We start from the raw sequence: 72,089 nt of genomic DNA, 5'->3' as shown, positions 1-72,089 counted from the left end.
GATGCCAGCCAACGCTCTGTTTAGAAGTGGGGTGGAAAACTTTGAAAATGACTTCAAAGAATATCTCTTCAGCCAAGAGAGTATCAACGGGCGAAAACGTGTTAGCACTGCGTTTCACTTACGGGGACAACACCAAAGGCGAAAAGATTAAAAGGTAAATAAGAGTTGTATAAGTACCACATGAGTAGAATGCGACAGCATTAGAATCGCAGCGGTACAAGTACTTAGAAGAGAGCCTGTGCTTCTCGCGGTCGTAGATATACTTACAGTAGGTTGTGCATCGCTGCCAACTAGAGTTGCCCAACGCACGTCCAAACTCAGTAATGAGTAGCTGCACATTGACGCTGGGGCTACCACAGCCGCCGAGGACATCTTCCAACTTGCTTGTTTCGCCTTTTGCCGGCTGGACGTTCTGCCTTTTTTCCCAGTGTAGAATTTTCAGTGTGTACATTGTGACGTCACCGCCATCTCACTTTGGTGACGGGACCTTAATACGTCATCGTCTTCTTCGACAATCAACGTCTTTTGTGTTAACATCATCATCATCATTATGAGCCTGACTACACACAACGCAGCCACTCTTCCGCGTAGAAAAGTCGTCGGTACCAGTTTTGCTTAGCTTGGTATTTTCCTACAGTGCCCCTTTATGTGGCCCCATAGTTCTTAACGTGCGCTGACATCGCACAGCACAAGGGTGTTTTCGCATTTCATCATCATCATCATCATCAGCCTGACTTCGCCCACTGCAGGGCAAAATATTCTCCCATGTCTCTCCAATTAACCCTGTCATTTACCAGCTGCGCCCACCATATACCCGCAAACGTCTTAATCTCATCCGCCCACCTAACATTTTGCCGCCCCCTGCTACGCTTGCCTTCTCTTGGAATTCGCTCCGTTACCCACCAGCGGTTATCATGTCTTCGCATTACATTGAATTTAATTGAAATTATTTTCTCTAGAACAACTGGAAGGATGTCCAGGCAAAAAGCTGCTTTTGCAGCAGGACTGGGCCCGGCAAACCGTAAGCTAGCAGTGGCTTCGACATATCAGGTGATTGAAATAAACATAAGAATGATACTAAAAAGAGCAAGAATACACACTATAAAATACAAACAATGAATACGCTTAATAAATGCAATTGTATGGTTAAAACTATGTATTCTAGGCTCGCGTAGTGCAAAATAATAAGTAGTCAAGAAATACACATGTAATAGAATCACGAATATGTACTTAAATGTTCACAAATATATATTTTGAACACATGTACATACATAAAAAGCAGAATATACACAGCAACTTGATTGAAATAATCAAAATTTTAAAGAAATGCACAAAATTGTCTCTGTAGATCACAGTGCATCTATAGAAGCTACAGTAATGAATCTAAAAAACCTCACAACTCAACAAAATTCACTGGCAATTTCTTGAATCTGAAATTTGTCGTATGTTTATAATTGATGGGTACATGCCGATGATTGTGTCGTAGCGTTTGGAGTATCCGTGCTGCGTACATTAGCAGCAGTATGTTTAATTTTTCGAGACGCTGTTTCAGTTATAAAGGCATTGTAAGACAATTTGAAAAAGAAAACGAACGTAGCATCCGGAAGTCGTACATGTGGTCTATTCTGATAATCTGATACATTGAAATTAAAACGTTTTTTTGGGATGGGTAGTGTACGTTTACAATTGTGACGAAGGGTTTTGCATTGGAGGCGCAGAATCTTCGCGATATTTGTTTTCTTTGTGGTTGCCCAAATTGACCTACAATAATTAATATGAGATTCAAAGAGTGCATAATAAATTTGTCGCTTAAACTTTGAGTGTAGCAGCGTTCGGCATTGTGACAATGCTCCAGTTGTCGCAGCGAGCTTTTTACATATGTTATTCACATGCGCATCAAAGCTGAGATTAGCTGAGAAAACAACTCCCACAACTTTGTGCTCATTCATAATTTCAATTTCAATATCAGCATATCTAATTGCGTGTTGAATTTCAAGTGGTTTATTTTTTGCCGGGAAGATAATTGCTGTTGTTTTTGCTGCATTAATCTTTTTCTTGTTGCTCTGCGACCAGAGCAAGAGCTTGTCAAGCACATATTTGCATTTTTATTTATTTATTTATTTATTTATTTATTTATTTATTTATTTATTTATTTATTTATTTATTTATTTATTTATTTATTTATTTATTTATTTATTTCAGTTACCCTCTTGGCCCAGAGGGCATTATAGAGGTGTAGACTTGGACCAGAAAAAAAGACTTTGCTGTCATGTGCATATTATTAAGTTCGTCGTTTGGTTTAGTGTAACAATATAATTTATATATAAATTAAATAATAAATGCCCCAAAACAGTCCCTTGTGGTACGCCACGTGTAGCTGTGACGAAATTTCATTGTTCCCTATCGACTCATACACTTTGAGTTCTATCACTGATTTATGATCGTAACAGTTCCAGTGGTATGTCCCGAATTCCGTAGAGTGAAGTTTTATGCAGTAGTATACCGTTATTAATACAATAAAACGCCTTCGTGAAGTCAATAAATAAACCTAAGGTATGATTGTTGCTCTCTATATTTTGAAGTATGATTTCTTTCAGAGTCAATAAGACTGGCTAAGTTCATCTATTCTTCCAAAATTCATGTTGGGCATTGGTTAATACTTTATGCTTATCTAGAAAAACGAATTACTCCATCATAAATTAGTTTCTCTAGCCCCTTTGAAAATATTGGGAGAACAAGGTCTGTAATTTGAAACCAATTTTTTATCGCCTCCTTAGAGAACTGCAGTTAATCTAGTTTTCTTTAGGGAAACTAGAAATGCACCCATTTCAAGTACCAAGTCATAGATGTCATTTATAACAGGAAGAATATGCTCTAAAACATATTTAACAGGTTTTACTTGCATATTATCTGCATCTAAAGCTGTGCTGTTATTCAACTGAATAAATGTTGTGTAGACTTCTAATCCATTGGTTGGCTGCAAAGAATAGCCGCTCTGAACAGCCTAATCCAAACTACTGGTCATTGTCCCTAGGTGTAGATTTAATAAACTGTTCATTATATTATCCCACAAGTGCAAATCGGAGTTGTTTAAAGTAATTCTGTTTGGCTCGGTGTTATTTCTGCGACCTAGAACCTCATTTACTACCTTCAAACAATATTTGGGCTCTTTCGCGCGATATCAGTGAATAATTCCTGGAAGTACACTTTCTTGGCCCGCCTCATTTCTGCATTCGACCTTTTTCTGGCTGCTTTAAAACCATCTTGATTGGCAGGGGAGCGCATGCGGAGAAAGGCATGATAAACAGTATTCTTCCTTACGATCATGCCTAGGCGAGTTATTATGACCCACGGTCTCCTCATATTTTTTTTTGTTTGTTAAAGCCCCTAAATGGAAAGTATATCTGTACGAAGATTTAAATTAATGTGGTATAGGCATCACTTCCATCTTTATTGGGAAATATAAACGACCAATCATAAATGGCGCAACATGTTTGAATAACTGCCAAGCCAGGTCTGTATGTACTGGAATAAAATCGGGCAAGAAGCATCAGTTATAGCTCTTGTTTCTGAGTTGTAGATCATAACGACCGGTAGATCGGTAAATCCAGTAAGTAAATCAATTAAATACGTACTAGATGTCGTGACGCAAGTTGATTTTTCAATTACATTTGTGAAACCAAAGGTGTGAAGCGTTGTAATAAGGACAGTTGCGGAGTACAATATTGAGAAATGTTAATATTAATTCACCCCGCAGATTAGTCTGAGGTTACTAATACGCACGTAGTCAAGAATTATGTCGAATAAGGTAATAAAATTTGAAACATTGCAGTCCGGGGGCCGATACGCAACTGTAACCGCTTCCTGCTTATAGTATATTTAAAAGTCAGTGCATGATGCCCCTCACAAGCGAATCTATTTCTCTTGATTTCGACTAGGATGCCATGAACGCGTATTTGTTCCCTCACCCACTTTGCGCGCTTCCGGTCTCTAAACGTTACATCTATCATTTTTCTTTCCATGGCTCGCTGCGTTGACCTTAACTTAAGCTGAACCCTTTTGGTTAGCCTCCACGTTTCTGCCCCGTAGGTGATAAAGCTGTTTTACACTTTTCTCCTGAGAGATACAATAATCTGCTATTCATGATCTCAGAGGACCTGCCATATGCACTCCACTTCATTTTTATCATTGTAGTTATTTCTCTGTCATGATCCGTATCAGCGGTCCCAACCTGCCCTCTTTACAACTTCCAGTGCCTCGCTGCCAATTGTGAACTTCTGTTTCCTTGCTACACTGTTCAGCATCACTTATGTTTTCTGCATGATAATTTTTAGACCCTCCGTTCTGCTCTCTGTCTAACTCACTGATAATAATTTGCAGTTCATCGCCTGAGTGACTCAGCAAGGCAATGTCCTCAGCGAATTGCAGATTATTTAGGTATTCTATATTTCCTCTTATTCCCAACTGTTCCCACTTCATGCCTCGGAATACCTCCTGTAAACAGGCGGTGAATAGCATTGGCGAGATCGTGTTTCCTTGCCTGACGCCCTTCTTTATTGGAATTTTATTGCTGACATTATGGAGGACTATAGTAGTTGTGCAGTTGCTAAATATTTTTCAGTATTTTGGCATAAGGCTCTTCTACCCCCTGATTACGCAATGCCTATATGACTGCTGAGGTCTCCACTCAGTCGAATGCTTGCTGGTAATCAATGAAAGCTATATATAGAGGTTGGTTATATTCTGCGCATTTCTCTGTCCCCTGATTGACAGTGTGGATATGACCTATTGTGGAATATCTTTTGCGAAAGCCTTCCTGATCGTTTGGTTGATTAAAATCTAAGGTTTCATCGACTCAATTGGCGATTAGTCTTGGTAAATACCTCGTAGGCAACTGCTTGGCTTTTTTTTTCATATGAAGTAAGATTATATTTCTGTTCTTCTAAGCTTCTGATACGACCGAGATCATAAGTCATTGCGTATACAGGGTGGCTAGATTTTCTAGCACAACGTTTGTGTTAACGCAGGACGCGAAATCGCGTCACGTGAGGATAAATGCTGTAACATTAAAAAAACTCCACGACTTCTCGCTGAAAACCTTCCTCCTCCTCCAGAACAGCCACTCTTAAGGCCGCTTTGATATCACTGCAACAATTAAAAGATCCTCAAACAATTTTGAGTAATTACATGTTGCGCTTATGGTGGCGCGAATTGCAGCAGAGGCAGTCTCTTATATGTTATTTAACTCCCACTTCCAACTGTGGCTGACTGATAATGCCTGCGTTTGCAGTTCACCTCAGTTGCACAACTTTTTGCGACATACTGTGCTGCATGATTAGTTGGTCTATAAAGCCTCCTTTTTGATTCGCTTATCTATGCCATGTGTCGTACTCTACAATGGGCGTGGATGAGCCTAAGAGGCTTCGTGTGAGCAATAAATATTTTAACACGCAATGATAGCATTGTATGTGGTTACTTTCACACATGCAGCAAACGTACAATCGATGCTGTCGGAAATCTTTGATCTAATTGAAGAAAGAAGTGCACTGTGGACAAATACCTACCACTTCAAAGGTCTCAACTCGCCTGTTTCTTGCATATGCGTGGAAGTACCACCACGAGTTCCGCCATTCCGCCATTCCTAGTTCCGCCAGCACATTTGGAGCAAGTACCATTTTCCATGGGTGTCAGACTTCCTGGTAGCTTCGGCAGTGCGTGTAAAATTGCAGATAAAGGAGCTTGTCAAAGGGCAGAAGTAAAAACTGAGAGGTCATCTTAGAAATCCATATGCAAGGCAGGAGAGTGCGCAGTGATAGAGAGCGACATTGCATACACATTGCCAACGGCCTCTAGAATATACCGATGTCTCACTTTCACTTTGCATGCAACTTGTACACCGCTACGCTTATCACTGCTAACCGGTTTTCGTGCTGCCCTCGTAAGCGCATCGGTCGTAAATGGCCGCTTCAGGTGACGCCTTTTGTGAGTATAAAATATGCACAACGCGAAAAAAACGGGACGAAGCAAGAAAAACAACACAGGCACTCACACAGTACCAACGCTCTCAGCTGCTTCAAATTTTGGACCTTTTTTTTCTCTCAAAACCAAAGAGCGGAGTTATAATAGGCGTATATGCCGATGGCTCGCCACTCTATATTATGCAGGCTAAGAGGCCGGAAGGGAAACCCCAAGAATACTTTTACCGTTGTGATATGATGCTCTCGTAACATTACTTAGGGTCCCCGCAGCTGGGCACAACAAGCAGTTTTTTTATAATACCGAGGGTAACCGAATTTCAGCAGCAGAAACAGAAAATCGCCACCGAAATTTTATTCGAGGGCAGGGACGACGCACCGCTCCAAGTAGTCATGGCGTCAATAACATTACTGGAAAAGCAGTCGTAAGCGTGTGGAACGGAGGGAATAGAGACTAAACCCTATTATTCGGATTATAAAATCAATGAACCGACCAAATACAAGCCTGAACCTTTAGTCCAGCGAACCAGACTCTACATCAGCGTGCTGGTGATTTTTGTGACGCGGCAAACGCGTAGTGTTGCCCGTTGATGTCACCTGATCTAACGCCTTGGAAACCAGAAGCTGAAAACTCCATTTTCGAGAAACTTTAAGGCCACATGAACAGCATACTTATTAGGAAAAAAAAACCCGCACGCAAACTTTCATCAAATTACATGAACTTCAAAAAAACGTTCGTAGTTGCCTTTTAAATGAACAGAACGTTGTAGGGAAGCTCGCTTGGAGAATCAACGAACAGTGCTTGACTACGGAGCAAGAGACGCTTTCTGCTAACGCTCTCAGAAAAAAGTAGCCTAGGATGCGTATTACGATATGAGATTTACTTCCATGGGCGGCTCCAACCACCGCCATGACTCAAAGGGGATGCAGCAAAAAAAAAAAGGACAGCCCAATGAACGGCACGAGTGCCATCGAACGGCACTGTAGCCACAACCGATATATGGATGGTTGAGAGCCGGCATGCATTCTGCCCTGTACTGTCTCACAATGTCAACGTGGTTGTTCAAATAGTGGAGCAGCACTTGTTCTCGCAGTATTGTCGGTAGACAGCAATTTTCTTGCTCATACGGACAGCATACGTATCCGTAGCGCTTACATTTGAATCACGGTCGTCTTGACTGCACTGATTTCAGGTCCGGATACACTAACCTAGTAAACCTAGTTGCAGAGTGTTCAGGAAAGGCAGAGAAAACAACGCACAATGAAAATGACCTGCACTGCTACCATCCGACGCAGTACAGCCTCCGACAAAAATACACAGCCCACTGCGCTCGACCGCGGAGTGGCTGTGCGGCCGACTGGCAGTGGTGTGGTGGTAAGTATTTATTGAATCTGTAGAACGAGGTGTCTGGGCCCAGCTCCGCACAAATCTAGGTGGAGCTCAATTCCGGAGCCCCAATGGCGTCTAGCGCCCTGGCGAACAAGGTCTGTTGGGACTGTAGGTAATGGCAGCTGAGCAGCGCCTCCTCCCAGGCCTCCCTAGATGGGTGGGAGATGAAGGATTGAGAAGGGTGGGGATTGGAAGGGCAGGCCCAAACCATGTGGAAAGCGTCCGAGAGCGTCGCTCAGCACAGTCTGCAGCCACCATCAAATTCCAAACTGAAGCGTTTCAATACTGCCGGGCACAGCATCGTATTTGTAAAAATTTTGAGAAGGATCGAGCCTTTCGTCTCCTCGCTGGTGACCCTTACAGGGTTCCGGAAAGCGCCGGTGACTGTCCTTATAATATGAGGTGATGCCTTTGAATGTAATTAGAGATTGGGCAGGATCGGAGTAGGCTTCCATAGCAAGTGTGAGTGCCCGTGGAGAGAGCGCACGGGCCGCCTGATCGGCTAACTCATCGCCCTGGAGTCCCTGGTGGCCGGGAGCCCAGATGAGGTTACAGTTAAGGGCAGGGCACCCATCGCTCAAGGGCGCTTGGTGCGGGTATAGAAAGTGAGGGCGAAAGGCTACTTTGTTCTCAAGTCTGGAGAGAGAGACAGAGTAGCGCTGACTGCCCGATACTATGAGCGCAGTTCGAACCACCGTCGTTCGAAGTATTACTTCGTTCGTAGCGCCTGTGCGAGGCCGCTGTTGTATCAATGCAACTAGAGTCGCCGTCGTTCGGCGCTCCGAAGCGGGCGCGTGCGGTGAATGTGGATATGATGTCGCGGGAGCTCGAATTAAGCCGTGGGAACTTCTTCACGCTAGCGCGGACTAGGCCTGAAGAAAATGCAGTGATCCAGAAAATGCCATGCGCGCTCTCGCACTGATTAAAACGAATAAGAAAGGTCTGAAGACCGTTTAGTGCCTGGCAAGAAGCTTTGCGCTGTACTGAATTCCTTTCAGGCTCCTTTGTTTTTGTGATTTGTGCCTTTTGGCAGCCTTTTCGTGAACTTTTCATTTCATTCCAGTAACTCACTCCGCCGCATACCCTGCTGCTTTGTAACAAATAAAACCGCAATTACTAAATGAATTAGCTGCTTATTTAGAAAGGGAGGCTGGACACCGTTTGTTGGGGAATTGGGTTGTTAAGGAAGAAAAAAGTATAGGTCTATTAGATGCATGGGGGCGTTTTGGGATGGCACTACTTTGCAGAGGCCACTTATTTATATTTAAGAATATTTTCCCGGATGCCGTTATCTCCGGCTCTGGTCAGTGCACAAAATTCCTCGCCATCGGTGAGAAAACCGCGCTTGGCGGGGAGGTTGTCGCACCCCTTGTGGAGATCAGAGCAATACCACGCTGGGTGGTGCAGATCACTACGGGAACTTTATGACAACGTCTATATTGCCCGCGGGATGCCAGCGAGAGCGAGTAAGGCATTTACGGATGACTTTTAGCATGTAGGTGGCATCAGCGATGATTTATAATTGAAGATCTACTCAGACCATGTGAGAACGGTTTCAGTGGCAAGGTAAACCGGTGTTGTAACACTCAAGTAGAGCGCGATATGCTCTGTTTGGTACGCTGTGGTGTCCACGTTAGGAAGCCAAGTTGTTGCACATATCAGTAAGGCCGTCGCATGATGGGCCCGCTACGGAAGAAACGAGAAACTCTCCCCAACCGCGTTGTTAGCGGCTGGTTACCGTCGTCATCGCCCGTGTGTCCAGGGATCCACGCTAGGCATATGCGCACGTTTAACGTTGAGAGGGCTCTGATTATAGAAGTAAGCTGCTGTGAGAATGGGTGCGTCGAAAATGGTTTGTGGATCTCATGCACAGATTCATGTGAATACTGCAGTATTCGGATTTTGCGCGGCGTGTGAGTCCGTAGCAGTATATTACTGGCCAGAGTGTTTTTTAACCTGTAGGAGAGCACTGTATATGGCGAGCAGTTCCCGTTTCTTTACGTACCTATTGGGTACTATGCACGAAACTTCGTGCTTTCACGTATCGAGAAATCAGTGGCTACATACCATTGCATGCGGTGGGAATGTTTGGGACATTGTTGCCGCGTAGTCGAGCTACATCCAAATATTTACAAAGGCAGCAGCCCTTTGCTGAAAATAGGCCCTACAATCCTTTTACATTGATTTGTACATGAGCAGACAAATGGATATTGTGTGCTACAGCATAAGCCATTTACCATTATACGTTACATATTTCAAAGAAGCAAATGCTTGAGTTTTGCGCTCATAAGCCTTAGCATTCTCAGATACATGGAAAAATTCAATCAGGCTAAAACCTTGCGAAGTGATCTGTATCTTTAAAGCACATATAATTGAATGGTTTTATAACTGCGTGTAAATCGCATTTTAATTCTTTCCTTGCAACACTTAACGTTAAATGCTAGATGCCGCCACCCGTAGTAAAGAGAGCTCATGCAAGTTTGTCCATAGACAAACCCGTGTAAAGAATTGTATTATTGTCTATTTTAGCGCAGGTCCGCTTACCTTGTAATGGTTGAGGTGGAATGCAGCTTCGCAGCAAACTGAGCGCAAACGTTTCTATCTTATGGTAAGGGCATGCGGCGATTGGTTACTCGCAACGTGAAAGTAAATAGTTTCACACTTAATTTCTTCATTGAGTGTCAATAATAATTGTAGTTTAATGGTTTGGAAATCAGGAGGGCATGCAACAAAGTTAAGGAATTAAATGATCGCAAGTTAAGGAATGCAATGAAAAGTTTATAAAAGGCCTGCCAACAGACGCATATCTCAGAAAAGGAGCCTGAAAGGAATCAAGTGCAGCGCTAAGCTCGTTGCCAGGCTTTAACCGGGCTTGACACGTTTTCTTGCTTGTTTTATTCACTGGCTGAGCACGCGTGGATTCTTCTCGATCACTGCTTTTCCTTCAGGCATAGTGTGCTTCAGTATGAACCGGGTGCCACGGCTTATCTTGGAGCGCCCGCGACGTCTTCGTCGCTCGCACTGTGCGCATTCGCTTCACAGCGCCGGTGACGTGAAGTTGCACTTGCCCCATCTACTGGGACTTCAACAAAACTAGTGATTATTCGCAGGAACCAGTGCTCGACTGTGACGCTGACGTGATCAGTATTTCGGTAGTCCAGGTTTTCCGGCGGACCATGACGTCATTGTGCACATCAGCGCTGGCACCAGCCCGGCTGAAACGCCGGGTACAAAATCATTTGTAGTTGCTCATGCTAGACGCTAGAATTTTGAGCCTATTTTTATAAATACTAGGCACGTAGGCCTCTTTCAAAGCAAAGATACGGACATCCAGAAACATTGTGTCTGCACCCGGTTAAGTACGAACCGAATTGCCCTAGAAACTTTTGTTCTTCACTCACCTCGTTTAAGGTCATCCGGAAAAGCAACAGGTTCCGCTGCACCGACTGTCACTTCGGCTTCACCAGTTGAAGTCGTGGCTGTGAAAAAGCGTTTCACACAGTTTGAAACTTTCCTCAAAATCATGCAGGCCACTACGTATGCTTTTGGTAAGCGGTATGGCTTGTTTTAAGGCGATAGCCTTTAATGGCTCATACTCGCGGCGACCGTCCGTCCGTTACATCGCCACCTAGGTCACGTGGTGCCTCGCTCTCGCCAGCTTTTCTTCTCCTCTGTCGTGAAATGAATTCAAGCGCGGAAAATTCATATCAGTGCAATTAGTCGCAAACGGCTTTCGCCTTCCCGCAGATAATTAATATCGAAGTGCCTCCAACGAATTTTTTCATCACCCTTACCAATTCTATGAACATGATTGGAGCTATCAGCATCACTACTCCAAGCTTGAGGATTTTGGGGGTGCAAGAAGAACCTCACTCCATGAAACAGCAGAAACGCGGTTGCGTGCGTGTTTTAAGGATGCATGCTGCTGTCAACTGCAGAAAATTTTGAGCGCAATATAGTCCACACTAACAATACCGAAGGCTCGTTCTTAAGAATTATTTTACCGCCTATCTAGAACAGAAAAAAGACACGTGGAAATGCCCTAAACCTACTGGCATTGCCAGGGTCTATATATAAAGCCACAATGCGCTGCTTTCTCAGAGAACGCAAATGACGTTTGGAAACAGACGCATTGCTCGCCAAAGAATCCATATCGAAAGGCAGAGTGTGATGTCAGGTATTCTTTCCAAAGCACATTATTAAGTGTCGTGGTTCTCAATTAGCCATTGCACCTCTCACAACTGGGATAGTTTGTAATTGCCTCAGTCACTAGTACGATGAGGAACGAGATTTTTTCGGCCGCACATTGAGTCTAGCACGTACAGTCGGAGGCAAAAGCCTCTACATTACGTGCTCCGTAAAAGAAGCCGATAAGTCAAGTATTAACCATGTCTTGAGGCCACTCTTGTGAAGGTAAAAGCTCAAATCCTGTTCTATCACCTCCACAAGTGTGGTCTACACCTGGCGGCTAATACTGCAGCTATTGGCTTCGCTTCCGGAGCACGTGGTCTAGAGACTTTTGTCCCCGACTGTACTAGCAGCACCAGATGAAACCCGAACATGACGGTGGAAATGAGAAGATAGAAAACGGGAAAATTCTATTTGAGTGAGGCCGAATACTAGCGGCCATGATTTTTACTGCGATGGCGCGGAGAACGCTGCATGCAAGAGTTAAAGCCCTCGCTTGTTATTGCTTCTGCAAAGGATAAATTTATGGGTTCCTGCCTCCGCATTTGAACCTTGTTTCTCGCGATTCATTTGACGCTGTCAGTGCATATAACTTGACACGTCAAAGCTAGTTGCACGCTGCGTTTGGGCGTAAATAGCCAGGCACGCGAAGACGAGGTAGGTAAGTAGAGTCCGACCTTGACGAGACAGAGCTTTACTTTTACAAATTCTGTTCATACTCTTGATTGCCAAGCTGCCCAGTTGGTTCAACTAGCCGCCAGATGTACGCTTTTTCAGAGCGTGATTTATGAATTTTAGAACAACCGAAATTTAAGTAACTTTCAAGTAGCAGGCGAGCCCTATATATGCGCTTCAGCGCAGACCACAGCACTGATGTGTTTTGCGTTGGGGACAGCTATTTTTATTTAAGGCGATTTTATTTCTATGCTTTTCTTATAAGTTGTGAACGTATACTCTAAAAGGAATATCAAACACCAGTTCTAGCTTTCTGTTCTCTTTAAAACGGGAAAAATTAGTGCGAAGTCTAAATGATCTGCTAACAAAAATCACAGAATGATTTTGTACTACGAACACGTCATTGATTGTGAAACAGCAGTGATTATGTTAAAGTTATTTAAACAAACAACTGTTAGCTATCGCCTAGCGAGTACTGCATTAAAGAAGGGAAATTCAGCTAGAGCGTCTAGTATAATTTCGTACCTCCAGGAAAGCGCATGAAAGCGCTTTCCGGGCTTTAAGAACTAAACGGCTGGTGGTAGTAGTGATAGGCAGTACTCAGTGACAAAAATAGTTTTACAGGTAAGCAAACATAGCGGCACTCAGCAGTCCGATTACAAATGTGTCGCTTGCTGAAGGCGATGAAGATAGGGGTCACATGATGCTGCTTACTACAGCGTTCCGATTACTAGGGCCAGCACTTCTAGTAATGGCGTGCAGCCTCTTGGGTATAATATAGCCCGTAGCGAATATGGCGAGCTTTTAGCATTTTGTTTTAGCAATTCACTATTTTTCATTTTGCTAAGTCCCCAGAGCGTCCCTCATTGCCTATCTCTCGCTTGTGTCCGTAAAAACTACCCGTACCTCCACCATCGTTATCTGTCGGTCCTTCTGTCGTTCCATGCATCGCTTCGTGCGAAGAAAAAAATAACTTACGATTTACAGGCGGCGTCTGCAAGCCGCCCCTTGGTCTGTCCTCACTGCCATCTCGTCCTGTAGTAAGGAATAACACCGCATTCGCCTGACATGTAACCAAGGAAGATCGCAAATGTCCTGTTTCAGGTGAATGGCTTTTTGCACTTACTATGGGAATGTATGAGCTCCAAACTTCAATAAGAATGGGAACGCTTGCCAAGCGTATCTTAAGAGGAGTTTTTTCGCACGTTACTTCTGCCAGCAATAAAAGCTGGCTAATGTTATTCATATCTTGGTCTTCCTTGGGGCAGTTTCATTAAAGGTGCACTTAGGCACCCGTTGCCCACACTAGCATTCGTTTTTGCAGTGAGAGTCGATAACCAGAACATCGATACCATCATTTAAAAAAAGCTTAAAAAACACTATTTTCTTAACACTGAAGATCAGATGCGGCTGCGATGACCACACTAGCGGCGATGCTAGGGCTCCTTGGGCTAGGACTTTAGAGCTTCCGGCACGCCAGTGACGCCTCCGTGAGCTGACAGCTCCTGGCGGAGGGAATTCATTTCATTTATCGGGTTTCCTTTGTCCTTGCTATGCGTTTATCCACACTTCATTATGCCTATTCATTACACTTAATGTGAGCACCATTTCGCCAGAAGGAAGCATGCCAGGAGGAAGGAATACTTTGAACACAAAGGAGTTTGAAGAGGGTTCGATTTCCCATTTCAGTAAGACAGACGTACTGTTCAAACTTAAAATCTAATTGACGAAATTGATTTTGTTCCGCATTCATTTGACCACTGATGTGGCTGGAGCCGCCTTTGTGTTGCCTTTAGTAGTGAACCAATAGCTTGTCTTGTCCATTTCTTTGTCGTCCTTCATCCACGGCGCTCATCACTCTAGTACTTCGTAACCAACTACCTCAATATTTTCATCTGTTTGGGGACAGATGAGATGCCCAGTGAAGCTGCTCTCACTGTAGATGGAGCAGCAATTTACAATTCTCTAATTATTCGCAAGACTCATCGGAAGCACAGATTTGAATGCGGATGCTACCTCGCCTTTCGTTACCAGCATCTAGCTGTGTGCACTGCAGGAACAAGGACTCTCTCATAACCCGGTCCTGCGTCAGCTGCGGGCACCTTATCTTCGTGAACTTCATAGTTTCATCCACCAACCTGACTCTCTCTCTTACTCTCTACTACTCTTGCCCTCACTGAAATGTTACCTCAAGGGCTCATTGCCGCCGCAACACATGCCCTGCCGATAATCATTTCTTCTTGATTTTAGCTATAAAATCCGTAACTCGCGTTTTTTCACTGACCCTCTCAGCTCTCCTACTGTCTGTTTACGTTACACCTACCGTTTTGTTTCCACTTCTTTCTGCGTCACATCCTCAAGTTAAGTTAAACCATTTCATTGCCTTCGACATTTTTGCCCCTTAATTTGGTATCGGTAATATACAGCTGCTCTTCAGAGACTGCGAAAATAGTATTCATGAATTGATAGTGCCTGCCGAAATCTTGGAAAGGATCTGCACTCACTACCTGTCTTAAGTACACGTAATCCCTTACCGCTTCAAATGTTTCGCTGCCTGTCGTATTCTTTTGTTCCATGACGAGACTGAAGATACCACCTGCAATTTTTAAGCACACTGTCTTATTTGGCTGTTTAGTTTTTCGATCGTACGTTGTAGTTCGTCCTCTGAGCGGTTTATCACGGCTATCTTATCAAAATTCAGAGATTGCTGAGTAATTCTCGATTAATTTTTGTTCCTAGTCTCTCGCAATCCAGTTCTCTGAATACTTTTAGTAAACAAGCGGTTAATAATTATTAGCGAGACTTTGTCTGCTTGTCTGACACTTTCGTGGTTTATATTTTATAACTTTCCCTGTGGTAGAGTGTGTTCACTGTGTGGCCATTACATATAATTCCAGTACGTTGGCGTATGCCTCTTGTTCATCTCATTACGCAATGCGTGTGTGAATCTTGATATATCGAGTTTTGAAAGATTCCGGTAGACTCGAGGTTTTGTGGCACTCTGTACACTGGATGGCAATTGTTTCAGCATCATGTCTCCGTCGTCCTTCAACAAATCGATGGTTACCCGATACTCACGTGCCACATTTCTGTATCTCCCCGCACTAAGTCCCCATCGCCCTTCGTCGAATCTGCGGTGGGCTGACACTCACGTGCAGCGTTTCTAAGTCTACACCGTCCTTTGACGATTCTGCAGTTACCTAACGCTCATGTGTAGCACTTCTGTAAATCCCCGCACTATGTCCCCGATGTCCTTCAGCAAATTTGCGGTTTCCTCATGCTCACCTGCAGTTTTTTTTCTACCGGGTTGCTTGAATGCTACCTATATGGCTTACTGTAAAGGCGTTTCCAGAATCTTACAATGTTCCGTATTTTATCCAAAATCGTAGTAGCATTGACGTCCTTGTCGCTGAGAAAGTACTTATGATATTTCCTAATTCATCGTCATCATCATCATCATCATCAGCCTGACTACACCCACTGCAGGGCAAAGGCCTCGCCCACGTCTTTACAAATAACCTGGTCCTTTGCCAGCGGCGCCCACCCTACGCCTGCGAAGTTCTTGATCTCTTCCGCCCACCTAACCTTCTGCCGCCCTTGCTACGCTTGCCTTCTGTAATCCACTCTGTTACACTTAAGGACCATCGGTTTTCTTGCCTTCGCATCACATGCCGTGCTCAAGCCCATTTCTTCCTCTTGATTTCATCTAGGATGTCATTAAACCGCCTTTGTTCTCTCACCCACTCTGCCCGCTTCCAGTCTCTTAACGTTACGCCTGCCATTTTTCTTTCCATGACTAGCTGCGTTGTCCTTAACTTATGCTGAACCCTTTTCGTTAGCCTCCATGGTTCTGCCCCGTAGGTGACTACCGGCAAGATATAGCTGTTATACACTTTTCTCTTGAGGGATATTGTATATTCCTAATTACTTATTTCCTTCTGACCGCTTTCAGGCTACCTTTCTTCTTAAGAGCTTCGTCCATTCGCTACACAATAAACTTTCTAAAGCTGTAACATTTACTCTTATTTATTAGATTCGGCAGCTCTGCCAGCTGTCTTTTGTTTCTGGGGTTAGAGACTTTCATACTTTGGCGTTCCTAGATAACGTCTGCCTTCTGAGACGGCTTGCAAGCGTCTTGTCTAACTGCCCTAACCATTCCTTCTAGTGCGCACTCCATAATGATATTTCAGAAGTTGCAATTGATCTCTTGAGCACTTAGGTCATTCTCGCAGGTTAAGTAATGCAGAAATCCTGATTTCACCTACATTCCCTCCAAACTGTAAACAGTTGTTGTGTTTCTCTTCTTGAGTAGATTGCTCCACTGCTTACGGAAATCCTTGCTAATTACGAACTTCACCATGTGGTCGTTGCAGCCCACATAGGCGAGCATCTGCAGATCCTGCACTACGCCGGGATAGGCGCATAATATGAAGTCTGTTTGATTTTTAAGCTTGCCATTCGTGCTTTTCCAAATCCACTTCCGGACTCGCGTTTGGGGAAGAAGTTATTTATCGGTTGGAACATATTTCGTTGAGCCAAGACTGCTGATACTTCAACGGTGCTATTGCTAGAACCTATGCCATAGTAACTCTTTGCCTGGTCACCTGCCTTGGGGTTGATGTCACCCATCAGTACTCTGTACTGCGTTGTTTCATTGCTGAATACTTTTACAACGTCTTGAAAGAACCTACAGAAAATCTTGCCCTCATGATGGTATGGAGATGGGCAGGCTTGCACAACGCTCAGTTTTTACAGCCTTTATGAGAAGCTTTGTGCCCAAGAAATTCACTCCCAGGCCCTCCTGCGGTTCTCAAGAGTGCCGTTCCAGCACGACATACAAATATTTTGCCGAAGCCTATTCGCCTTCTGCTTATTTTTATCACTTCTTTTTCTCCCTCGCCTTTATATATCCCCAACGCTTTCCGCCAATGCAGGGTAGCAAACTAGTTTAATCCATCGGTTAACCTTCTCGCCTTTCTTGTTCCTCCTCCTTCTTCTCCTTCTCCTCCACCATTTCTACAGAAGCCCCACGACACGGCTTGCAATCAAATGCATTGGGTTCTTAACTTACTAAGCTTACTTGCAATAACTGCCACCCTCTAGTTAATCATGTAAAATTTCTCTATGCAGCCCTCTGCCAGCTAGCCCAACAGGGTACAGTATGCACCAGCCCTTTAACCATGCATATGATTCTTCTGTCCTACTAACCTTATTAAGCCTTATGAGGTTTCATTTAATACTCTCTAGTTCACTAAAGAGCGCTGCTAGTATGTAATCATAAGATAAGATTCTAATGATGAATCCTGTAAACATGCTTTCCGCATCTAGGCTTGCAATATAAATACACAAGCGTAGAAGTAGGTACAGGTCATATACGCGTCATGCAGATTGCAAAAAAAAAACAGAAGAAAAGGACGCGTGCACAAGAAGTAGTAGACAGGACTTGATGACCTCTTTAGTACGCGTCCTTTCACGTTTTTTTTTCCCCCGTAACCATAACAAAGCGACATGCGGAGGTCATTAGTTCGGATGCCACCATCAGCGGGTGTCTCTTCTTTAGTTTTTTTATCAATTGTCTTTCTGGTAAGAATGAACTACGCTACCAATTTGGCAATGATAAACGGTGCAAAAAAATACATTCCCCTATGCTTTCCTTGGTTTCAAAGACAGTTGGCTTCCTTTGCATGCATGTCTTAACGAGCTGCTCAGTTCCCTATCCTTGTTTGCTCATGCGAACTTAGACTGATCGCTTAATTTCGGTTCGGGGCGAGTTTGCATTCAGATATCATTTTATATACCCGGACGTGCTGTTTGCTTCGGCTGCAGTTTGATTAATATGCACAGAGGCCGCCCGGTGTCCGGTTTGTTTGTCCACTTGCGTCCTTTGTGCAAAGTGTACTTGCCCCAGTATAGCGAACGTGGAGTGGTCTCCGTTTTTTGCCTTTTAAGCGCATGTCGTCGAATGCCTTCAGCTGTCAAAGTGAAGGGCATGTTCCACTGCACTCACCCATGGCCGTCCGTTCGACCGTCGGTGAGCGCTGGGCGGCGACGACGACTCGACGGGGAGCCTGGGAGTCTTGCGAAGCCTGGCCTGCAGAAAGAAGCGCGAGCAGTAGTCGCGTGTCAGAGCTGAGGGGTCGAAGAAACAGCAACGCCCCGAGCTCGGTTAATGGGTCTGATTTGGTTTTATTTTCCTTTTATTTACCTGCCATTAGTCAAAATCATAAAGAAGTAGAGTGGTGGCAAATATTAATACCATTCCAAGCAGGAAACTAGATACTATGCCAAGGAAAAAGTTATGCTAATCTAAAAAGTGCAAACACAATCAAAATGCATAAAAAGTGTGAAACAAACAAAACGAGCGTCAGACGTACAAATTAACGGCGAAATACAACACTCACATTGAGATACACGAAACTTATATATTGTGAGACTGTGGACCAAGCGAGCTATTTATTCCCGCTGGCAAATATGGCGGCCACTCCTCAAAAGACGAAGATGCGAGATGATGATGAATATTCACAGATGAAGACGAGGGTCACGCACTGTGCTCACACTTTCTCCCCCTATGGGCGAAAGTGACCGTCCCGGGCGCACGTTAGAGGGAAGTAGGGCGACGGGTGAAGGGCTTTAAGCGCGACACATGAACAATCTCTTCACCGCGACAACGCCGGTCATGGGCAGGGTGGACAGGAGCAACGCGATAGTTCACGGGGGACGTTTGGTCGAGTACAGTGTACGGACCAATAAAGCGGCTCAGAAATTTTTCGCACAATCCGGGGGTACGCACAGGAGTCCACAGCAACACTTCATCACCAGGGAAGAAACGCACTCCACGGTGTTGGAAGTCATAGGTTGTTTTCCGGGAGGCTTGGCAGGCGTCAGTGTTCAGGCGGGCAATGGTACGACAATAGGCAAGACGGGAAGTAAATTCGTCATAGGAAAGGCCGGAAGAGGTTGTGGGGGCAGAGAAGAAAGATGCTTCGAGAGTTAAGGTAGGGGGTGACCGAACACAAGGAAAAACGGGGAGAAACTGGTTGTTCGTTGCACGGCAGTATTGTAGGCAAAGGTCACAAAGGGGAGCATGGCGTCCCAGTTGGTGTGGGCGGGGTGAATGTACATAGACAGCATATCTGTCAGGGTGCGGTGAAAGCGTTCGGTGAGCCCATTGGTCTGGGGCTGATAGGCTGAAATTGTTTTATGGGCGGTCCGGGAAGCATGAAGAACTTCGGCAAGGATGCTGGAGAGGAATGACTTGCCGCGGCCACTGATAAGGACACGTGGGGCTCCACGGCGCGGAAGAATGGCGTTAAGGAAGAATTGGGCGATTTCGAAGGCAGAGCCAGACGGAACGGGGGCTGTTTCAGCGTACCGTGCTAAGTGGTCGACGGCTGTGACGATCCAGCGGTTGCCCGATGAGGTTAGTGGCAAGGGACCGTACAGGACGATACCAACGACTTCGAAGGGTGAGAAAGGACAGGGAAGAGGTTGTACAAGGCCAGCAGGAGGAGACGTGGAGCGTTTGCGGCGTTGGCAAGGGATGCAAGATGCAATATATTTGGCGACAGAGGTGGAGAGACCAGGCCAAAAGAAACGGCGCTTTATACGGTCATATGTTTTCTGGAATCCTAAGTGGCCGGCCACGGGGTCGTCATGAAGCGCCTGCAAAACCTCACGGCGAAGAGAATGGGGAATGACAGGCACCCAGGCGTCACCCAGGGGCTATGATTGTGCCAAAGAAGGATGCCGTCAACCAGCTTGAAACAGTTGAGTTGGCGTCGGAGGCAGGCATTTGGAGGCCGCATATCACCACTCAGGCGTTCAATGAGAGTCCGGAAGTAAGGGTCGGCCCGCTGTGCTGAAGCGAGATCGCCGAGAGCGGGAGCGGGCACCAGATCAATGGCTGCGGCCGTCGAGGCGTGGGTAGCGATGGAATTAGTAGTTGGGAGCGATGAAGCAATAGGAGGAGAGCACAGAGGTTCTGCGGAGGCGAGGGGGCAACGAGAGAGCGCATCGGCGTCTTTATGTTTTTTTCCCGATTTGTAGGTGACTGTGAAATCATACTCCTGGAGGCGGAGAATCCAGCGGCCGAGGCGCGCAGACAAGTTCTTCTGTGACGACAACCAGCACAGCGCATGATGGTCAGATACAATGGTGAACTGGCGACCGTACAAATAGGGGCGAAATTTCTGAACGGCCCAGACAACTGCAAGACACTCTTGTTCAGTGATCGTGTAGTTCTGCTCCGCTGCAGTCAGGGTACGACTTGCGTAAGCAATCACGCGCTCAGTCGAAGACTGCTGGCGCTGCAGAAGAACGGCACCAATGCCGTGTCCACTGGAGTCAGTGTGCAAAATCGTTGTAGCGCTGTCATCAAAATGATTTGTAGGTGACTGTGTATCGGATCAGATGTGAGAGCCTGCTTTAGAGAAGTAAAGGCGGCCTCGCAGGCCTCAGACCAAACGAAGGGCGTGCTGACTCCAAGAAGCTGATGCAAAGGTGCGGCGATGGATGCTAAACCTCGGATAAAACGACGAAAGTATGAGGCGAGTCCTAGAAAACTGCGCAGGTCTTCAATCCGTGTGGGGCGGGAAAAATGCAGTACTGCAGCAACTTTATCAGGATCGGGTTTTATGCTTCTGCGACTAACGACGTGTCCGAGAACTTTGATAGAAGTGAATGCCAAGCAACACTTCTTTGTGTTTAACTGAAGTCCGGCCGCGAAAAGAGCACTTAGAACTTCATCGAGGCGGGCGAGGTGCTCAGAAAAAGTCGAGGAGAAAATTACGATGTCGTCCAGGTAGCAGAGGCAAGTTTTCCATTTCAGCCCGCGGAGTACGGTGTCAATCATGCGTTCGAACGTGGCCGGAGCATTGCACAAGCCGAACGGCATAACGTTAAATTCATATAAGCCATCTGGCGTGGCGAAAGCTGTCTTCTCTTTGTCCTCTTCATGCATGGGGATTTGCCAGTAGCCGGATCGGAGGTCAAGACTAGAGAAAAATTGAGCACCTTGGAGACAGTCGAGGGCGTCGTCAATCCGAGGAAGTGGATAAACATCCTTTCGAGTGATCTTATTGAGGGCGCGATACTCGACACAAAAGCGTACGGAACCATCCTTCTTTTGTACCAGCACGACTGGTGAGAACCAAGGGCTTGAAGAAGGTCGTATGATGCGTCGCTTGAGCATGTCGGTGACATTATCTTGAATAATTTTTCGTTCACTAGAAGACACACGATACGGGCGGCGGCGAATGATGCGCGAACCGTCAGTGTGGATGCGATGCGTAGCCGCCGAGGTTTGGCCCAAAATTTTCGACTGGGTATCGAAAGAAGCGGAATGTTTGTTCAAGAGGGCAAGCAATTCTGCTTTTTGAGCAGGCGTGAGATCGTCGCTGATAGTGGCGGAAATAGCTGCCGGAGAAGAAGGATGGAACGAAATGGCGAAGCTGGATGGTGGCGAGGAAAGAACGGTGACAGGTTGAATGGTAGACACAGAAGCCACTTTAGTATCAGCGCGCAGAAGAAAGGGCTCCGACGTAGTATTGAGCCCAGTCAGAAGGGCTGTCCCATTGACGAAGCGAAGAAGGGATGCCACGAGGAGAATGCCCCTGGAGAGAAGACGGGGCACGGCTGTGGCGAAAACGTCCTCAGCATGTACGTAAGCAGAAGCAACTGAGATGACTTCTTCGGAGCCGGGATAAAGCACATGGTCCGCGGTGTTGATCAAGTGATGAGATGGAATTGCAAGAGCGTCAGAAGGGTCGGAGTCAGCAACTTCCAGAGTAGGAGGGCAACATGTAATGACATCTTGCGCGGAGTGGAGGAAATCCCAGCCGAGGATGAGAGGGTGACAGCAGAAAGTTGAGCTAGTTGGTTGAAATGCATACTGAAGAAGTTGGCACGTCTTTGTTTGTCTCGCTTGTCCTCGTTTTTCCGCGCCAACTTCTTCAGTATGAGATGGTGAGCACAGGATGGAAGTAGAGCGAACTCGATGTGGTGCAGGATGCCGTTGATAAGGACGCGTGCTGTACACAGACCGGAAGGATGCATGGATTCTTCATTAGCAGCACGGAGAGGAGCACCGCAGTAAGGAGTGCGCACTTTACGAAGATGGGAACACAAAGCAGAACTGATGACGGAAACAGCGGCGCCGGTGTCAGTCAATGCGTCTACAATGCTGCCTTCAACATTAACAGCTAACAAGTTCGACGGCAGCGTAGGAGGAATTGAAGGGTGGGCGAGTGGTGCAGCTTTACCTCCGGAAACTGCACAATTTAGTTTTCCGCATTGCGACCAGGTGCCTGAGAGGCTGGACGTAGAGGCGATGAAGAGCGCCGGAACGGTGACGGGGAGCGGCGGCGCGACGAGCGGACAATCGGCGAGCGGTCGGGAGAGGTCGATGGAGAGAAGAAGCGGGGAGGATCGTTGGGGTGAAACGTTGGCCGGTAAGGAAACGATGAGTATGTGTCGTCGTGATGAGGAGTATTGGAGGCAATGTAGGAGGCTCGCGCTGAAGGGTCGTGACGGTCCATGTCGGGTGTCCAGGTGACATAGGAGCAGCGGGGGCGTTGGAGTCAGGGTGGCGGGCGGAGGGATCAGCAGGTAGGGGTAGCACACCTGCTGAGGCACCGGCAAGGCCTGCGGAAGCGTCACGGCGTTGTTGGCCGACGGTTTCCATCTTCGGAGATGGTCCAACCAAGTGACGACCGGAACGGAGCTGCAGTGTGGCGACGGAGAGGACGCGGGATCGAGAGCAGCCTCCACCACTTGTGAGACTGTGGACCAAGCGAGCTCTTTATTCCCGCTGGCAAATATGGCGGCCACTCCTCAAAAGACGAAGATGCGAGATGATGATGAATATTCACAGATGAAGACGAGTGTCACGCACTGTGCTCACAATATCATTACAAACAACAAATTGACTAAAATAGACGCTGCCACGTTTCCCATCTTGCGCGCACATTTACATACTCGAACACTCCGCACACGAAATGGTTCTCGTCCATTGCTCTTGTACACAATGCGACGATCGTGGTTATTTCTTAACGCTGCTCAGATCCACGCACTTAGAAAGACAGAAAACACACAAACGCATAGCAAAACCAGGCGAACGCACCGAGGAGCAAACACGCGTGCAGTGGCTTGCTCATCAAGAAATTTACTGAAGTGGCACTTTGTTCAAGTTGATGTGAGATTGCAGGACATGGTAATTTTCTGTACTTCTGTTGTTTCGGGCTGTTCAGAGATTTTAACGCCAGTAATTAATTTGTAAGCAAATAAGCAGTGATCAAAACCTCATTGGCGATTCTCGGTGGATATTTTGAATGCGTTGCCAGCGAAACGTTCGTTACATCCGAGTATGACGCACTTAATTTCATTATATTCGCGTTGGTACACTTTATATTCTTGATAACCCTAGTAAACATTGATATCCGAAGTTAGCACACTAAAGTTAGTATATCCAGAATTAACAGACTAAATACATATTTCATCCAAGGTGGCAAGCCATGGAACGTTCTAGCCGAGGTTAGCACAAAGGAGGTCGTTATATCCGAGGAAGTATACTAAATTCATATAGTAATTATACCAAGTTCATTCGTCGCCCAGTGGGAAGGTTGCCACCTGCCACTGGCTACAGTTAGATGGCAGCCGCCATGTCTTCTAGCACTGACCGTTCTAATGCTAACGCGTTAAAACACTTTCACGTGCTCGGAAACAGTAGTATGCTTACCATCGTTTCGCGGTGTGACGTAGACTACGCACAGGGCGCCGATGATGAAGGCGCTCAGCACACCGGAGAGCAGCGCCCATTTACGCGTGCCGGAAAACCATTGCCTGCGCAGTGAACGCCGTCATGAGTCTACCCGTGACCACAGCCGTGGCAGCAGGACGAGACAATGGGTCCGTTGATTCACGGCTGCACGAAGAGAAAGCGGCTCAGAAAAATCGAGACACGCCACTCAAAACTCGCAGCAGGACGCCACACATCGACAATCCACCGTGGTGGCTCAATGGTTATGGCGCTCGGCTGCTGACCCGGGAGACGCCGGTACGATCCCGGCAGCGGCGGTCGAATTTTGATGGGGGTGAAATTCTGGAGGCCCGTCCACTGTGCGATTTCAGTGCATGATAATGAACGCCAGGTGGCCTAAATTCCGGTGCCCTTAACTACGGCGACCCTCATAGGCTTAGTCGCTTTGGGGCGCTGAACTCCCATAAATATAACTGCAGCCTGCCGCGGTGCACTGTTTTCTGACAATCTTGTGGTCATACTGTGATGATGCCACAAGGTTACGTGAACTAGGTAGCCCACATGCCTCCTAGGCCTAGGTTTCTTCTCGGGATTTTTCGTGAATTTTTCGCTTACGGTACTGACGCCGGATAGTCTGCGGCACGAACTCCTTAACACTATCACGTTAGAATGTCAAATTCAGAAGGAGGGACACTTTTATCTGCCATGTGTCTGTCATTTCTGCATAATAGCTGTTCGTTTTTACTGTCTGGTGCCTACGCATAACAAAGGCACGCGTGCGTCTGTCCTACTTGCGTCCCATGCGGTTCAGGCGTGCCCATGTCTTCGCAGCACGAAACCCCGTTGTCGTTCTCGGATCTCAATGAGGGAAGCTATCAGTGTCTTGAAAAGATCCCTGAAGTCCTGATGCCACGGAGTAAGGGGTGTAGGGAGGATGGGGGCGTTCTGTCTGGAATATCTGACGATCGCTTTAGTTTTCAAGCTGGTGTGAGTGCGAAGGAAGTCATAAAAAAAAAATCTCCCGAAGGCTCATCATTAGGAGGATACGCTAGTAACGCTGCCCAGCGTTTTGGAGAGATTTGTTGTATACAGGTGTCCTAAATCGCTGTCATATTTTTAGCTTGCACATTCAGAAGAGTAACTTCACCCATGTTTTCCCCGAAATTGACAACTTTCCGAGTCCGCTCTCTAACGTGTAGCGCTTTGCGTTTTGGTTCGTGATGTCGAATGGCACTATCCTAACCATTTTCATTGTGTGTATGTGGCTAAAAATGTGACACTAGGTTTATTCATCGGCCCTGATATCGGACAGGTCGTTTCTTTCGCAACATGAAAGCGCCACCGCAACCAATAAAAGGGTGGTTTTCTTTGCTGCCTGCAGAAGCCTATGCAGGTTAAAGGCATCCTCCTGACGTGTACTGGATTATCCCATAAACCACACAATCCCCATGGCATCTACCTTACTGACCGAGAGCAGTAGTCATTTGCACGTGGTTCGCCGATCAGCATGCACACATGCTACAGCTTCTCTAAGTTAGTAGCAAGGGTGCGGTATCCACGATGTTCCTGCCCGTGCACATCTGTACCACCGTTTCCTAAAGTGTTCATTGCCTTAATCTAGAGTCCAGTGGTGCTCCTATCTGTCTCACTTTCATACAGAGACCGAACCGTTCTCAAGTTTGACACATGCTCGTTTCCTGCGGGAAGCAGTTTGATATGTGTACGACGTATGTCAGATACCGAGGACATTTTTTTTTTGGACTGGTATGGAAAGAAAATTCTTGCGAAGAGCGCGAAAATGCGCTGAAGGCGGCATGTTGACAGCGTTTTAAATTTTACTCTCTTATCTTTTCGTTAAGAAGAAATAGGAAATGAGGGCGATTACTTTCTCGCACTCCTACTACAGTGTGCTCCCATAAAAACGTCAATAAATAAACATGTTAAAACTAGCGCTCACTCCTTGTCCCTTCATTGTTTTACGCTGTGAAACCTCAAACGCGTTTTCTACGAATTACTATTTTTCTTCACTCCATGTGTCTGGTCTCCTCCCTCTTCGTTCGCCCTCTCTCTTGAACAGCACAGCCAGAGGTGCATATTTTAGTAATGCTTTGCTTCAATGTACTGAGCTCTTGTAGTTTCTTCCTAAGCCATGTGGATGCCTCTCTGGCATCTGTGGCAGTCCTAACTTTCGCGACGCAAGCACTTGAGTCGCTCTTCCTGTGAAGAGACCTGACACATTGGCGAAACGTAACGAATACTTCTTAACGAAGCACCTAGAGGGATCCTTACATTTGACAAAATATGCACATGCAACAAAGTGATGAATACGCGTTCTGTAAGCTTCTAAGGCTTTAGAAGTAGTTCAGCGTGCTACTTACGTGCTCTTGTCAGGGTCTGTATTTGGCGTTCAAAAAGAAAAAAACAATGAAATTTCTCTGTATCTATTGTTAATAAAAAATGACCGGCGATAGCGGAGAAATCAGCTTAAATTTATTGAATCCAGCATAAGCATTCATTCCAAGTGCGCCGCCGCGGTGGCTAAGTGGTTATGGCGCTCCGCTTCTGACCCGAAAGACGTGGGTTCGATCCCGGCCGCGGCGGTCGAATTTTGATGGAGGCAAAATTCCAGAGGCCCGTGGACTGTGCGATGTCAGTGCACCTTAAAGAATTCCTGGTGGTCGAAATTTCTGGTGCCCTCCACTACGGCGTCCTTCATAGCCTGAGTCGCTTTGGGACGTTAAACACCCCTAAACCAAACCAAACCATTCCAAATGCCACAGAACAAGAGTCACCATACACAAAACAAAATCAAGTCCTGAAGGGACTTGTTGGAGCTACTTCCCCTGTTCGCACAGTGAGCACTAATTTTTCATACCCATCACAAAATGCTCTCCCAGCGTACACAATGCTTCAAGAAATTTGCACTCCAAACAGCTGTGTCGCTCAGTTGCTAGGTTTAATTACACACGCAATATGAACGTACTCAAGTGCAAGCGTAGAAAGAAAAAATCGATTTCATTTAACAATGAACCAGGTGACAGAATAATCCAATTTACTAAACATTTTTTTTTAATTCGTGCTCTCCAATCTCTGAGGCCGACCAAGATGCGAAACATAGCCTGGCCGTGGCGTAAGGCGGGCTACAAACTCAGGAAATGGAAATAACGACGCCAATGGCGTTATTGCGCAGAGTCTAGCGTTTGGACTGTTTCGAGCATTCGCATACTAAGGGTTTTCTGCCACCGCTACTCCACGAATGCTTTATAATCATTTCGTTTCAGAACTACGAATAAATGTTTCAGATAGTGTCGATAAGGAGATAGATATAGAGCCCAACCGTCTCATCCCCACGTCTACAGCCCGCTTTAGACACATCGTTGTAAGACCAAAACATCTCTCAGTCGAGCGGCAAGTCATGCCTTCTGTGCGTGAACGTCCCTTGTCGGCAGCACATAAGTGAGCCGCCGTACTGTGTATGGAGGCCTTAATAAACGGAGGAAGAGCACGCGGCTTCGATGTTACCTAAAAGTGCATCAGGCGATGGGGAATACAAGCGGGAGCGCACCTCCGGAGATGTGCTCTCAACATGCCACCGCATGTCTCGATGCACTGTGCCGGTCGCCTTAAAGATTGTGGTGGCCGATCCACATTTATTGGATGTCCCGGTAGCCGCGGGTGGTAAGCCGGTGGAGCAAGCTGTCGACGCTGCTGGCCAGGCTGGTTGATGAGAGCGTTCTGTTCTGCGCGAGGTGGGTCGCGTTCCCAGCTTCATCGTGTTCATCAGCGCCGCTGGCGATGCCAGCGCCGCTACATGTGTCTCTGATGGCCACTCCTTCCAATTTTATTTCTTAGTAAATATCAACTCTGTGACTATTCTTGGTAGTTCACGTTTATCCGGCAGCAAAAAGCACAATTACTGCCCACGGTATTGCGCCTAGAGATGTTCCTGCCGCTCGATTCAGACTGATTACGTCTGCACCGAAAATGACTCAGTTATCGTCGTTTTGGTGCGAATGGCCTTTAGCCTGGTCTCGTGATACCGCCCAAAAAAAAAATCGGCTGGCGGTTTAGCATTGATCAGCACGAAATATTTTGGGGGGAAGTACAGTTTTTTTTCGCATGTGGACGCCACCGCCACGCACCTGAAAGCGCGATTGAGGTGTCCACTGACCCAGAGAGCCAGTTATGTGCCTCTTAAACTTAATCATCGTCGGTACCAATTTACTCAACATACGCCGGGTTTCTGCAAGCAACGTTGTCAGTGCCAACGCGTATTGCTGCAGTCATGATCCATAACAGCGCGACAGACGGGACAGAGAAGAGAGGACACAACACAGAGCGCTGAATTGTCGCAACTCACCGAACAAATGGCATCGTCGAACTTCATTTGTTGTAGAGCCATGTCAACGCATGAGCGCCCATCTCTATCACTACCGCCGCATAGCTCAAAGCCCGAATATTAGTTTGATAGCAGTATTACTTGATTAAAAAACGATGTGCAATGCAGAGGCCTGATCGGCTGCGGCTGTAGCTATAGTACTCTCGTGCAGTATGTGTTCCCACCGCACCGGGTTCGAATCCTAGTCATGGCAATATTTATTCATGGTTTGTCCAAGGTCACCCTAAAGCGGGTTTGACTTCGTGAAGTAGGGCTTTCGCAATAAAAAACACTTTCAGAGCACCTCAGTTGGCTCGCCAAAGGATGCGGTAGCGGCAATGCTTGCATTTGATTGTTTGGCTTTTATAGCTGATAAAAGGTCCGTTTTGAGTGAAAGTAGACTCTCTTTTCTTTAGGACGCGCTGAACTATCGCGGATGGCCAACTGAGAATTCCTCCTCTACTATAAGCGCAGCAGATGTCCTAAACTATCTACCCACTCTATCTAACCACGCACTCGGCGTCAAATTAAGCCACATCATTCTTCGAGGCACTTTATATATGTTGCCTACGTTCGAACGACAACAAAACGACTGTCCGGCTCGCTTACTACAAATCAGACTTCTCACTTTCAAGTAACCTCGAAGCTTCGACGCAACTCAGAACAGCGCGCTGAGAAGACTTTGCTTCAGAACTCAACTGAACCAGAGCAGCGCTTCAAGCTACGTGGACACCCAGGAAAGGCTGTTTGGGTAGTGACCATCGCATCCTCGGAATCAACTTAGCGCTGGGGAAACTACTTTGTAACTCTAAACTGAAAGACGCTCAGGCTAAAATTAGCTGACCTACTAACTTTTCCTGCCATGAAAATCATTGACTTTCCCAGCGGTAGAAAACAAATTGGGCGATGCACTTTCCATCCAAGCCTCGACTCAGGTCCGTTGTGTTCTAACATCGTCTCCAAAATGCGCATACGAAATATGGCACACGCACTCAAGTGGCTCACGTGGACAAGCATCTTCTGTCGCTTTTGTAAAAATGTCGCACACTCATCGACCGGTAAAAAGAAACACTCACTGACAACGCGCAGACACTAACTTAACCAAAGGTGTCAAGCCTATGTTGAACACCTCGCATGAAAAAACTGGCTCTCCCTCAGTGACAACCTAAACTGCTGCTACCTTCCGAACCCTTCTTGGTGACGCGAAACGACGCCAGGGTACCCCGCACGGCGCAGAAGAAAGCTCGGTAGCTGACGCCATAGAACGGAGGAGAACCACGGATAAAAATACGCGGATGCCCGACCGAGAGCTCGTAGCTTCGCTCCTGCTGAGTGATGTCCTCTCCACTTTGCACGGAAGAGGGGGTGCCGAGAAGAAGAGGCTCATAACTTGCGATTCATGCCCCCTGACCACTGGTGACTTGACCACTGTTGGCCGCCACAGAGTACCCAGCTTCCGCAACCTACTGCCCAGCTACAACCTTCCGTCCACCCAAATCCCCGCCTTTACGTGGTAACATAATGGTTATTTTCTAGATTAGTGAGAAATATTGAGCAGCCTCTTAACCTCGATGCGCGTATGACGATCGATCGATTCAAGGATTGGTGGACAGAACCCTGCAAGTAGCGTAGGACATCAATTTAGGTATTCACATACTTGTTATGAAAATAAAGTTCTGATACGTTTCAGCCAAAAGGATTGTAACATCCCTAATCATTACTGTATGACTGAGGCTAAAACCCAGTATGGTTAACTGAAAAAATCATCCCCCCCCCCCAATATGTAACTGCTTTATTAGGGGCCTTAAGATAACCACGATGCCTCACAATAGGAGGGCGCGGTTATCGGCATCAAACCACTTACTTGTGCCATTGTGGGTGACAGAGGACCATCAAATTATTGGGACTGTACCAAGGTCAGTAGCCGGGGTGTTCGTTCGAAAGTTTCTTTCGCAGTACAGATGCGCATTTGCTGAACTTTATTAGATTGTATTCACCGAAACATTCATTGCACTCGAAACTCCGATAGACTCTCGAAGTGAACCCGAACCACCATTGCAGTCAGATGGTATTCGAAATTCGAATTGCCCCGAATCTTGTTCGCGCAGTTCTTCGAATCGTACATCTCTGAAAAGTCTGACGCCAAGCCAAAGGACGCTTTTATTCATTTTTACAAGCGACTGTCAGGCAGTGGGTTTTGAACCAAGCACCTACCGCAGCCGAGGCGAATGCGTAAACCACTAGGCTTCGCCGCCGCGGCGGCTTAGTGGTTACGATGTTGAGCTGCTGACCCGAAAGAGGCGGTTCGACACGGCCCCGGCGGTGGCATTTCGATGGAGGCGAAATGCTTGAGGGCCGTGTATTTTGCGACGTCAGTGCACGTTGAAGAACCCCAGGTGGACCATGTGATCCAAAGCCTCAACTACGGTATCTTTTGAAACCACTAAATTTCAAGTCGTTCGCTGAAGAATACAGAGCACATGGTGGGACCGTCATGGCTTGTACGCATTAGAAGACATAGTTGGTAAACCGACGATGGCTGGAGTCGCGCACAAAAGCTCTCGAAGTCGAGACGGATGCTGCACCTCTAGGCCACGGCCGGGGTATACCCCACCGCATGCACAACCTTGCTGATTCTGTGAACATGCTAGCCGAACGTCATGTCTTACAACAGACTACACAGAACGAAACCTTCTCCCGCTCCTACGCTGCAATTGTGTATGAAGGCTTTCATCGTCAGGAAGTCTGCTATGTAACGGGCTCTGATCGGATCTCATCTGAAATGCAAGTGATCGCTGAAGGAACGGTTCACTATTTTCAGCAACATAACATCATCAGTGATCGCACGGACAGCCAAAGCGCCCTCCATCACTTTGCCGCAAACATTCTGCATGAATTTTAATTACGCATAGTTTAAACCCAACCTCCACCCGCAACAGCAGCTGCACGCCATTCTGAAATAGGGAATAGACAAGAGCAAAAGGTTCGTGCCCTGGCTCGCTACATTGCCCAGCAATCCTTCTGCAACATTGCTGGAATTTATGAGGCATTGAAAGTAATTTTCTCAACCACATCGAGATCGGAAGTTGTACCTCAAAGAGTACAGCTCTCGCTCTCAAAGCCGGCAACGAACATGCTGCTTTTTATAGAACTATACCGAATAGCTTGCAGGAAGTGATACCATTGGAGCGGGGATATCCCATTGTCTGTATGGAAGTTACGCCACCAGAATAGCAGTCACCTCACCAGACCAGGTTAGTCTGAGTAAAGCTTCCACCTGCCCACAATGGCAGGCGAAGAGGAGTGTACGGAGTGAGATAGGCAAGAGAAACATGGGGCCTGGCGAGCCCCACCAGCCACTTCCGAAAAAGGCATCAACAGCTTCGAGTACTATCGCGTTGCCAACGCATAATTAAATCAGGTGTCCCTGTCTTTCTGTATTTCGCCTCCATCTAAATACGCAGCTGCACACATGATCGAACCCACGTCCTTGGGATCAACAGTCTCACGCCAAAACCACTTTGCCACTACGGCAGATCAGTGTTGCATAACAGAGGAAGTTGACCTACATGCCGAAAAGAAATGATTCTCAGGCAGTTGGAAAGGAACGCTGCTGTATAACACAACGTTGGATATATTGCATCACATTCAGATGGCACCGGGCGCCTACTATAAAAAGCGCCAACCGCTCACGGAGCCCCACTCGAAGCACCGCGAGCACCAGTTCGCACTAACCTTAATTTGCCGGTGAATTATTAAGTGAGGACCATGAGCCTACGCTACCTCGACCTTTTAACGTAACATCAGTCACGAAAAATAGGCGTATAGTGCGGGATGTTCCAATAAACTCAATCGCACAGCCATCCCTTGGCGGATAACCGGCTTTTAAAAACATTATTCACTGGCGCCAACACATTACTTACTAGAGACGACCGCGTAATTCAAACGGAATATTCTCAATTTTAACTGTACTCTCAACACGGGGGGGAAATCCGACTGTGCGGCCTGCCCGTGGCCCCCCCTGCCACCGGATACGGGCCGGTGTAGTTTCGGCTACTAGGCTTTGTTTCGGTGCAACGCACAGCGTTGGGGATGGGCTGGCCGGGGCCCGTCCTCTGGGGATGCAAAACCCCATGGGAGTGGCAGCGACTCCCAAGCGACTGAGTGGGCCAGTCGCGCACGTGAGGTCCGATGCCTGTGCGGAGGCAGGCCTGGTTTCACAATCAGGTTGGACTCACGGAATTGGGCTCAAAAAGCGCTCGGAAATCAAAAAGCCTCTGCACGCGGGGGCGTGCGTGGCTACCGGCTGGCGCGTCGGTTTCTGGCCACGGAGAGGCCAGGTCCGCGCGGAGGTTTCCAGCAGAAGGGCTCCTTGGGAGCGATGTCCTCGGGGAAGCAGCCAGGGATGGCTGACCGCGGGGCCGTGAGGCTAGAGCGCGGGACGCCGAGGTAAGGGGGACCTTAGTAGGACCGATGCAAAAACCGTCGATGTTGCGGAGCAGCGGTGGAGTAGGCCCGGGTTATCTCACCCTCGGCCAGGTTCTTGGTTTGTGGCCCGGTCAGCCCGGCCCTGAACACTCCCTCCTCAGTAGGTGTGGAGCAAGCCAGGGGAGGAAATAAGTGCATGGTTGGTTGGTTGGAAGCACAGGTGGGTCCCTGGGATCCACCACACATACTTCCGGAGTCTGAAAAGCCGCGAAAAACACTCGACGGTTAGTAGCTGGGAGCGTAATGCAAGTCCGAACCGGACCCCTGAAAGTCGTGGAGGAGCCCGAGGCAGCTGCCCCGGGTTAGGATTTCCTGTCTCCGAGTCGGAGCTATTGCGTCGTTGGGTGGTCGGGCATCCCGTGAGTGGAGCCGCACCATTGGAGAACATCGACGCCCTCCCTGTCCTGGCCAGACAGGAGTCGAGCGATGATAAAATGAGGGTCAATATTTCGCTGTCCCCATTCCCATCACATTACCCATAACCCTTCCCTCAGTCCCATTCCCACAACCTATGTCCCACCCCCTCCGCTACGTCCCAGGGGAGATCAGGGGAGTCTCCCCGGGCCCGCTCCCCCGGCTGTGGGTCGCTTAGTAGCATTACCCCCATTTTTTTATTTTCCCACCTTCGGGTGGCAAAAGCACAACATTGCCTTCGGGCCTTTTCATTTATATTACGATTGGGTTAAGCCTGTGATACTTTAGTGGTACAGGCAGGAGCTCATTGGTTTACGTTTTTTTTATGGCAGCTCCACCATACTCTTTGTACTCTCAACCCCTTAACGCAACCTCTTACAAAGCTCTTTCCGGCGAATAAATCGTTTTACAATCAAAAGAATCTAAAGAAGTTTTTTTTTTTCAATGGTACGTGAAGAAGTTGGTACGGTGGCCGACTGCTTCTACGACCTGCGTAATGTGACTTTAAAAATGGTTAATGCGCTCGCACCGACCAGTTCTGATAGTAATAGAAAACGACTGCACTGGGATTGACCGAACATTCGAAATTCCCGCGGTAATGATTCATATTCGGACACACACAGTCGCTCAAGCAAAAAGAGTCTGGTCAGATTTTCTGCACTTCCTTTTGTTAAACACTAGAGCGGTGAATCGAAAGAAGAAAACTAACATGCGTGCATATACACCCGTTCCACATTTCCGCATCATGGGCACCCGGCGCAGGGGTGACGTTGAGGTACTGTTGTTTTGACGAAGCTGATCACAGATGGAAGCTGACGAAGCACTGATCGCGGATAGAAACCGTGCCTCGGCACCCACAACGTTAGACTAAATTTTCTATTTATAGCCAATCTTCTTGCCCTCCGCCATTGGTATGCGCCATTTTGTTTGTCCTCAGCAGTGATAGATATTAAGAGGAACGGCGAATTTCATGCTGACTGCGATTTCGGTGCACGTTGGAAAGTTGCATCTGGTCAGATTCATCACAATGCCTGTATTAAGGGCCACAGTGTTTTCGCTATTTCCGCGAAGTGTGGCCCGCACACGAAAGAACAGTTCTTAATTAATCTTCCAAGGAAAACTGGGAGGAAAGTGCTCTATTGTTTCAAATAGTATGATGCTTACCAGGCGCATTATTTTAGATATGAGTAATGTTCATGGTCGCTGTCTCGCACCACTCGCTGCTTGGGTTCAGCTCCTCACCACTTTTACAAATTAAGCTATCCTTGGCTCCATCCTCTGTGTTCGAATTTCCTGAAGTGTTAAAATATTGAACAAAATTTCCGGGAACTTCGCTCACTATGAATTACACCACGAGGAGGTAAGCTGCTGTGATGCCCGTCTTATCCGTTCTGCACGCATCTTTTTGTGGCAGGCCACAGCTATTCTCTCAGAGGACAGGAGTCCTAATTCTGCTTCACGTGGCACACAGCGGAGCAGCGGTGTTCATCTGGTATACAATGATAAAGATAGCAGCCAGATGCTGGAGTCGTCTGACAGCTGCATGGGGAACGTGCTGAGCAAGGAAATTTATGCACACTTTAGAATTATTTACTCGCTGCGTATTTTTCTCCATATTATTGGCTGCAAAGCTTATGGAACTGGTCCATAAACGAGCGGGGCACGTAGTCGACTTTATATGGTAATCCGAAACGTTCTTCATGGCGCACAAAGTTGCGAATGGTACCTAGAATATATTGTTCCATCTTCGCTTTAGAAGAAGACGAAAATTAACCAATGTATGCAGAGCAAGAAGAAAAAAAAGGCGACAATGGGCCCTGTGAGTTTCAACGAAGGAAGAGAAAAGATTCCGCCACCTATGCGTCCTCAATTTGTGCCATCACCACCTATGCGGCCACCTGCCATGCGGCCATCGGCTACGTGTGGCCGTCCTATCCGTCCACCACCTATGAGTCCACCAACTATGCGGCCAACAACTATGCCGCCACCAAACATGCGGCCACCAGCTATGTGGCCACCCGCTATTCGTAGTCCAGCCGTGCCTCGACCAGCTATGAGTCCATCACTGAGTGCACCTGAGCAGGCACAGAGCCGAGCCCCCACTTCTCCGCCTACAAAGAAGCTCTTTCTTTCAGCGCCGAAACAGCGTAGCGAGCCGTAAGTACACTGACTTCTAACCGAGCAGTTAATAACCGCGGAAGCTATAAATAAAATCTGTAGCCAGCATTTCCAGCGCAGTTAAGCCCTAAGACAGTGCGTGAATAATGCGCACATACTTTTAGCTCCTGCGCACCTAAGTTGGTTTTCTTAAAGGTGAAAAAATTTTCTTTACCACAGTATATGTAATGAACCTCTGTCGACCAGTCATTAGTTTGTCGTCGTTCGGTCGCAGATCCCATTGCGCCAAACAATTTTAATCCTCACTAGGATCCATGTACTGAAATTAGTTTTTTATCCAGCAGTATGAATATCGGTCGCTATGCCAAAAGAAAGAATTCTTCAGCTACCAGCCGAATTATATTTTGGCTTGATTTTGGCCGACAGCGAACCAAAGATTTCTTTGTGGTGCATTGATAACCTTCCTGTTCTGGGTTAACATATCAATAACTGGCACTTTTAATTTTACTACGGTTCTATTAGCCGAATATTATTACGGCTGTTTACTTAAGATGTGACCTTTGTAGCTGTTGCATGTTCCAATGTACTGTGCAAGCGTAAATGCTGCCTGACCTAGATGCCGGACTTTATTTCAGCACAGTGCAGCTTAAGAAGCTTAGCTATTCAGCAAAAATTTCCACGTTGCCGAGATGCGTGCGCTGTTTTGCGAGAACCGCTACGGCGTAAATACACTTGAATTTTATGTCGGCGTGAAAAAAAAATAAATTTACATTTCCTTTACTATTGTAGAGGTCAAATATAGTGGTCAAACCTACAACTTATGCGTCTTTGGTCTGCAGTAAAAAGGGCTGATTTAGTCTTTAGTATTATTGTACAGAGAGTTCTCTTGGCTAAAATGGTGTAACTTCTCAACAGCGGCATTGGCTGCATCGTGGAGATTATCAAGGCTGTCAGACCGTATGAAAAGGCTCGTGTCGCCAGCATAGATAATGAAAGAAGCACGATCTGTGATGCTCACGATATTATTTATATGCAAATTGATTACCAACGATCTTAAGCCACTACCTGGTGGAACACCGGCTTTCAGGAATTCAGGTGTAGGGCAGTTCTCATCGATTATGGATGAATGTTGCCTGTTTATGAGGTAAGATGCCAGGAGATTTGTTGATACGCCCCGAGAACCCTAATGTTCTAGTTTCGCTAAACGTGATGCGTGAGTCCAAGGCTTTCGAGAAGTCTACAAAAGTACCAATAATTACTTTGTTTGTAGAGGCCTAATTATAATTTTTCTTTGTATTAATAAAGAGAGTTCAGTCGACATTGCTTTTCGAAAAGCAAACTTGCATGGCTATATTACAATATTTTTGTCGCAATAGGAATTCATTCTAGGACAAAAAGTTTTTCTAATTCTTTGGAGAAGGCAGGAAAGATCGAAATAGGCCTATAATTTGAATAGTTATCCTTATCACCAGATTTTTAATCACAGCGACCTTTGTACGCTTTATATCTTCTGGAAATATGAAGGGTGTTATAAACATGTAGGCTAAAAATGTGGGCAAGGATCGACAAATGTGTTCTAAAACGAATCTGATTGGTTTCATTTTGAGACCGTCAATGTCTTTAGCTTTACTGTTTTGTAGTCCCAGAAACGCTGAGTGAATCTCTCGCTATTTGTCTTTGGAGCAAATAAAGCGATGTCCCTGTTAGAGGCGCGTAAGTAAGTTATGTAGTACATATTATGTTTGTTTTTTGTAAATATAACGGAATAGGAATTAAAAGCATTTCCTTAAAGCTTTCCTGTAAGAGTACTGTCGTCTCACCGTGTTTCTGGTTCTCAATTGGTGAATTTAGTTCCATTTAACAGTACCTTTAACGTGTTCCACAATTCATCAGCATAAACAGTGTGAGCTCTTGCGAACAGATTGTTGAAATACATAAGCTTAGCAACTTGGAGAAAGTTCGTAACAGGATTCCTAAATCTTTTAACTTCAACAAGGTTGTCTATTTTCTTAGATTTGATACCTTTAGCATACATGTGGATTTTCTCGCGTATCATTTCAAGCTACTCGCCTGTAATCCATGGCTAGCGTATCCTTTTGCACTTTTTTATTCTTTTGAGTGTATAAGACAGAATATCCGGAAGTAGAAATTGACAAACATTCTGTAAGCGTCATTCACGCACTTGTAATTGTATACCGGTGCCCAGACTACAAGAGAAACCTCAGAGTATTTGGGGTTATACATTGTACGAAACAAGCAAATTAAGTGTGCAACTTTTTTCTGGTGCAGTTTATTTTCCAGAACACGTATATTGGTCAATGCTCGCCAGGAGAAATTTCTATAAAAAGAACTTTCTATATCTACGTAGCGTTGAGTAATAAACATGCCAATTAACTCTCAGAGTCTGCTGTCATACGTGTCGATTCAGTAATGACATTTCTAAAGTTACTTGGTTCTAGTAACAACGATAGTTCGCTAAATGGACCGCCTTGCATGAGCATATCAATATTGAGATCACCTCCTATGACTAGTGTCAGCTCGTTATCATTGCATAACTTAAAAGTCTTCCATACATTCGAACAAGTTCCTTTTCTTGCTGTTTGGAAGAGAATGGAGAACAACAAACAATTTCCGCAGTGCACTGACAAGGCCTCATAGCTCACACAGGAAAAACTGAAAGCTGGGAATATGCTAGCTGAATAGAAGTTTTCAACCAACATCGCCACACCACCATCACTCCTATTCTGCTTGTTTAGAAACTCGAATACCCTGTAGCCTTAGCACACCGTACTCAGATGTATAAGATATTTTTGTCACCATCACATCATAGAACCTTAATCACAAAAAGATGATATAAAGGCTACGAGTTCGTCATGGTTATTTCTTGCACAGAGCATGTTGCAGTGAACAAAACTAATGTGCCTGGCATGCCTGTGGTAGACGAGATTTTGTTGCTCAATCATAGCAATTATTTTAGCAATGAGGTATATATACTGAAAGAAAGATGTCTAACTGGAGTTCAGGACTCTTGTGAACGCATTTATGGTTTTTTTGGGGCAGGGTGTGGCAGTTTTGGAACGCCTACTGTGCTAGGAGGAAAAAAGTATTACAACGCTGATTGCGATGCACAGAACGAAGGCGCCACTGCCAGTCCCTGCATCAGAAAACACACAGCTTGCTTAGGCCGCTAATGTAAGATGGGTGGGCGTAAGCACACACGTACAAATGAATAAACGGCAAGAAAGAACACAACACTGATAATGTGTATCAAGAGTCGGAATAGGTACCAGGTAAAAAATCAGGAGCAAATTAGCCAGGCGCGCTTTTCACATATCACTGCGTTGTATTGCGGCATTGTGGCGTCGCTAACAACTTTGATACACAATTAGTCAAAGAAAAAAAGTTTCAGTCGGAACTTAAAATCTTGGCTACATCAGCTGTGATAATAGAGAGTTTTAGTATACGGTCACTGTATCGCTTCGGGGCACATGGTAATAGAGGAACGCTACTGCGCGTGCGCAGAATCCTAACGGCTCTTGGGTGTTTGGGTGAGCGGCCGACGCTAACGCTAAATCGGCAAAACACCGTGGCCCCCTAACGCAGGATAGCACAGGAAATATGGCGGAGTGCATCGAAGCGGTAACCGCTCGCTTCACTACCGATTCGTCGTTGCCGCTATGCTGTGTCACACGTTCACGGCCAACCAAAGGCGTACGAAGCTTTCGCTTTGTCTCAACTTACCTGAACCACAAAATTTCAGCGATAAAGCACCACAAATTTTCCTATTGCTTCCGTGTTTACAGAGTTGCTAGGCTTAGCGAGTACGAGTCTTTAATTGACGTCAGAAAGCGCGGGAGGTTCAAAGAGACGTGCGCCACAACGCAGCTCAGCGTTCAGGCAACATGGCGGCGCGTGTCGAAGTGGAGCCTCTCACTTCACAACCGGTTCGTTGTCGCCGCTACTCTGTGTATTAAGTTCACGGCAAACGAAAGGCACATAAAGCTTTCCCTTTGTCTGCAGATGGCGGCACCAAAAATGTTTAGCGATGAAATGCGCCAGATTTTCGGATTGTTGCCGTGTTTACAGAGCTTGCTAGCCTTAGCGAATACCCATATCGTTTGGTCACCATGGCGATGACTTGGCTAACCGATTTCGCATCGACCTAAAGAAAAGGGGTATTTAAAAACAGTCTCTTGTTATAATATTTACACTTGAATTGCATGTCTACAATAATAACAGTTTGTGATGAAGAAATAAACGCATATTTTAAAATCATTTCAAGAGCATCTTTTTGGTTTGCCGTAGTGGCGCTGCAATCGATAAACGCAAGCGTGACCCCGCTGAGTAGGGGAGACCCGTATTCTAATACTCACTGGCACAGTCGCACGTAGCGCTGGGGCCCGCTTTTCCTTGGGGCCCCCAAGCCTTGGGGTCCCCTATTCTAAAGCCCCCTAATAATTCTGATTGATGGAAGTTGGTCATTTTCCCGCGCATAAATTTTCCCATTCCCCACCCACACATATTTGCAACGCGCCCCACGTTTGCGTGCCGTTGCTTCGCCCAAGGGCCGTTTCAGTTCTAGGCAAAGATGTTCATTCACGAACACCAGTTCTGTTTCGGAGCTGAGGTCAGAGCCATTAAACTTTAGACGCCGAGACTTTTCCAGAAGGCTGTCTCGCACTCGCCTACGGGCAAAGTGAGCGATGATGTTTGTCTTATGTGAATTCATGATCGGCACAGGATGAATGACATAAACGTCCGCAGAAAGCATAGGTACAGCCTTTGTCAAATAAATACAGCCTAAGAGGTTTGCTTCCAAGCTGGTAGCGGGGCTGTTGAGCACACCCGACACCCCATCTGGCACGCCATGGTCGCAAGTGGCTGCTCGTGATTCGACGGCATCTCTGATCTGCCATTTGCGCCAGTGATAGCAGCGACCCGCAATACGCCCATGCGAGTTTGGTGAAAACTTTTACGCGTCTGCGCCTTCGGTATTGTTGGCAAGGCATATGTCGTGTTTGTCCGCCAGAACGGCCGCTCTCGCCTGGAACGTCAGCGTTGCAAGGATCCACCACAGCACTCACCTGCTTCTCTGCAGCCTTTACCTTGTACAGCCTGGCCATACGACAGTGCTGGGATCGATCTTTATGGCCCTTTTCCCAGCACTTCCGCAGGGCACCATTGGACACCTCACGCGCTATGCGGAAACTGCTCCGTTACCAGCAGCGACAGCCCCTCTGACATCGCCGGTTTCATACTTCACATCATTCTTCGTCACGGTGCGCCTTAGGAATTGCTCATCGATCGAGGTCGCATCTTAAAGCTGCCGGGCCTCGCAGAAGTCCTTCTTCGGGAGTGTCACATCGTTCATCGTACAAGGTCTTCATACCATCCGCAAAAGAACATCATGGCCGAGAGCTTTAACCGGACCCTCAGCGACATAATGGCCAAGTAAATTTCTTCCAATTACTCAAACTGGGACCGTATTCTACCTATCGTTACCTACGCTTACAACTCTGCAATGCAAGCAACAACTGGCTTTTCCACGTATTTTCTTCTCTACGGCAGGGAGCCTTCCTCCATCATGGACACCATACTCCTTCAACGCCCAGATTCCTCCGAATTTACAACCGTCTCTCAAGCCGCTGCGCAATCCGAAAAATGCCGTCAACTCGCCCGTTACCTTACATCTCACGACCAGCACCATCAGAAAAACATCCGCACCGCTTCTACCTGTCTGCCGCCGCCTTATCGTCCTGAATCTTGATACGGTTTGGTGACTGTCTTCCAGCTCGGGCCAGTCTACAAAACGTCTTACCAAATACCAGGGCACCAATCGCCTTGCTTAGCAAACTTCCCCAGCTAAATTTCTCGTCTAGCCCCTCACGTCTCCTGATCACCGTCACCGCAGCCGTTGAATTGTCCACTTCAACCGCCTGAATCCTTCCAATGGACCAGCTATCGTCTCGTTCCCTTAAGCCGCCAGGATGGCAGCTTTTAACTCCGGGGTTATTGAAAGAAAGAAAGTTAAGGCATGCCCCAACGGCCAGCGCCGACGAAGCTGGCTAAGCTAGGGCTTGCGCTCACGAGCGCCGGTCTACTGAGCAGCGCCATTCTAACAAAGATTGTGCCGTCCACAATAATATTTTTTATTGGCCTCTTTACACAACATATACCAAGGAAGGCACAAGCGCAACTTCGACAGAATGCGCAGAGTGCGCCCTTCGAGACCGCTGTCATAGGGAGACGACCTGTGGCTGCCAGAGCTCCAGTGCACCAGATAGGTCGCCGGACAATCCAGCATGCCACTTTCTGTTATACTTAGCACTGACCATCGATTCTCGAGGCGTAATCTCAAAGATGTCTTCAATTTGGCCACACCTCTCCACGTAGAACCTCAAGTGTCTTTTGGAAAGAGAGCCATACCAAGCTCGTTGCGACATAAAGTGAATACACAAGATAAATACGGCTACTGAGTGTAACCGAGGGTCGTCGATTTCATCCCTGCAGAACTATCTCCAAGCCAAAGCAAAAAAGGTGTAGTGTTAATTGCGCCGCTTGCGGCTGAAATACTTCTTTGTGATTGAGATCAGCGGCACGCCTTTAGTGAACTGTGGGGTACGCAACGAGGAACTCCAAACTGAAATAGTCTTCCTTTCTCCAATCAACACCGGTGCGTTCACATGCTCATTTGATACCTCCGGCATTCCGCAATGCTCTTACCCTAACCTTGTTGTAAGAGCGGCTGGCTGACCGCTGGAAACCATTGGCTGGTGCAATTTGCCTGAGGCGCGTGGCAGCATCAATTTGTGCTCCGGTCTAGGTGTGCAAACGGTACCCCAAGCTACTCCTCTTACAAAATCAAAACGTACTTATTCACTCACCTTTCTCTGACGGAAATGTCACCAGCTTGGTCTGGCGTTAGGGTCTTTGCGATGTACAGAATACAGCCTATTGCCAGAAGTCCCCCGGGAACCTTGTGCATGCGCAGGGAATGCCAGGTCATACGCGGCAGTTTTGAAGCAGCGATAAACACTGGACAACTACTACACCGGTTCTGGTCTTCGGCGGAACTTGTGTGTTTGGCTGTCATTTTGCGGCATGTCCTGGGCGCCTGTAGTCAGGAACACAAAATTCACGTATTGTGCGTGATTCCTCGTTGTCCGAGACATATGCATGTCGTCCGCCATCACGTGACTTAGGCCTACATTGCGCTGAAACCGATCCTGTGCGAAACACTCAGAATACAATTGCACAGTTGCATCTTGAGTATATACAGCACAAATATACCAAGAGCAGGCGGTATTTGTAAGCGGTTTTCACAGTACAATGTTTCCTCGTTGTATAAGTGTGGGTGCTGGGTGGCAGAGCGGATATTTTGCCTGTGAACAATGCATTGACGAAGCCACACTCCAAATTTATTTGTTACTGAGGTTTGCTTTGCGACGGCGGTGTACTGACCCCGCTTTCACGCTTCCATGTCATTACTCCTCGATGCATTAACTGGTCTGTACAGGCCACAATTGTGAACGTATGCACAATTGCACACAAATCAATTCCTACAATTAACGTTGGCATCATAACGGTTCAGCGCGTTCGATCTGATTAGCTCGCTCCTCAGTTTCTCGCCGTCTCGTCGTCGTCGGCATCTGCAGCGGCACCTGCCTAACTTGACAGGTCGCAAAGTGGAGAGAGGGGAATTACCTTTTTACTCTTAGGGAAAAAGTGGGAAAAATATAGTCGGACAACACCACCTAGTGATGGAGGGAAGATGGAGAGAAGGAGAGTGGACGGGTGGGAAAAGGAGAGAGAGGAAAACCACATTCACCTTTAGCGGAGAAGGTGAGAGTTGTAGGAGGCCTCGAGTGGGCTAGTGGCTTGGCCGTCCGCATCAACTGCTGGAGGTGGTTGGTTGGAAGCCCTCCGCTAGGCAAGAATGGTACAAGCATTCCTCAGCCCTACGCCATGCTTTCTTAGGGGTATGTGCTTGGAAGAGGCTTCGCAAACCCCGCCTCACTCTTTCCAGGGCAAACGCACTTTCAAGTACCTCAGCCGCTAAAGGTTGTTCGTGTTACCTTGTTCACGTGGGGTTTCAAGTTCAGGGTGATACGCGCTAACCAGAGTGTCTCAACGGACGTATAGGTGAACTGTCACTGCTGTAAGTGACCTTTCTAAAAGTACCACTGCACTCCTGTGCAAGTCCAGATTCACCTTCGGTTGTGTCGCTGTGCGAGAAAAAAAAACATGTCTGTGAAAAATTATTTGCTATCAGACCAACGGTAACGCTCAAACATCAACGCTACACACTCCTAACCGTGCTGATATGCGCCCATTGAAGATTCCGTACTTCCTGGGAGTATTGTTTTTCGTTCGTTTATCGCCACCACTGCAGCCTGCGCATGATAATCCTTAGAGGATGCACTACAGTCAGGGCAAATCACTGATTGGTGAGTAACTCGTGTCTGCGGCCGACGGGACCTCCGACGCTCGGTAGCTCGCGTCTGCTTCTCGTCTGGATACACGGTCTCCTGTAACTAGGTAAGCTGATATACGTAGCCTGTTATTATTATTTTACTCTTTTCTTTCCGCGCCTCCTCAAACCGTTCAATTTGAGCGACGGCGCAAAAGCCCCCTTCAGAGCAACCCTGGCCTCTAATGGAAAAGTAGCGCCATGCAGTATGCTGCAAAATAACTGTGCTTCAGTTTCGGAATCAGTTTTCTTCGTCAGCCGCATGAGGGGGTATTGTTGATATTCGCACGAAACCTGGAAACGCTGATCGATCGCGCAAGCATGCCGCTCAAGGTGGCGTTCTCTTCTCGCAATGGCCCTGCTCAAGAGCGAGAGTGTTCTCGCGATTTCGAAGCTTCAGCACGTGACCTTGCAGGCGCAAGCGACAGCTTTGTGCGAAAAGGTGACATCCATTTGTCTTCAGCTTGGACAGCGATAACTGGTCCTCCCGAGCCCGGACTATCGACAGGTGCCTGTCTGTAACCTTCATTTCCGCCGTTGCCGAGGAGCTTCAGCGAGCATTTTATGAACGATTCCGTGACACGACCAGTGAAGCGGTCATAGTTATCCGAAGAAGGCCCGCGGTCAACCTTGGTATTGCACTGAGTATTAGTCCAAATAGTTGCTAGTGAGCAACAGATATCGTTTTGCTGACCAGAGAGTTTAGCATGAAGAGCTCTGAAACTCTCAGTACTCACTTTTGGAAAAACAACGCAAAAATATGTACTCTAGATTTTTATTCATCTATTTTCCGACTGAATTTGTTTGCGACTTTCTGTTCGAGTCTCAAATTTCGCAATTTTTTTAGTAAACAACATATTATTGTTCTCTTTGTACCATAGAAAATAAAATTATAATGCCTGTACGTGTGAAATAGCGAAAAAATTATTAAATAATTGCTTCAAAAATTTATCAGCACCACCTTGAAACTGCCAGTTTTTCCGCGGTAAGGACAGAGTTAATGGAGTCAGCAGTGATGTACAAAGGCTACGGCTACCGTTCACGTTTAAGTCAAAACCGTGGCCGGCTGGTGGCTAGTACGGTGGCTGAAGAGTGAGGAGAGGTAGTGTGGTGTCATTGTTGCTACCTGTTCGCACTCATATCATTCTCTTTATCACTTTAACCAATGGGATAAGCGGTAACACGCCTTTTATAAAACACAGATTACGAAATCAGATTCTGACAACCGCCTCCATTCGCTTTCCATCTCCTGCACATTTCTACCATGGTACTGTACCGAATAATAAGACCTAATTAGGACCTTCACAGCGTACTCAAGCCTGGTACCGAATTTTAGAAAGATGTCGTTTTTAGACAAACTACTCCAAAAGTATGACCTAAGTTTTCCTTCTTTAGGTACTCTTCAAGAAGGGAACATCCGTTTAAACTTGGGACATGACCCCTTCGTTAGTATTTGTGCAGTCTAGTAGCATGGAATATAAAAGCTCATTTTTTTTCTTTTTAAAGTGGTGACGCTGTAGTTGCTCGAAACAGCTGCTAAATTCAATTTCTTATGCAGTTTTCCTCTGCATTAACGTCGCCGCATTCCGGTGTCGTGCTTTATTCAGGTAGCTCGAAACAGCATCCTAAAACTTCCAAAATTATTGCTTGCTGTTTTTATTTTTTTCTAAACAGGTCCACACTTGTGATGCTTTGTGTCATGTGGGCAATGGTCGCTTCAATGGCTTCGTTCCTTTTTGTCTATCTTCGCCTCCTCCACAGTAAGTACCTGCGAGCCTTGGAATTTCTTACGCGAAAGCTTGACTACGCTAGTGAATGGCCATTTCGACGTGCGTGGCCGGTTGACCTTCAAGTGAGCCAGAGGTCAAGTGTGACTATAGGCCTTATCATATATGGTCCACTATCGTGTCGCACAACTTGACCTTTCACCTTTCGGTTCGTCGGTAGAGGGCGGCAGAATAGAGCGCAGCGTTCATTGGGCAACCGACCTCTCGCGATCAACCGTTAATGTAACCACCACCTGGCAGGGTGGGCGCGCTGACTATCCAGTGTGCGGAACGCACTCAACGCTGCAGACGCCAAGCCGCGTCTACTTGCCCGATACACCGCAGCTTTAGCTCTCTAACCAGGTTCAGCAGTAGTTATGCCGCAGCTAATTTTAATTTCTTGGTTGCAGCGACAACAGCGGTCAGGAAATCTAACACAACTAGCAGAACTGGCGGGAACTGGGGCTTTCCTTCCTCTTGCTCACTTAGCTATCTTTAACGAAAGAAGGCTGAGGCTAATAAGGAAAATTGTGAACTTTCCACCGGTAGGAATAATATAACGGTGTGGAATTTTTCTTGCTCGCAACCTTCCCTCTTTCTGTGCTCTAAGCACTTCCAACAGGCCCTTCCTGCTCCAAGTGTAGAGCCATCCAATGATGACCCCACTTCCTCAAACGAAGGCAAGTCCTCTTCTTGAAACGCTGGACAGTGGACCGAGTCTCCCTTCCACCCACCTCATGTTGACTTTGCTTTCTGCTGTCAAGAATCCCCATCTTCCTTTATTCTCTGTACCGTAATTCTGAACTATGCCGTTAGTCATCAATAAACACCATGAATTGTGGTTTAGCGACGATTAGGGGCCACTTCTGTCAGCAGCATGTGAATAGATGTTCCACATTATCATTCGCACGTTTTTATTACGTTAAAGTTGACGTTCGGGTTGTCTATGTAACAGCGTACCCCGCAAGAGTTACCCAATGGCCAGGATAACGAAAAGAAAAACAGCGCTAACAGATGGAACGTGCTGTTGGGGCACGTGTGTGAGCATTAAGTAGTGAAAAATGTGTTTTAAATTTATTAATACGTGAGCATTATAAGGACACATCACAATAAACAAAGCGAAGCCCTAGGCGGCGTCCTGGGAGCGAAGTTTTGCCCACCACGTTGTGAGCAAAGTGCTCGCCGTTTGAGGTGGCGGTTGAGGTAATGATTGGTCGCGAGAGCTTGCCCGGGAAGGAACAACCAGGATCGCGCAAGCCCCACCGATGGCAGCACCTGCCCACGCGGGGTAGTGACGCTTTTCTCAACCGCTGCACTACAGCCCCAAGAGCAGTATGATGTCCCCCAGGGATCTATGAATGTAAAATCGAGGATGACTGATGCTGAGGCTTTAACCGATAACGCGAACGAGCACGCCAAGAGCGAAAAACAAAATACGCATCGGTGTGTGGCTAATGAGCGTAGTTCGAACCGGCGACCGGTGATGCATTTCCGTCCTGTCGCCCAAGCGAGCGCACCTGAGTTTTTACGCGACAGGGTATACAGCTCGTTCGGTCGAAAAGCCGTCGGGGTCGTAATAGTACGCACCGCGTGTCGGAAATATTCTGGGGCTGCATAAAAAACGACGCACATTCCATGAATGAAAAAGGGGGGTCTAGAAAGGGAAACGAACCAGGGCCTTTGGCGTTCGAGGCGGGGACGCTTCCACAAGCTTTCCCACGGCGACTCGACGTTTATGGTTTAAGGGGGTTTAACGTCCCAATGCGACTCAGGCGATGAGAGACGCCGCCATGAAGGGCTCCGGGAATTTCGACCACCTGGGGTTCTTTAACGTGCACTGACATCGCACAGTACACGGGCCTCTAGAATTTCGCCTCCATCGAAATTCGAACGCCGGGCCGGCACCAAACCCGCGTCTTTCGGGTCAGCAGCCAGTGCCATAACCACTGAGAACCGCGGCGGCCGACTCGACGTTTGAATATGAATAAAGACACGTCTAGTGAACGCACGGGTTTCTTAGAAACATGTCTTAGAAATCAGTACTGAGGCGTACGTGAGTAATTATGAGCATGTAAATTACAGATCGCGGAATTCAGCGAGTACTGTGCGTTCCCGGTAAATTTCCTCCATGCTAAATTTCCTCTGTGCGAGGTCAGTGCATGTTAAAGAACCCCAGGTGATAAAAATTTCCGCAGCCCTTCACTACGGCGTCCCTCATAGCCTGAGTCGCTTTGGGACGTTACACATTAATAAACCATGAACCATAAACTACTGAGACTGCAAGCCAGCCAAGAACTCGTGCTGCAGTAGACTAGCACATTTCGAAAACCAAGACGTAACTGCAGCGGGCGCGCACTGCACTGCCAAATTCGAAAATACTGCACTCCTTGAACTGGTGCCGAAAGTGCTGCCACAATGAAGAGACCTCTTGTGTCGAGACTGGCGCAGTGCCTCCGTTTCGACCCCAGAAGTGATTTGTCGGATGGCGCCCCTACGCTCAGTTGCACGGGTCGAAACTTGGAGGGGTTGGTCTGCTAATTTTGCCCCCTACGGTACATGGGCCTGACCAATGGCTCGAGCTGATCACAACCGCTACCACGTGCAGAGGGAAGAAAGATTGAAAGAACAGACGCGCGTCGCAACAAGCGCGTCCGCCGCAGCGACGACGCTCCCGGTAACGATACCCCAGTGGCCAAGATGATCCGAAATTTTGCGGTCTGGAGGAAACAATTACGGAAACACTCACACCTGCAGAAAAGGACTTTAATACATGTAAAAACATCACTCGAAAATCGTTCACCAAGGGAATTTAAGTCTTTCGCTTTCCCAACAAGTGTATCTGCTGAACTTTTATACTCTGCAAGTGTCGTATGCTTAGCGGTGTTTATAACGTGACCAACTTGACATAAATTTTGGTTTTCTGCTTTTCAGCTAAGCTGCCTACCTTCCCAGGTAAGGATTAGAACTCCCACGGGGACGCTTAACTTATAGACGTCATTGCTTCTGTGGAAAGGCGTGCTCAACTTTGTTATGACGAAAAGAGCAGTGACTGGCTCGCTCTCACTCGGAACCTTACCTCGTCGTGAAGGAGGAGATGACGAAGGTAGTGAAGGGAGAGAGGAAGCGGCGTCGTCCTGGAGAACTCTCGATTGGTTCGTCCACATGGATCACTTTAATGCACACGCACACCGCACAGCACGTGAGCGGATATTGCATTGTGTGTTCGCGAAAACGCGGTCGCCGCGTTCGGGGTTCGCTCCCGTCTCTGCGATTTAAGCAGTCGAACTCCGCGACCACTCAGTCTCCTCGGATGGTTGAATGCATGCTGCGTTTGCATCGAAGAAGGGTTCACTGGTCATGAACATATTTTCTTTCTGTGCTTGAAGGGGAAGAGGAAAGGCGAAAAATGAGGAAAAATCTCTGATTTAGTGTATTATGTTGCATATGTATTATGACTCATTATTTTTATGTTGTACCCATTCTACATTTATAGTGCAATTTTCTCGTTGAGTGCCCTTTCCTTTTACAGATGTATATTTGTGTTTCTTGTATGCAGTGTATGCGTTTGTGTTTTGACCAATGATATTGTTTGTGTGCTTGTGTGCCGCCCAGCCGCACTGTTATATGTATATATATATATATATATATATATATATATATATATATATATATATATATATATATATATATATATATATATATATATATATATAAATTTTTTGCCTCTTTGTCATGCCCAGGGGGCTGAGGCCTCGTCAGGCGATACCAAGCCTTTAGTCTCAGCCCTCTCTTAGGCAAATGCCTAAGAAAAAAAAATAAAGAGAAGGCGCTGGTGCGCACAAAGCTATTGCTCCATTTTAGAGCGATAGCTCTACTAGATTCAAAAGCAAATCTTCAGGAAATGCATAACTTTCACCTTGGTATGACCTTTCAAAGCTGCTTAGCAAGAGCATTTGTCCCTGGCCACCCTCCAAATTCGACCTTGACCGATCTGGACAAAAATTGATGTCTAAGCATAAATGACCTTACAGAGCACGATGGGGACCCTCACATTTGACCCGGGTCATTTCCTCAATTTTGCTCGGACCACTCCCGAAAAATGGCCTTGACCTATTTGGACCAAAACCGATGTCCAACCATAACTCAATAAGCGCGACACGATGGCGACCTCCAAATTTTGCCCGGGTTAATCATTTCCAAAATTCGTTCAGGAAACCCCCGAAATTTCACCTTGGTCGATTTGGGGTTGCTTTCGCACTATAATTGTTAGGTAAAACAAAGCAATGATGTTTATTTGGCTTTCCGTTATAGAGGGCGGATGTTTAACAAAACGCGGCTTTGATTCCTTCGTGTCCAACACCTGAGTCTATTGTACAACTTCTCCCGCCGCGCGATCGAGCATCCTCCTCGTCCTCACATGGCTCTCTCCTTATGCGTGCGGTTCGGGTTGCTCTGACTCGCGGCACGGGTTGAGCTAACTCCCCTCTGGCGAAGGATCTTCGTTGGAACGGAAGAGCTGGCGTTCACAAAATAGGTTTAACCAAGTTGAAACACTATGGTGCGCCATGCCTACTAAAGTTACACCATGGTTCCTCATGTAGAACATGGTGGCTTGCATTTTCAATCCTTGACCTGTGACCTTGTTCTTCGATCTTATTCATTCATTCATTTATTGTACCCTTAAAGTCCCTTTTCGGGCAGTACATAAGAGGGGGGGGGGGGGAGTTGAAATACAAAGTAAAGAGAATAACAATGTTAATACAGTAAAATACAACACAATGCAAAAAGGATCTGGAATACACTGTGAAATGTTAAAATGCAGTTCTAAACAATGCATGGTGGCGGATAGGCTAAATAGGGAATAACAAGAAAAAATAAATGGTAAAAATCAAAGCATGAGGTTGTTTTTTTTTCATTTGATGTAATGTTCGATTAGTGCGTCTCTAAATTTACTAGCGTCACGCTTGTTTACGATGTGATCTGGTAACTGGTTCCAATTTTCTATTGCTGTAGGTAGAAATGATTTTTTGAAGGCTATTGTAGAACCATGTAAACGCTGAACACTCAGGGAATTGAAGAGGCGACGCGATGTTCGGATGGGAGGTAGGAGTAATGAGTCACGGAGGTAAGGAAAGTTGTAATACAATTTATGAGAAAGGCAAAGTCGTGAGATTTTTCGACGGTTCTCAAGTGGTAGCAGATTGAGTGTTGATTTAATCCTGGTGATGCTGTAGTATCTGTCATAATTTGAGGTCATGTAACGTGCTGCGCGGTTCTGAATAGCTTCTAGGGTGTTAATTAAGTACGCCTGATGACGGTTCCATATAGAAGATGCATATTCAAGTTTACTACGGATGAAGGTTTCATATGCCAATTTACGGACAGAAGGAGAAGCCAAGTATAACGATCGTCTGATGAAGCCGAGTGATTTGGATGAATTGGCCGCTAATTTCAAGATGTGTTCGGACCAGGTTAAATTGCTGGAAATGATGACTCCGAGGTATCGGTAGGATTGCACGTTTGTTAATGTGTTTGAAAGCAATGAATAAGCGTAAGTGAGGCTGGAATGTTTGCGAGATACTTGCATGTATTGCCATTTTGAAATGTTTAGCGACATAAGCCACTCAGAGCACCATCGTTCAATTACGTTCAAGTCGTTCTGCAGTAATAATTGGTGCCTGTTAGTAGCAATGCGGCGATAAAGAATGCAATCATCTTCAAAGAGGCGAATTGTGGAAGAAATACCAGAGGGAAGATCATTAATGAAGGTGAGGAAAAGAAGAGGGCCAAGGACCGAACCTTGTGGTACACCAGACAGCACTTTAGTAGGACCTGAACAATGGTTGTCTATTACCGTGTACTGAGAACGATCTATTAGAAAACAGTGTATCCATGCTACAATTAGAGGGTCAATGGACAGACCGGAAAGTTTAGACATGAGACGATGGTGGGGTACGCGATCGAAAGCCTTAGAAAAGTCTAAAAAAATGATGTCAGTTTGGAATGAAGAGTCCAGATTTAAGTGAAGATCAGTAGTCAATTCAAAAAGCTTAGTTTCGCAGGAGAGACCGGAGCGGAAACCATGCTGTTCAGTGAAAAAGAAAGAGTTATGATCGAGATGCGATGCGACTTGTGAGTATATTATGTGTTCGAGAAGTTTACAGGCAATGCATGTCAAGGAAATGGGGCGATAATTGGATGGGTCTGATCGGTTACCAGCCTTAAACACCGGCACAACTTTACTTATTTTCCAATCTTTAGGTAGTTCACCCGTTGATATAGACTGTTCAAAGATTACTTTCAGGAATTGACTGGAAATGTCCTTGGTACTTTTAAGTAATTTCGCGTGTATTCCATCAGGCCCAGGTGCGCTCGATGTTTTAAGATTGTCAATTAATTTTGTAATACCATCTGTTGTAATGCAAACTGGGGGCATCTGAGAAAAATTTAAGCCTGGAAATGTTGGTATGTTCAAGGGAGGTTCGTGGGTGAAAACTGACGAAAAATATGAATTCATGACGTCTGAACGGTGTTCAGTGGGAACAGATGATCCATCTTGGTTGACCAAGGTGATGCTTTGTGAACGACTGGTGCTTGGTGTCAGTAAGGTCCAAAACTTCTTCGGGTTTGTGTGAATAATATTCATCAGGTCCTGGTGGAAGAACTTTTTTTAGTGCCCCGTAACAAACCTATATATTGGTGAAGACATGCAAAGTATTTTTTCCATTTTGAAGGAAAATTCGAATTTTTTGCCTCACGGTAAAGGCGTGTTTTTCTTTGTGATAGTCTTCTTAGCGCGCTAGTGTACCACGGTCTTCGAGCATCACCACGTATACGAATGAGGGGAACGTACGTGTCAACGAGTGATAATAGTTTATTTTTATAAAGTAGCCAGTTATCATCCACTGTTCGACTACATGGCGATAATCGGAAGTGCGAAAAGAACTGGCTCAGCTCAATGTTAATCTTAGCGAAATCGGCTTTCTTGTAACTGCGGATGTATTTTATGGAAGGTTCACTGACGGGAATTGAAATCGAGAGATCGAAAAGCAACATTTTATGATCACTCAGGAAATCAACACATGACAATGACTGGATGAGTTCGGGATCTGAGGCAAAGATAAGGTCAAGAATGTTTTTTCCACGGGTTGCTGTTTTAACTGTTTGGGTAAGGTTAAATGAGAGAGTCATATCAAGAAATTCGTTCGACTGTTGAGAAGGTGCATGCAGATGATTCCATTCAATGTCTGGGAAATTGAAATCTCCACAAACCACGTGTTCAGCGTTTGGAAAGAGAGAATGCAAGTTCAAAAGCACACTGTTAAGCTCGTCAATAAAAGAGCAATCACAATCAGGCGCGCGGTAGCAAGCAGTAATAATGACTAATTGACGGTAGGGATATTCGGACACACATTATTTCGTGACTGCAATTAAGTTTGACAGCAAATGAGGGTATACTAGATTTTATAAAGGCAAGCACTCCACCTCCCCTGCGCCCCTCCCTGTCAAGCCTATGAATGGTGAACACTTTGTCATCATGAAGTAGCTCGCGGTTTTCGATGTCGGAACTTAGCCATGATTCAGTAAAAATGGCGATGTCGGTGTTGTTATCATGCAAGAGGGATTCTATGCCTTCTCTTTTTGATAAATAACTGCGGATGTTTGCGAGCATAACTGCCATGGTCTTATAAGCAGGTTTTCTATTCCGACCTTTTGAATAGGGAGGACGAGGGGAAAGCGCAGGCGTAGCCGCCGGCGATAACCGCTATGTCTTGGTCTCTAAAACGGAATCAGACTCGGCATCGTAGAAAAACTGCTTTTCGTTCATGACAAGTTTATCGAAGCGGATCTTGTACTTTCCACCATGCTCCTGAGCAAAATTGTATAACTTTTGACGGGCTAATCGGACACGTGCTGAGTAGTCTTCTCGAATTGAGTAGGCTGAATTTTTTAGCTTTGGGGTAGCGGACAAAATATTTGTCTTATCTTTAAAGTTAGCAAATGCGGCAATGATGGGGCGGTTCTTTCCGGGTTTGAAACGGCCAAGTCTGTGAGCGCGTTCAATCGCATTCTCACTTAGTTATGTCTAGTTCCTTTGAGCAGACAGAGATTACATGCGACTCAGACCGTGTCCATGCTTCGTCACTGGCGTCGGGAATTCCAAAGAACAGCAGCTTTGATCGGCGAAGACGGTTTTCCGCGTCATCGCATTTGTCGTTCAACCGTTTAACTTGCGCTGTCAGTTTTTGCACACAATCTGAGTCTACATTGCTTGACCTCTGATTTTCTGCTTTTTCCAATGCGTCTACCCGCAAAGAAAGGCTGCTCACAATGTTCTCGATGTTTGTCTGAGCTGAGCGGATAAGTGTAAGTTCTGAGAGTACGGAATTTTGTGCGACTTCTAATCGGGCTATTGCCTCAGCAATTGTTTCAAGTGAGACACTTGCGCCATTTTCGTCGGGTCCGGGATTCAGTTCCACATCACCAGACACGACAAGCCGTAAGTATACAGAACACGCATTGAGCGAGGACCAACATACATAACATAATAGACGACGGCAAAAATCACTCGTGTCTGGGGGGCACGACACCGCGAGAAAGAACGGATCACTAGTGCGTACGCACGCAGCGTGCGGAAAGTAACTGACCTGCATTGCAAAGGGCATGTTCATGACCGTATCCTCCGCGGCGTCGTGCCCCAACTGATTCCAAGGTGTCGGTGGCTTTTCTAGTAGTCGAGTAACGCCTCCCGCGCAGATAGCGGGGTTAGGTTGCCAGACAGGTGGTTGGTCGAGTGCTGCAAATGGCGGGCGGGAAGTGGCCTCAGCTGCAGGATAATTCTTTGCCCGTAGGTTCCAAGCAGATCCGTTGCTGTGGTCAGCCGGGAAATCGCTGTCGCTGGCGTTGAAGACGAGCGTTATGCTCCACAGGATAGCCTGCATTGCAAAGGGCATGTCCATGACCTCAAATGAGTCATCAAGGTGGCACTACTGTCAGGTCACGTGACTTGACGTCAACGTATGGCGCGTATATCAACGCCGCATAGTCGCGCTTGCCTCATTGGTCACCGAAGAAGGTGGGTTGGGACCGTCTATATAGCCACGCTAGAGCTATGGCTCTACCTCTTGGTATACCCGTGGTTAAACTTCTCCACACTTTTTATATCTTTCCAACCAGTTCTCGTAATTTTCGTCAGCGATGCTTGCTGTCAAGACGTTGCGCTGGATCTAGTCTATTTTGGGGGCAGTGTTCGGGCGGTGTGGTTTCGAAGTATGAAACAATCTCAGCGTTTATAACGTCGCATTGCGCATCTCTTGTTCTGCTATTCGATACAAGAAACACGATCACGTCGCTTATGCGTTCACTGGTGTTGGCAGACTTGCATCTTTCTGCTTGCGGTCGAGGTCACACTTGCCTAGCTGGTACGCCTGTCGTAGCTATCATGTCGCTCTAGGTGCAAGCTTCGGGACCCAGTTATGGAGAGGAGAAAATAAGACGAGAGCTTCCGATTACTTTTTCTGATGACCGTGGTGACTAAAAAGCAATCTCTATGTAGCAAGTTCAAATATCTCGACGAACATAATATTCGAAAACGGAACTGTGGAGCATTAGTGTTGTTTATATAGGCAGAGAAATTTGTATTTTAGGACGTTCGCGGTCAGTGAAAACGTGAAGTGCGTTTTTAAAAGTGACGTATTTCTGTGCATTATAGTTGTGTGCATAATTAGGTATAAGTTTCATTGATATATTCATTTGTATTTTTGCTTAAAGCTGCGTACGCCCGACCTATGCAACATATGCCTATAAAAGATATTTCTGAACACAGCGAAATCACTGAGCTTACGTTATGAAAACTTTTTCACTGCAACTATTTTCTTGCTGCAGAGGCCAACATAACACCCGTTGCTCGGCTCGCCGTGCATGTCGAGCCTTCTCACACGCCGATATGTAAGTGCACAGAAAGCTCCTCTCTTGTATTTTCCATTTATGCGTTTTTCGTTAAACTCTCTCTCAATGAAAGAAGCAAATACTTAAAATAATTGAGGCACTCAGGCTATCACGCTAAGTATATGAGACGACCTGCATAGCCTTCCCGTATGCAAACACTACCACGTAGCAATCTCTGGCAACACCACCTCTAGTCGGGGAGAGCCGTTGTCACCTATCACTGTAAAACCAGAAAAAAAAAAGTTGGATAAGAACCATCTCTATGATTTTTGTTGGCAGATGGCTCTTTTATTTTCAGCTAGCGTTTCATTGATATTATACACGAGGTAAGAGAGAGTTATAGCGCATGGTTTCCTTGTTGACGTTAACGTTAACCGGGCCCGGCTACCGACATCTGCGCATGCGCGGCCATTGTCGGACGGCAAGCACTTTATTGGATCTCTTTAGCGTTGCGCAGTTAGCGTTTTCTCGTAAACAATAATGGCGGCGCGCTCCACGGCCGCTTCGAACCAAATACAGCACCGCCGCCGTATTCTTCGGCGCCATTTCTTGCTATAAATGAAGGCATTCGTTTTTAATTCGCATACTCTGACTCATACGTCGTGGCTTGAGTAAGAAGTAGCTCATGTTTTTGAGATAATTTGGCAGTTTTCCAGCAGCTAAGTCAAACTATGTGTCGTGTACATCGTGCTCTATCGTGCACATAGGAAAAAAAAGCAACCACAACACTGCAGTTGTTCAGCTTTGTGTCCGCCTTAACATTTTCCTTTATATTTTCACAGTTTTCTTCCTTGAAAAAAAAAGACTGGAAATTCTCTAACCATATTAACCAGTCAGTGCAGAAAATAAAGAGTTTCTCCTGCCCAAGTTGACGCGATTTGACTTACTGTATACTAGATGGGGCCACTATGTTTACATCCAAACCATGCATCCAAGCATCCAAAGAAGCGACGCTGCGGCACAGCAAACAGAAGATATCATAGTTGCGCTTTCTACAGCGTTCGCAACGCAATGAGCGCGCCATACGCAAGCTTACTGAGTTCTGCGTAGTAAAATTGTCTACTGGCCATGGTAGGCCCGGTGCCTAGTACCGTGGGCACATTTGAAATGTCGCTGAAGCGTCTTTGCAGATGACCTCGTGATGTTTTTGTTATGTAGTTAAAAACCGTAAAAACAGTATTTAAGTCCATGTAGCATCTCACTGCATATCAATGCATGTAATGCGTCCGTATTTTTGTTTGCAATGTAAGCTGGGGCATCTGTTAGAATCATTACTTGTTTTAGCCTTACAGTAACTTGTTACCAGAGAGACGTTATGATAAAACGTCTTCTGACGTGCGCATCGCTAACCGAAAAGTTCAGCGTCCGGTAATACGGTAAGCGGCAACGTAAACAGGGAAACGATATTCTATAACTCTCTAAGAAGTAGCCACTGCACGTAAGCCACTGGTATGACCAGAATACCAGCTGAATTTTTGATACCGCGAGCGCTGGCGCTTAGAATATACTGCCAAGTGGGCGCTCACTAGTTAGGCTACTTTTGCCACACCCGAGGCCCCTACCAGTAAATGAACAGGAATTTGATAAGAATGAACGCAGAATTTTTGCTGTTGATAATGTGAAAATATCGCTCCACACGATGGCGCCTCCGAGATAAGACTCCAAGCCTTGTTACTTCTTGGGTGGAATTCCTTACCAACGCTTCAATAAAGCTGCCCCATACCTTTTGGCTTCTTGCGCCGCAATATAGTTGTCTCCATGGTCTGGCTGCCGTCCACTGAAAAAAAATGACACCTCGCTGTACATGAGTAAAATAGCGCGCGTTATTGCCAGCAGAAAACTATTCCAAGCTGAAACCTAGGGCATGGCTTCTGCGCAACATTCATAGCTATTGTCATCATATTCAGACTATCTTTGCCTGAGGTCGATTGACAGAATATAGCATTGCCCAGGACAAAGTAGCACTATAGAGCTGCATAGCGGTTAGTTACTTCAAAACTTGCAAAACAATTAAGACCGGTCGCCGGTATTCTAGCTTGTTTTGCTGCTTTTCTAAAAACAGACCTTCCCGCCCACTAAAAAACCGAGGCTTTTCAAGACGATAGACTATCGTACCCAATCTAGATTATGAACAGGAGCGCCGCTAACGAGAACGAACGTCTGAAATCATTCTAGCTGACCCGATCAGTGAGGTTCGATGCGTTGGCCACCCTCCAGAGCGGAAGCGGCCTTTTGTCGGGAGGACACTACGTTATCTTTCGGGAATTGGTCACGCGGATGGGTGGTGCGCACAAATTTTGAAAAATTACCACCTGAAGCAGTAGGTGCACACCTCTCAAAATATTATGCTCCGAAATAATTCGCAGGGCCCAATGCGTTTTCTTTCGTACGATAGCGCAATGTCCCGAAGCGGAGCCTTGAAACCAACATCGTCATATTGTAACCACCCTAATTGGAGCCATCACGTACTGCGGCACTGTCGACCGAATTTAATATTTAGTCACCTAACGGCTAAGCACTCTCCTGCCGAGGTGGCAGCTATGCGCGCGTATCACACAGCTCCCAGAGATGCCATTCAGGCAGCTTCTTAACAAACTATGGAATTTCGAGATGATTTCACTCGTGACTTATGTTCACCCAAATGAAAGGTATTTAGCATTTCGCAATCTCTCCCCTCACTGCATTGCTTCTAAAACTTCACTGAAAGTAGGGGGATCATGGAAGAACTATCGTGCCAGCACCGCCTCGTTGAACGCGCTTGGAACAGTCTCGTACCGCTGCGCCGGAGTGTCCTATGACACTCAAAAATTGTTCGGTTGCCACTATTAGAATGTGCAAAATGTTACGCGCATAAGCTTGTTCATCTGCACTTATCTGTGAGGAATTGTCGGTAACTTTGTTGCCACGAAGGCCGCAGCAAAATCGTGAAAGAAATTTATTTCTTGAGTGTGTCCTGCGCCCAGTGCAGTAAATGACAACAGTAAATATAATTATAACCTTTATTTTGATATGGTTATAGCATGCCGAAGAGAACGTGAAACGACTATCCTTTGCTCTCAGCTACGCCTTATTTTGCGACTGCGTAAGAGTTCCGTTTCACCACAGCCACTGGTGGTATCACACTTGGCCATCTGCCATCTGGCAGGTGTCATGGGAGGTACAGGTAGCACACAAAAGCCAGCTGCAACCTGCCAACTGCCATGGCCGGCATATGGCAAATTGAAGCGAAGAAAATTTCTGTCTCCTCCATTAGGGGAGAGGAAGGAAAGTTCTGAAGGTGCATGCCATAGAAGGAGGAGATTCTGACGCGGCAGGGCGGCAGAGAGGAGAGAGAAATTCCCCTCTCCATTTGTATATTCTATGTGGTCTTGCATGGAACCTCGCAACGGAATTCTTATTCTATTGTAATGTCACAGCTAAAAGTAATTACGCGTCCGCAACGAATTTGCGCAAGTGGAGTGCTCAATTTTGTCGTTAACGACTCGCCACGCCCACTGTTTTATTCGAGTGAAGGAGTCCAGCAGCTACCGAAACCAAGGGGCACAGGAGAACGTTGTAATTTTTTTACGGTGTTGATCAATGGGATATTAATAGGGCAATTATTTCATCGCTCACAGAAAACTCATTAGAAGACAGAAGAAAAAACAACATAAATACCCCCGAAAAACAGAAGATTGGACAGCCACCGCCGTAACATCGCCGGTAGAGCACCTGACGCAAAACTGTGAGGCTATAGCTTCGGATCCCACTGGCGCGGTTTGGTTGTTTTTCTTCTGTTGGCTAATCAATTACCTATAGCGACGAAATACTGACACTATTAATCTCACATTTCTCAACACCGCAAATTAAATGGAAAAAAGTTGCCCTACGCTCCTCCCTTTTGCTGTCTGTTGGGTTCCTTCGTATGTACATGATAACGATTTTTCCTTCTCTTGTTTGCTGAATCGCTCAAGCTTTGATATTTATAAGACACTAGATTTCGGTGCACCGTAATAAACTAACGCGCCCGCCCGACCTGCTAGCTCGCATTACATGGGCAGGAAGTTGTTTTAAGATAGCGCTGCCAGCAGCTTAAAAATACCCTGAATGTCCGTTCGCTCGCTTTAGGAATGCTACATAGGGGAGACCACCAGACCTACTCGCGAAATGATGTTCTTCCTCTCGTCTCCAGCGGGCTACGTGGGCGACTGGTGCAGCGCCTCCACTCCGTGCTTACGCAAGGCAAAGTGCATCGATGGCGCCTGCTTCTGCGACACGCTCGCCTTCCGAGTGGTCGCCGGCGTGTGCGTCCCGTCCGACAGGGCCAGCAGCACTCACACGAAGGCCACAGACGAGGCTGGAACTTCGGAGCCTATCGAAACAAACAGCTCCGAGAGGTATGAAAAGTTTTGCTGGCGCTCTTTTTCCAATGAAGTTAGATCTTTTAAATAGAAAACGTGGCGGCTTTTGGGTCACATAAATTGTTGTTATGCGACAAAAATTCAAAGGGACACCTAATTACCGATTTTTTTTGGCAATGTTATAGCATTAGAAGCTTTGGGTGCCTTTACCCTAAGAGACGTCACTTCCGGTACGGTGGCGTCACTTTTGTGTTGGTGACGCCACCTACCTCCTTAACCAATAAGAATTTTTCGCTCTGGTGGCTTCATTTTCCTCCAGTCAACGGGAATTAACCGTACTGGTAACGTCACACCCAGCCAATGGGCGAGTTTCAACCCCACGGCATTAAGGCTACCGTTCTGCGCAAAAACGGCTCCGTTGGCGTAGCCAGTGGCGTGAGCGAGAAAATAGTTGGGGTCACGTGACCTTGTGAAGTCGTTACAACCTGTCCACGGTGGCTTGTGGCAGTTCAATTAATGATTGGTCGGTAAAGGTTTCTCGGGAAGAGCATCTCGGGTTTCCCAAGCCCGCTATGGGGGCTTGCCTTCTGGGGACATTGGGAATCGCTGAACCGCTGCACCAGTGCGTCATGAACGGTATGAGGAAGATCAGGCATCTATGGTTGTAAAGTAGAGAATCACCAATTCCGCACATATTAGAGCCTGATGAAGTACACGTGGTCTTCTGCTCAGTCGGGAAGTAACCATACATTAGGATGCTGCAGCGGAAATGCCGGTAAACACAGAAGAACGGGCTGGTGTCCGCAGCACTGAAACAAACTGTTTATTGGGCTGACTTACATGGAACTTTGAATAAAACAACTCAGAGTCAGCAGCGGGCGTGCTCGGTAGACGTCGATGAACATAATCCCCGCCCCTTTGACGCGGATTTTGAAGCTGACAAAGTTACGAGATAAGACTCAGAAATCGCCTAGGACCATCGTGAACAATGCAGAACCCGCTGTGTACCAGCCGACATTCCAGATTAATTCGGTTGCATTTCTCCTCAGAAAACAGCCAGCGACTTTAAACACGAGCAAATAAATATTTCAAGGCTTTACGACAATATGAACGAGCCAGACGCCCCTTTGTGTAATCTTTTTTCTGTTTTTACTTCCAAACGCCACTGTTGCTAAACACGCCTACATTTCTGATAACTCTTCCGATTGAACGAAAACAATACTTTTACTGCAGAGTCTTCCGACCCAGCTACTGAGCAGAAATGCGCGAGTCATATGAAAGCTTTTAATAAGAGAGAGAGAGGGGTTTTATTGATAGGAAAGGCAGAGAGGTTGGCCTGAAAAATAAATATCTGGCCTGCTACTCTGCTCTGGGGAACGGGAAGAGGAGATAAAAGAAGGTCACGATGGGGGACGATGATGATGGGAGGAGGCAGATGGAAAACTACTTTTAAAAAAAACAAGGCACACTTTCTGACATCACAAACGCGAGACAAGGTCCGTGTCGCTCAAAAAGCGTGAGAGCTCTCGCATTGCCTTTACAGTTCTAAAACTACCTGGCCAAGCGCCGAGGATCAAATCCTCAGAGAGGAGCGATGTGTCCATAGGCTTCAGAGCAGATGCGAGTATGAGTCTTTCACGTGCATACGCTGGACACGCCACTAAAACATGTTCTATAGTCACTAGCACGCCACATGTGGTACATTCCGGGGAGTCCGCTTGTCCTATTAAGTGCAAGTATTTGCGCGTGAATGCCACGTTTAAACGTAGTCTACGGATAACGCATGCAATAGGGCGAGATATTCCGCGAGGAACTGAAAAGGTCATCGTCGGATCTAGCCGTTTAAGGCGGATGTGGCGGGTGTCTGGCAGGACCCAGTACAGTTTTAATAAATGTACTACTGCCTTCAAGGAAAGTACGAAGAGGGCATTCATGCCACCAGGACTTAAGATGTTGCACTAATGGCAGTGTTTTTCGTTTCATAGACTTTGTCCTCCTGCGAGTTGTTTGACCTCATTAATTTTTATTTAGGCCACAGCTGCCATTATGGCAGGGCGGGAAAGCGAAAGTCACCAAAGGGTACTTATTCAACGAGCTTGTTTTCATAACTGCACAGACGCGTTGTCACGGATCTCCCAGAACACTCGGCCCGAAAAAATGGACTAGGCGACATGTGTACCCAAACAGACGCACATTTAATACACCCTACGTGACACACACACACTAGCACACAAAACTAACTAACAAACTAACACAAAACACAAAGACTATAAATACACACGACCCGTAAACACTGCTACCAGCGCCTACCACTAGCGTTCTACTGTTAGAGGTCGGCGTTCGTGCACGCGGTTGGTTCGGTTCAGATGCGGCGTTGTATGGGTCCAGTAGCCGGCGTCAAGATGGCGTTCGACGTGCTGCGGCTGGCGTCGCTGGCGTAGCTGGCGTCGTCGCTGGCTGCGCCGTACAAGCTCCCGGTCCAAGTGCCCGTGGAGGTGATGCCGGTTATGTTGGCGTAAGGGGGGGGGGGCATCATCTGGATGGTTGGCAACAGCGCTGGAGACACCCCTGGCCATAGGAAGGGGTAGCGTCCTCAGTTAACTCCCCGGAACGGGCTCAGGAACGGCAGGAATTCCACGATGTGAAGCCGTAGAACACGCGCTCACCGGAGCTGTAGCCGGCGTCGCTCTCTTCCAGCCGAAGCGTCCCTGACCCGCCGGAGCCTCCTCTTCTCTGTTCTTCCCCCCGTGCCTCGTTCTCCCTCGCCCCTTTATAGCCTTGGCGTTAGTCCACGTAAGCCTTGTCGTCGTCCTGTATTACTCCTCTGCACCGATCATCTCTTTCCACCTCACAGAATGCTTCTTCTTCATCTTCTTTAGTCTTCGGTTAATCCCCGTCATCCTTATCGTCAACCTCGTCGTCTTCTTCAAGCCTCTCTCGTTCATAATTTTATTTTAGACTCCATATTATATGTGACACTGTCTGCGATGCATCTATTAGACGTCGCTCGTGCGCACAGCTGGTCTTGTCGGTTATCTGGCGGACAGCGTTCGCTGACGCCAACCTCTGCCATTGATGATTACACAAAATAGGAAAAGCCCAAAACGAAATTTAATTGGGAGCACAAAAAATGCTGTTAATATCACCGGTAAAATACAATATTTCGCATTACTCTTCAAAGCAGTGGGGTTCAAGAGTAGTAACGCAGGCAATGCGACAAATACTGTTCGTGAATAATTTGAGCGGCAACTGTAAAGCTTCATTTTTTTCGGTCATTGCGATAATAGGTAGTTGTTACGTGCAATGGATGAGTTCACAAAACCTTTATAGTCTACGCAGAGAAAAGGTAAACCAAACCGACATGCCCTATTGTGCTGCTTGGCCTATAGGTTCTTCAGAATTAGACTGTGGGTTTTTAAAAACAACCGATGAACAACACACGAAAACCGGCACCGCAAGCTGGTGCTGCGACCAGCGGACATAATGAGAGAAGGAGCTTGTTGCAGCTACATAATTATGTGCTCACCTACGATGCAGAAACGTGGAGGCTAACGGAAATAGTTCAGCTTAAATTAAGGCCAAAGCAGCACGCTAGGGAAAGAAAAATGATAGGTGTAACGTTAAGAGACCGGAAGCGGGCAGAGTGGGTGAGAGAACAAAGGCAGGTTACTAACATCCCAGTCGAAATCAAGAGGAAGAAATCGGCTTGGGCAGGACATGTAATGCGAAGGCAAGGTGACCTCTGGTCCTTAAGGGTAACGGAGTGGATTCTAAGCGAAGGCAAGCGTAGCAGCGGTGGCAGAAAGTTACGTGGGCAGATGGGATTACGAAGTTTCCGGGCATACGGTGGATGCAGCCGGCAAAAGACAGGGTTAATTTAAGAGAGATGTGAGAGGCCTTTGCCTGCAGTGGGTGTAGACAGGGTGATGGTGATGATCATGATAAATTATGTAATATCAGTTCACACGGTTGGTTACAGTGCTCTTAGTTTACATGCTTATAATATAAAAATTGAGGTGGGCCGTATTCCAAGGCAATTTCATTTGGCAAAATTTCAGTGCAAAGTCATTGTTAGAAGAGTTTCACCTGCAAACTTCCAAGTTCATCTGCATAAATACGGATAACATACGATGACGATAGACGTTAGAGTCCTGGTGTGACGCAGTACGGCGTTTCGTTGACTTCGCCAGGCGGCACGTAAAGACGAAGGCACCAGCTTGGCAAGCGGCTCTACGCAGTTGACAGGTAAAAGGGGTCACGCGACAGCTGCATCAATACAGGAGGACTTTTACCACGCACCTTACCGCCTTGCATGCAAAGATGCAAGGACTGGGTGCGTGGTTGCCAGAATATTGCGCAATACAATAGTTTACGAGCACGACCGGCGGCAGTTTTTTATTGCGAATATGAACGATAACTGCCGCGACAAGTTTATTATTTATTTTTGTTTCGTTGACAGTTAAAGGCATTAATACTGTGTATAACACGTCCGTCTCTATGAATTAGTTACTCGTTATAAAGGGCTCCTGCATAATTGCAGCAGAACCAAGTGTTGGCGGTAAAATAGCGTTGTTTTCTGGAATTCGGGTAGCTGGAGTAGCCTGTAGGAATGAAAGTGCGTGCACCTGTTGATGTACTCTGGAGATTTTTAATCAATGCTAATGCGGCGTGTTTTTGTATATGCACCTGGTTCTGGAAGAATCGGAAAGTAACCTAATGACAGATGCTGGAATTAGAGGACAATGCGGCTGTTGTTGCCGTCTTGTCTTAAGACCAACCAGTTGTCAAACGTTGGCGACAAAGCTTGGCTCTTGCACGTCGGCTGACACTTCTGTGAACTGAATTTTGTATTTACAGGACTCACTCTCTGGTTTACGTCTGTGTGCGTGTGTCGTAGAAGACAATGACGCTAAAGCACGATCTGGAAACGAGCTTTCGTATAAGATGCTGCGGTTATTGAAGTAAAAATTTGCTCTCACATCGCGCACCGCTCTTAGATTCCTCGACACATTAAATTTATGTCCTCCCTCTCTCTCTCCTGCGCACACTACTATCTGAATAAAACAGGCTGTGTATACAATGACCTCTCCCTGCCTCTACCCCAATGTTTCGATGTTTTTTTCAGGCAACACCACCGGAGTCCCAGCAAACGTTAGCGCTGTTGTGGTATCCACGCTATCAGTCAATGCCCTCAGTCTACAAAAAGAGTTAAGCGTACATTGCGCGAATATCATGGACAGGCATCTCTTTCATGTGAAACTCTGCCTTTTCTTAAAGAACAGTACTACTGCCTCTCCTCCCCTCACCACCCACTGTACTACTACTACTAATGCTGCTAGTGCTGTTACGCTACTACGATATATATTTCTTTAAAATAAACGGTAAAGACAAACCTTAATAACCCGTTAAATAAAAACAGCGTTTGGCATTAGGTCATCTGTTTAATATTGTTTAACCTAATAGCAGTATTACATCGCAAAATTCTACATGGAGACACTTGTTTGCGCTGCAGAAAAGAGCGTGGTTCTTTGCAAAATCTTCATCATTTGACTCACGTTCTACAATAGCTGAAAGATTCAACAGTGCCACTATTTGTCGCAGCTTTCGGGAAAAAAGTCTTCGTTAACACCTCACACACAATGATTTATTACTTACGCGCTGGTATTTTTCTTTGTTTTTTTCAGTGACGAAGACCAGGCCAATCCGAATGCTGAAGTTTAATATCTCTCAAGCAAGGAGCCGCTCAAACACCTGCCGCCTGCCGTTCGTGCCAAATGTTCCTTTCACGCAGTAGCTTTACCCATCGACGCCAGCGACTGGAAAAAGATATCGGTGGCTAATGCTGCGATCCTGGCCCTTATAAGGTCTTCCCAAACGCTGTGTTTTGAGCGCATATAACACCTGAGTCATTAAGCATTCTTTGACTAAAAGCCTGGGTCTGCCTTTTTACACCCGCTAAGCCTTAGAGCAGTTCGCGCAACGTTCAGGCCAGGTCTTGCCTTTCAGACTGTTGCAGTAAACTAGGTAAAAAAATTAATGTCAGAATAAATAAAGCCGGAATCACAGTGCTTATACTTCTTGAAACGAGATGAAACTTAATTGCTCAATGCTTGTAAGCGCCACATTTTCTTTCCAATGCAGGTTTTGTGTTTAGGACAGGCATGTATAACCAGAAATTTTTTTCGGGAGGGGCCCAAGGTAATTTCTCTTGGCTGATGATAGGGCGGCAAGGTTCTGGCCCCTGGCTGAGTACTGCGGAGAGAATGGGGGGACAGGCAGGGTTGAACTTCATTTCGGGGGGGGGGGGGGGGGGAAGAGAGGCCCTGGCTACCGTTGGATAAGTGCCTGGCATAAGATCTGAAACTTCACGGCTGACGACTCTTAATATACTTCAATTTTTTTCGTATTTGCATGTATTAGGCTAAACTTCTACATATAATGCGTAAAGCTATTCTTTACAGAACTGCTCCTCTTAACTAAGCTTTACTAGTGTAATTTTTTCCCGCCTGATAAAGTGATATTTATGCATGTTCCCTTGCGTGCGTACGATTAGTGTGCTTTGAAACAAAGAACTCAAAGTTCTAATCCAGTGCTAAAAATGGGGATTGCCAATGACATCTTATTTGATAGCTCGGGAAACTTCTACGACCGCCCAAAGGCAACCGCTGTAAATAATAGGTAACATATTTTTCACATAGACTGTTGGTGCTATGCCATTGGAAAAGAATTCGAAGGCATTCAGCGCTCGAGTGGTACGGTCTGAAAGATTTTGTTCAAAAAGTGAACGAACCGCACGATGTCAAAAATCTTGCAACGCTAAAGGATGGCCTGTAGTGTGCGCCACGCGCCAAACAACTTCAGAGATACGTTTCTCGATATCATCATATTCTGCCTAGCTGTGTTCACTGCACTCTATAGCAGAGAGAGATCGGGCAGATAGTTCTTGATCATCACAAAGTGAACAATAGAGCGGAAAGCGAGGGAAAAGAGGAGTTGTCTTCGTCTGGACAAAGCGTTGATCATCGGTGATGTCTAAACAGGGTGTTCATTCCGAGGCGGAAGGCCGAATGAGAGCGAGGAGATTGTGAAGTGGGAAAGGTGTTAATATGGAGAACGTGAATATTGTCCAGGCATGATGGCTGCTAAACATGATGAACCGGCTAACCTATAGGATTTTGAAGTGTCCAGCTTGCCTCTATAGATAACTATTGGCATCCTGCTGAAGATAACAGGTTCGACAGTGCTTGCAACTTTGTTTTGGAGCCTGTGAGAATTACTCATTGGCCCGGGGTTCGATGTAGGGTAAAGAACACACTCTGTGGAAGATATCTTCCGTTGGAAGACATCCTCCATTCATTAAAGGGCTTCTCTCTCTCTCTTATTTGGCTTCTTGAGAGCACGTAAAGGCCACAGGAGGAGGTAAACCGGTAAGTTGAGATATCGATTAATATGAGAATATTTCTGGGCGAAGTAGGTGAGAGGAGCTTCGAATAGCGTAAGCACCTGCATGCGGCTCTTCGCATTGAGACCTGATACGGACTGCTTGACCTTTAGAGGCAAGTCTGTCCAGGGAGGCGAGGCCAGAGCCAATAATTCTTGTTGCTTAGTAATAATAAAGCAGTGCACTTTTGTGACAAAACCAGATTTAGTGCGGGTTATGAGGAGACGATGTAGGAAGGGCCTCTTCCCTTGAAAGACATGGCGGAGATGTGTACGCATTGTTTCCTGATAGGCGATTACATATAATGTAAGACATCATTAATCTTCTGCTTGTCAGGCAGAGGAGCGCTTAGCAATGCCAACAATTATCCGCAGGCAATTGTTCCGTGGGGCCTCCAGAGTGTTCTTGTTTGTTGGAAATAATCGGTGAATTACCGGCATAGACAACTGTGTAATGTTCCTTGGACAGACTTTTTGAAGCAGAGACCTTGAACGGCACTTGCGGCCGCATCGTGTTCCCGCCGTTAACATAATTACATGTGAATCCTCTCACGGAGTTTTTCATTAATAGTATATGAGCTAGCGCCGATCCGTTTAGGGCGAGCGGAAATGTGGTGATCGCTTTCTTTGTGAAAACCACGGCAACACGCTTACCTGACGAGGGGCGAAGACCTGGGGGAGTCAAATACTCAAAGATGTTCAGTAACGCCCTCTGAAGACGTTGCTGGTTTATGTAGAGCGACCGTGACGCGCTCCAGATACAGATATCATCTGCGTAAATCGTGATGTGTACTCCTTGCGGGAGGTTCGTCAACTGCATCATAGTAATATTGAACAGGAGAGGCTGAAACACCTCACGGACGTACGCCTTTCTCAACTGTTTTAAACAACTTTGGACAGTTTGGAGTACTTATAAAAGTTTTCCGCTCTTTCAAGCAGTTTTTAACTTGCTTGTAGGGTTCGCTTCGGAGCCCAATCTGTGCAATTCTGCGAGCATGGCATGGTCAAAAATAGACAACAGCGGCCTTGATGTTGAAGGATATTTGAAACAGGTTTCGTAAAAAATGGATTCCCTACCTCATTTCGTGGTTCATAATACGTTGGACGAGAGGGTAACGTTTAATGAGGGCGGAAATTAACGAAAACTGCTGTTTTATACAAACGCAGACACCCCAGCGCCTCGGAGTACCGAGCGAACGCTATTGTTGCCAGCGGTTGGCCGCCACCATTGTGACATCATCCGCGGGATTTCCGGCTGTTGCCGACTGTGTTGCTGCGCACAGCTTTGCCTCAGGTAGCCAAGTGCTGCTAGCGGACGGCGCCGTCGGACGGCACTCTGCCTTGTAAATAACTAAGATATTTGCAAAAATAACTGCACTCTGCCGATCCCCGCGTTACTTCGTTTATTCAAGAGGCTGTTGTTTGTCGTGAGCGCGAAAGGTGACAAGCAGTGCGACAACGGTGAACCTCGATTAAGCATAACATGGTTAGACTTCCCCTTTGACAATGGGTATAAGCCAATGCTGAAAGTAGCCGTAGCTATATATAAGCGTGGATGTGAACTAGCTGGTAAAGACAAAGAAATTTAGAAACAGGTGAGAAAATAATATAACCAGAGGAAAAATATTGATTCAATAAAATAATATGTGCAGGCAGTTCAAGCTATGTTCCATATCGAAGGTGTTCTGCTGTCTCTCGCACCGACCGAACTGAAGCAAACGAATGGCACTGGCCGAAGATTGCGTTGATTCGTCGTTCAGCAAAGCACGCGATGGAGCGGTGCGCAGCGAGCGAGCGAGCAAAGCCGGTCGGCCGGCTGACTCTCTGCGGATGGCGTTACTTGTGCCAGTACTCCCATTTCGCCTTCCTCTCATTCGACGCTCCCGGAAGTGAGAAGGGCATGTAGGGGGCTGGTATCTGATAAGCGATTTCGGCTCTTTTTAAGCACAGAATCGCGATGATTTACAAGACCCCTTCTTCCCATTGCATTTTATGCAATTTCAAGAGAGTTTGAGCTTCCCTTTAAGGAAAGCGGCTGTCGGGATGCTCTAATAAGAATTCACGTTCTGTCCAAGTGATGAGACGAGAGCTATGACATCACCAGTTACAGACCTTATTTGGCAAATCCGGTTCACTTGTTGGAGAAACTCATTTCGGCTTTAGAGGAACCGTGTAATGGGTTTGTAGATAATCCGCAGCATAAGCGTACCTACGCAACTTACTAGCGCGGTGGGCCGGGTAGATGCGTAGCTTGTTGGCTATTTACCAGGTTTCAAAACTTATAATAAATTCTGACAAAAGACGCTAGCTACTGCCTCTAGTCACCCCTGAAGAAGCAGCCGAGCCGGTTCTGTTTGGAGATGTGTCAGAGTTTACTGTAAGTCATCATACCCAACCAGACAGGCAAATATGTCAATATCTTTAGCTTTGAGGTTTCAAAATGGGCCCAATTTTCTCTAGCTTCGACTCCTTGGGCACCTGATTAGTAATCAAGGAAGAGTTGCAATAGTACAGAAGACGAAGGCGGGAGTTGCGAGGCAGCTTAGTGATAGCTTCCCAGCTCACTGCGTCCTGGCCCTGCGACATCTGCCTGTTCGTCATATATGCACCTCATAGCCAAAGAGGTGGTTAAGTGGTTATGGCGCTCGCCTGCTGACCCGAACGACGCGGGTTCGATCCCGGCAGCAGCGGTCGACTGTCGATGGAAATGAAATTCTAGAGGCCCGCATATTGTGTGGTTTCAGTGCACGTTAAAGAACTCCAGGTGGTCGAAATTTCCGGATCCTTCACTACGGCGTCCCTCATAGCCTGAGTCGCTTTAGTACGTAAAACCCCATGAAACCTAACCAAACGATATTCGCACCTCAGAGTCACGTAATGCATTTTCATACTTAGGTGATCCCCTTTTTACAGGGTGTCTGCTTGCCGCCGCTGCGAAGACAGCGGCTGAGCTAGTAACAACTTCGCGTTCGTCGTGAACTCGATGAGTTTGTTTTTATTTTTTTAGATTTCTACTGCTGAAACACATTTAGTATTAGAGAGATTTTGCCTACCGGATACGCGCAAGTGTAAACATATACCGGTTAGATGCGGCCAATGCGGCCATTCGAGGCAACTGTGCGTGCGCAGCTGGCGTCCGGTAAACCGGTACACATCTACGCTTGCACGTGTCCGCTACGCTAATACTATCTATTAACGCCACATCGTTAAGGTTCCCGTTATGCAGAGAATCCAGTGCCTTCGCCTTCGGTATGGGCGTCGTCGGCGTACGTTGCGAACGAAAAATCCCCGGAGAAGCAATCATGTGGGCCATGCATACAGGTAACGAGACTTTGTGTCGTGATCACAGCCTGCACACAGGATTCCGATAAAACTGACCAAAGTGGCAGGCGGCAGTCAAGTCCTCATATATGGCAATTCCGCATATAAGGGCATTAAATTATTAATGCTCTCGCGTCATACGCTTAAGGCAACTGTCCCCTAATTTTTTCTGCATTTGCCCAGGAAGAGAGAGTTGAACATCTGAAATAAGTGAGGGCCCTCACAGATTCTTCTGACTACAAGGTCACTGTATGGTAAAGAGGTCGAGTCGAGGTCCATGTCACAGGCCGCGATACAAAGGTTCAGAGATATCGCGGTTTTGTTGAAGTCACAAGCCTCCAGTGAAAACAGGATGGAAATGGCAACGTCATAGAGCTTCGATTAGTGACGTCCTCTGATTGCAATGAGCGCTGTGCGTCTGAGAACTAGATACGTTAAAGTAGTATTAAGATGGCATGCCTCCCATTCAGCCAATCGAGGTACCCAGCCTAAAACTCCTTTTCTTGTCGCAGAAAGAACGGTAGTTTTTTAAGTTCGTTTTAGTATTTTAGTACAATAAATGTGCTAGTAAGATGAGCGTGAGATGAACCAAGCTAAAGTTAATGAATGTACTCTTTCACAGTATGCAATCCAAATAAATATTTGAATCAGATATAAAATTTATTCTGCCTATCACAAAATTTGATGAAAATTAGTGTATTTTTTATATACAAGGATGTACAAGAAAATTTCAAGTGTTTCAAACATTTATTGATATTGTCACTCAGTGGTAACGGCAGTTCAGCGGTCAGGAGGACTGCGAAATGGGCTTTTAAAAGAAACCTTATTGGGCTGACCTGTGCCCTCATTGAACTTACTGGGCGGCTGCGATAACAACTAGCGTGCTCGGCCGATGTCGAACCGAAAACTTGCTGGTCTCGGGCCCGCTGAATTTAAGGCTGAATAAAAAGCTTCGAGACAGAGCGGCATGAGTAGCTACAACCGTCGCGAACAACTCAGAAGCAGTTGTGCATAACTGCGATCATTCAAGATAAAATTGTCGCAGCTGGTATCACGAACTCGGTGATAAGGCCGCATGCTGGCGGCATTAAGCATGGAAATAAAAATATGAAGCTTCGCAGCTGTCCACAAAAATCGAATGCTTGCTTTACGGCATAAGGTTATTCGCAGTTCCATTTCGCAGGCTGACAAATATTTTGAGCTACAGAAAATTTATGATGCCTTATTCAAAGCAGCTATCTCGGGCGTTGCAAATTTTTTCTCTAAATATCTTTCATTGGAATGTTACTCAGCACGAAAACACATACAAACTGGAATGCCGTTCTGAATATTAAACATTTAAGGATTAAACGATTATTTTAATTCACAAAAAAATGTGAAGTAGAAAATTTAAAGTTTGACTTCAAAGATACGCGTATATGAA

General features: G+C 46.4%; 1 protein-coding gene across 1 annotated transcript; it reads left to right on the top strand.

Moving 5' to 3' along the window:
• Nucleotides 1-35,073: 35,073 nt before the first annotated feature.
• On the top strand, nt 35,074-66,059 carry LOC144108593 (uncharacterized). The gene is made up of 6 exons (XM_077641791.1): nt 35,074-35,420; nt 45,526-45,611; nt 48,549-48,569; nt 55,503-55,565; nt 59,737-59,941; nt 66,047-66,059. The coding sequence occupies exons 1-6, from the start codon at nt 35,074-35,076 to the stop codon at nt 66,057-66,059; spliced, it is 735 nt and encodes a 244-aa protein (XP_077497917.1).
• The last annotated feature ends 6,030 nt before the right edge of the window (nt 66,060-72,089 follow it).

Source organism: Amblyomma americanum, chromosome 10 (assembly GCF_052857255.1).
Source record: "Amblyomma americanum isolate KBUSLIRL-KWMA chromosome 10, ASM5285725v1, whole genome shotgun sequence".
Lineage (NCBI taxonomy): Eukaryota > Metazoa > Arthropoda > Arachnida > Ixodida > Ixodidae > Amblyomma > Amblyomma americanum.
This window is presented reverse-complemented; position numbering and strand designations above follow the sequence as displayed.

Excerpts from the sequence above, each read along its gene's own strand:
- LOC144108593 (XM_077641791.1), top strand. The coding sequence starts at position 35,074 with ATGGGCCCTGTGAGTTTCAACGAAGGAAGAGAAAAGATTCCGCCACCT. Across the intron at positions 45,612-48,548 it reads CTATCTTCGCCTCCTCCACA|CTAAGCTGCCTACCTTCCCA; the intron begins GTAAGTACCTGC and ends TCTGCTTTTCAG. Across the intron at positions 55,566-59,736 it reads GCCTTCTCACACGCCGATAT|CGGGCTACGTGGGCGACTGG; the intron begins GTAAGTGCACAG and ends TCTCGTCTCCAG.